The 71,086-nt window shown below is 38.4% G+C and overlaps 10 protein-coding genes across 11 annotated transcripts; 6 read left to right on the plus strand and 4 right to left on the minus strand.

The window, feature by feature from the left end:
• The first annotated feature begins 17,020 nt into the window (after positions 1 to 17,020).
• BDCG_01356 lies at positions 17,021 to 21,481 on the plus strand. Of its 2 annotated transcripts, none has more exons than XM_045416858.1 (3): positions 17,021 to 18,039; positions 18,110 to 18,975; positions 19,036 to 21,481. In XM_045416858.1, exons 1-3 carry the CDS (start codon positions 17,454 to 17,456, stop codon positions 20,209 to 20,211), a joined length of 2,628 nt encoding a protein of 875 aa, XP_045272493.1. In that variant the 5' UTR covers positions 17,021 to 17,453; the 3' UTR covers positions 20,212 to 21,481. The 2 variants fall into 2 exon arrangements, with proteins under 2 accessions (XP_045272493.1, XP_045279549.1); XM_045416857.1 differs by having other exon boundaries at positions 17,041 to 18,039; positions 18,107 to 18,975; positions 19,036 to 21,176.
• Positions 21,482 to 21,563: 82 nt separating this feature from the next.
• BDCG_16334 (uncharacterized protein) lies at positions 21,564 to 23,126 on the minus strand (the record flags this gene model as incomplete). Its single annotated transcript, XM_045425584.1, has 1 exon — positions 21,564 to 23,126. The coding sequence occupies one exon, from the start codon at positions 23,124 to 23,126 to the stop codon at positions 21,564 to 21,566; it is 1,563 nt and encodes a 520-aa protein (XP_045279550.1).
• A 69-nt stretch (positions 23,127 to 23,195) lies between these two features.
• On the minus strand, positions 23,196 to 27,841 carry BDCG_16335 (uncharacterized protein; the record flags this gene model as incomplete). The annotated part of the gene is made up of 2 exons (XM_045425585.1): positions 23,196 to 23,939; positions 24,008 to 27,841. The coding sequence occupies 2 exons, from the start codon at positions 27,839 to 27,841 to the stop codon at positions 23,196 to 23,198; spliced, it is 4,578 nt and encodes a 1,525-aa protein (XP_045279551.1).
• Positions 27,842 to 28,475: 634 nt separating this feature from the next.
• Positions 28,476 to 29,036, plus strand: BDCG_01358 (uncharacterized protein; the record flags this gene model as incomplete). Its single annotated transcript, XM_045416859.1, has 2 exons — positions 28,476 to 28,590; positions 28,738 to 29,036. 2 exons carry the CDS (start codon positions 28,476 to 28,478, stop codon positions 28,998 to 29,000), a joined length of 378 nt encoding a protein of 125 aa, XP_045272494.1. The 3' UTR covers positions 29,001 to 29,036.
• A 98-nt stretch (positions 29,037 to 29,134) lies between these two features.
• On the plus strand, positions 29,135 to 31,271 carry BDCG_01359 (deoxyhypusine synthase). Its single transcript, XM_045416860.1, has 3 exons — positions 29,135 to 29,617; positions 29,772 to 30,557; positions 30,733 to 31,271. The coding sequence occupies exons 1-3, from the start codon at positions 29,402 to 29,404 to the stop codon at positions 30,793 to 30,795; spliced, it is 1,065 nt and encodes a 354-aa protein (XP_045272495.1). The 5' UTR covers positions 29,135 to 29,401; the 3' UTR covers positions 30,796 to 31,271.
• A 2,102-nt stretch (positions 31,272 to 33,373) lies between these two features.
• Positions 33,374 to 38,349, plus strand: BDCG_01361 (ubiquitin thiolesterase; the record flags this gene model as incomplete). Its single annotated transcript, XM_045416861.1, has 4 exons — positions 33,374 to 34,184; positions 34,295 to 36,436; positions 36,521 to 37,598; positions 37,773 to 38,349. The coding sequence occupies 4 exons, from the start codon at positions 33,374 to 33,376 to the stop codon at positions 38,347 to 38,349; spliced, it is 4,608 nt and encodes a 1,535-aa protein (XP_045272496.1).
• Positions 38,350 to 38,559: 210 nt separating this feature from the next.
• BDCG_01362 (nucleolar RNA methyltransferase) lies at positions 38,560 to 41,693 on the minus strand. Its single transcript, XM_045416862.1, has one exon. The coding sequence runs from the start codon at positions 41,364 to 41,366 to the stop codon at positions 39,402 to 39,404; it is 1,965 nt and encodes a 654-aa protein (XP_045272497.1). The 5' UTR covers positions 41,367 to 41,693; the 3' UTR covers positions 38,560 to 39,401.
• Positions 41,247 to 42,898, plus strand: BDCG_01363 (uncharacterized protein). The gene is made up of 2 exons (XM_045416863.1): positions 41,247 to 41,907; positions 41,982 to 42,898. Exons 1-2 carry the CDS (start codon positions 41,797 to 41,799, stop codon positions 42,585 to 42,587), a joined length of 717 nt encoding a protein of 238 aa, XP_045272498.1. The 5' UTR covers positions 41,247 to 41,796; the 3' UTR covers positions 42,588 to 42,898.
• On the minus strand, positions 41,751 to 46,730 carry BDCG_01364 (WD domain-containing protein). Its single transcript, XM_045416864.1, has 4 exons — positions 46,044 to 46,730; positions 45,619 to 45,900; positions 43,665 to 45,554; positions 41,751 to 43,593 (listed from the first exon to the last, which is right to left on the minus strand). The coding sequence occupies exons 1-4, from the start codon at positions 46,153 to 46,155 to the stop codon at positions 43,334 to 43,336; spliced, it is 2,544 nt and encodes an 847-aa protein (XP_045272499.1). The 5' UTR covers positions 46,156 to 46,730; the 3' UTR covers positions 41,751 to 43,333.
• Positions 46,731 to 70,396: 23,666 nt separating this feature from the next.
• On the plus strand, positions 70,397 to 70,621 carry BDCG_16336 (uncharacterized protein; the record flags this gene model as incomplete). The annotated part of the gene is made up of 1 exon (XM_045425586.1): positions 70,397 to 70,621. One exon carries the CDS (start codon positions 70,397 to 70,399, stop codon positions 70,619 to 70,621), a length of 225 nt encoding a protein of 74 aa, XP_045279552.1.
• Between the last annotated feature and the right edge of the window lie 465 nt (positions 70,622 to 71,086).

Here is a 71,086-nt window from a genome sequence, read left to right on the forward strand (position 1 = left end):
AGAGATAGAAGCAGTTAATACTGCAGAGTTAATTAGAGAAGATAAGCTCATTTATATAATAACTTTACAAGTGTCTGAGAATCTTGCAGTCATGAAAACTGAGCTTCAGATATCAGAGAAATACTGAGATCTCACAGAGATGTTCAGCTCAGCTAAGACAGCTGAGCTTTCTTCTCACTGTGAGAAGAATCTGATAATAGATTTGATAGAAGAGCAGAAATTCTTCTGAGAATCAATCTATAAGCTCTCTTATTATAAGACAGAGATCTTGCAGATCTATGTGAAGAAGAATCTGAAAAATAACTTTATCTAATCTTTACAGATCTCTGCAGAAGCCTCTGTGATGTTCATAAAGAAGAAGAATGAAGATTTCAGATTGTGTGTAGACTATTATAATCTAAACTTCAAGATAATAAAGAGCTGCTATTCTCTGTCTCTGATTGAGAATGTGATTAACTGTCTTATAAGAGCTGTTATATTCATACAACTGAATGTGATCAATGTATATACACAGCTGTGAATACAGTCTGAGAATGAATAAAAGACTGTCTTTAAAACTGTACTGAGATTGTTTGAATATCTAGTGATATCTTTTAATCTGACTAATATTCTCACAGTATTTCAGTCTTTTATCAATAAAATACTTCATATATATCTGAATGTCTTCATGATAATATATCTGAATGATGTGATAATGTACTTCATGAAGAAGAAAGAATACACTGAGCATGTGTGAAGCATGTTGAAGGCCTTAGATGAGACAGAACTGTATATTAAGCTTATAAAGTGTAACTTCAGTGCTCACTGAATTAATTTCCTAGAATATGTAATCACTGCAGATAATATTCAGATGAAATCTTTATAGATTAAGACTATTCTATCATGACTGAAGTCAACTAGTATTCATGAGATTCAGATCTTTCTAAGCTTTGTGAATTTCTATAGATGATTTATCTTTATATTCATGAGAATCTTCTTGACTCTTACAGACATACTGAAGAGTGAAAACAAGAAGAAGTCATTCTGTGAATAAAGAATGAAAAGATTGTTAAGAAGAGAGAACTGTGAGAACTTTCTTATCTTAGAAGCTCACAGAGTCTTTATAAGATTGAAACAGATATTTATGAATACAGTGATACTATTTCACTTTAATCTCTTGCTCTTAATCAGATTGAAGATAGATGTCTTCTTCTTTATAATTTCAGAAATAGTCTCATAACTACAGCTAAATGAGAACTGAGTTTCAGTGGCCTTTTTCTCACAGAAGATGCAATCTACAGAGATTAACTATGACATTCATGATCAGAAGCTTCTTATAATAGTGAAATTCTTCTATCACTGATATCACTACTTCAAGAATCTCATAACAGTGATTACTGTTAGAACTGATTATAACAGCTTATAATAGTTTACTTCAATCAAGAAACTCTTGCAGTGACAGATTCACTGAGCTCAGAGACTGAGTGAGTTCTGATTCAAGATAGAATATATCAAGAGAACTAAGAACTCAGTGAATAAACTCTCTTACAGGTCAGACTATGTTAAGAAGATCAGAGTGACAGATACAGAGAGACTAGAGAAGATAGAAAAGCTTTATAAGATGCTCAGACTGAGTGTTGTGAAGAGATTGACTGAAGAGTCTCTCAATCTCTTATAAGAGAAGAGAGAGAAGAAAGAGAAGAAGCCTGTACAACTACTCTCTATAACACTGAGAGTCAACACTCTGAAGATCTCTGCAAGAATCCTTGAAGAGAGTATCTATAATCTGAAGAGTTTGTGAGCTTTGAGAAGCACTGTGAAAGACCTGATGTAAGAGAAAACAGAGTTTAAGTCTTTGTAAGATCTTCTATTCAGATTGTCTGAACTGTAACTAAAGAATGAATATGCTCAGCATATTTAAAAACTGCTTACAGCAGAGATCAATCCTACAGAAATAAAGAATTGAAGAGACTTAAATGATCTCTTGCAAAGAGAGAGCTGGATTTATGTGCCTGTGAATGAGTTTCTATGTATAGAACTTATCAAAAGATATCATAACTCTTCTCTAGCAGATCATTGTACAGATACTAGAACTCATGAGTTGCTTATAAGAAAATACATCTGACTGAAGATGTGAGAACTTGTGAAGAAGATAGTGAATTCTTATACTGTTTATCAGAGTTTGTGAGTAGTGTGGTTCAGATCATATGAAGAACTTACTTCTCTACTCATCTCACAGAAACCTTGAGAACAGCTAGAAATGAATGCTCTTATGAGCCTCTCTGAAAGCAAGAATATATATGATGCCTGCTTTGACAGTGTGCTGATGATAATGAATCACTTTATCAAGATAACACACTTTATACTCATCTGTAAGAACTTGAAGTCAAAGGATTTGATTCATATCTTTGTCTGTGATGTAATTTGATTGCATGAGTTATCTGTGAACATTGTCTCAGATAGAGAATCAATCTTCATAGAAGAGTTCTGATCTGACCTGATGACTATACTGAAGATCTTATGAGATCTAAGCACAGCTTTTTATCAACAGATAGATGATCAGACAGAATATCTGATGAGTATATTAAAACAGTATCTGCAGTGCTTTGTTAATTACAATCAGAATAACTGAATACATTGATTATCACTTACAGAGTTTATATACAACAACTCAAAGCATGTCAGCACAGGTAAAACCCTCTTTAAGATGCTCACTGAGACTCATCTGTGAATGATCTTGATGAACCTGCAAGAGTACACTATAGAGTGTGATAATATCTGTGAATGAGCTGAGAGAATTCAGAAGATCTGAAAGAAAGCTCACAAATTCTTGAGAAAGACTCAAGAGTATCAGAAGAGATACTATGACTTTAAGCACATTATGAAGAGTTTCAAGAAAGATGATAGAGTCTGACTGAGTCTAGAAAATATTATTATGTGAAGATCTAGTAAGAAGCTGAATCTCTTGTAGACAGAGTCTTGTAAGATTGTGAAGAAAGTTAGCTTACAGTTCTACAGATTGAAACTGTTATCTGAGTTGCAGATATATAATGTTTTTCATGTCTCTTTACTCTGTGAATATAAGAAATTCTTAGAAAAGAACTCTGTGACTCATCACTCTATTTATAAAACACTAGAAAGTGAAAGAGAATATCAGGTCAAAGAGATTATTGACTCAGAGAAGTGAGGTCATGAGCTCTGATTCAAGGTTCAGTGACAAGAATATTCTGATAAGATGAATAAGTTCACTTGAGAATTATCTAGACAGATAAGATATCTGCAGAAGCTGAGATATAACTTTTATACTGTGAATTCTGATAAGTCAGAATAATGCAGTCTTCACTAAGAACCTGATTATAATAAAGATATTAACACTGTTATTTGCAAATCCTAGTCTATAAGATGATGAGTTTCTACTGAAATGAACAGTCTGCAGCATATGTAAGAGAAGAAGAAAACATGTTCTCATTAAAACTAAAAAACAAGAAAATAAACAGGGCTGTGAATATAATTTAGAGATTAACAAAGAAAAAATAAAGAAAATTCACACTCACATTATTAACATCTGTAACACTCAATTCTCTCACAACTATCAATTTCTCTCTTCAAAGAAGCAGAGAGTATCATATCTGTGATACAGATAATTATTGCATTTGATGTGAAGATCATTAGAAATGCACAGACTTCAGAGAAGCTGAATATCAGAGTATACACAGTTGCAGCAGAGTCTTGAAGACTGATCATCTGCATGTGTGATCAGATATCTCTTATGAAGCTATGTTCACTCTCTCAGTTATACTGAAGTATTCAGCTCAGAAACAATGAAAATGTGAAGAGAGAGCTCATCTGTTCAGATCAACTCCTGTCATGAATTTATAGTATTCACATTACCTTGATTACCCAGATTTTGCAGGTACTCAGAGACTCATCTCTCATTGACAATGAGATTGTGGAAATGCGCCGCGGCGCGAGGATCATTGATAGAAAACCTAGGCATATTTGTATATGCCTGGTCAGAGATTGTGTGAATAGAGAAGAGATGATTGTAGGCCTGTGAAGCTGCAGAAGACACTGACAACATCAGAAGCTTTGCAAGAACTGTCAGCTAGAATCTGTAAGAAATTACTTATAAGAAGACTTACAGTAAAGAGAGGGACTGCACTGCTTGAAGTCAGAAGCTGATCTGAGAAAGAAATGAGATAAGCTGCTGACCTGAAGATCAGATGTAATGACAGGGCTGAAGAGAGTGAAGATGTGATTGTGAATAGCAGTATCTCTGCTTCATCAGCCAGTAAAAAGTGATCAGAGAAGTTGTGAAAATGCTTATAAGAAGCTCAGTGATGATCAGACATTATTTATGAAGATATTGAAATTAAAAAAATTTTTATTCTTGAGAAGTTCTTGAATCAATATATGAATATTGTTAGAAACACTCTCTCTCTGTTATCTGAGTGAAAACACTTCATAGATAAATGAGAATACTCACAGTTTATGAGAATGAAAGCTGTTACAGAAAAAGAGAAAAGAAGATGAGATTCTGTAGACAGATCTGAAATATTTATACTACTCTAGAGAGATTTGCTTACACTGTGAGTGATCTCACAGAACAGTCAGATCACTCTAGTAAATAAGAGTGATTATGAATCACAGGTCTGAATCTTTCTATGTGACTACAAAGAGTGATTGCAGACTGTGAATATCTTGATTCTACAATTCTACAGAGTTGATGAAAGAATGGAAAATTCCTCACAATTCTACAGTGTCAAAGAGCAATAATTTATGAGAATGAATGAAAGATCAACTTATAAATATTTTTCTTTAATGAAGATGATCTCACAGAGAGTGATTCATCTGTAAGATGAATCTGTGTGATGATCACACAAGAATCTCATGAAAATGATTGAGAGTTAACTGAAATTCTTCTGTATGAAAGATGCAAGATGAATCTGTGTGATAGTCAGAGAAGAATCTGTAGATTACAAAGAATCTCACAGAATAAGAAACTGAGTGACAGACTCTTTTCTCTTTGTGATAACAAGGGATTTTTCCTCACTGAGGTTTTTTATAGATGTGAAGGATTTTTAGTGAGTATCACTGCAGTGCTGAGCTGACTATGAAGTCACTCAGTGAAAGGCTTCACAGATGAAGTCTTAGAGAGAGAAGGATATGTAAGAAATCTCACTTCTCATGAATTCTTTATCTCTATTCCTATCTCTCACATAATTAATAGGGCTAGCGGCCCTTGGCTACACACAACTATATAGACTGGAGTTTGTGAATACTATTCACAACTCAGCTTGAATGCTATTATACATTTGATCTCTATATTTATCTTCCTACTGTGAACACTTCTAGTAGTTAACAGTACATATCACGCCAAGCTGCAAACACTCAAATAATCACCTGCGAGCACTTATTCTTACACTCATACAATTTCAACATCTACAGAATCAAATACAAAAGTGCTGAAAGAACACTTAAATACTTCTGCATATTTTAATGCTTCTGATCTCACTCTCTACTCATCATGAAGAATGAAAATGCTTATAAAACTGAGTGTAGATGAAGATTTCATCAGTTCATTAATTAATCAAGATTGATATATCAATGAATAATTGAAGAATCACATGAAACAGAAGTTTCATTCATGAATGAAAGTATGTAAACCAGTATTACAAACACCTGATAACATCATGAAATATCTTGATGTTCTGTTTCAAGACACTGCTATGCAACAGAAAGCATTAGATTGATTACAGAGTGTCTGACAGAGAAACATTTTGTAAGAAATCCCGCTCCTCGCGGATTCTTTACCTCTATTTCTATCTCTTGTGTAATTAATAGGGCTAGCGGCCCTTGACTACACACAACTATATAGACTGGAGTTTGTGAATACTATTTATAACTCAGCTTGAATGCTATTATACATTTAATCTCTATATTTTATCTTTCTATTATAAATACTTCTAGTAGTTAACAGTATATATTATATCAAGCTGTAAACACCTGAATAATTGTCTATAAGCACTTATTCTTACATTTCAAGCTCAGTCAGTCAGCAACTGCTTATTATGACTGAAAGAACTAGAAACTCATATACTCTCATCTCTGTAAACTCTACTGCAGACACTCAGAAGCAGTCATCTGAATCATAAATAATCTCTATAAAAGAAGTCTCAGAGAACTTATTAATCACTTATAAGATATCATTCTCTGCATCTGTGATAGAGAAACTCTCTGAACTCATGAATAAATCAATCTCAGTGAAGAACATTCTTGAGTATCTCTCACAGAATCAAGCTATTTTTCTACAAGAAATGCTTACTGCTTGTAAACACTTTTAGATCAAGTCTCTAGACATGATCTTCAGAGATACTTATAAATTGAAAAGAAACTTTCTTAAGTTATAATCACTTAAGATCACTTATTGAACTACAATCTATAAAAGCTTTTGCAAGTTTATATTTAAAATTGACTTACAAGCTCAGCTGTGTGATATGAAAGATGAAGAGACTGTTATCTATATAATAATAGATCTCTATTATATTAAAGCTAAGAACTGACTGAATTATCTAGAGAATAATTATAAGAGATTCTACTGATCTGTTCTCAAGACCTATCTAGAGAATAAGTTAAGAGACTCTGTGAGTCAGACAGAGAACATCTGAACTGTAATTATTAATATTAGAAAAAGAGATGAGAAATCTGATGAAGATTACTCACAGTACTTTATAAAATTATAATGTAAATTAAGATCTGTGAAAACAGAGTTCTGAAATAAGATCTGAATGATGATGTTTATAAAGAGATTAAATAAAGATATGTAGAATAAGTTTATTAAGTAAGACTCTAAGTTCTTGACTCTGAAGAAACTGATAACTCTCATTTATTACTTATAAATCACTGTGAGAGTCACAGATCTGCAGAGAGTGAATCACTGACTAGCTCTGCAAGAGCTAGAACAACAGAGAACAGATTTATCAGAAAAAGATAATAAGATATAGAGAGATTCATGTCTGACTGCTAAGCAGAGAGAGAGAGCTTTATAAGCTTCTGTGAATAGAGTATATAATAGAAAGATTAAGAAAAAGAAACTCTGCTTTATCTATTTTAAATCAGAACATCTCTGCACAAACTGTTCAGATAAATTAAAATAGAAATTTGAAGAGTTATAGACAGAGTCAGTAACAGTCTTCTTAAGAGTCTTGAAGCTGATATCTGAATCTGTTACTCTCTCAATGAAAATACTTACTTATAAAAAGAGACTGTATTACAGTGCTGTTACTCTGTAAGTATGAAAAGTATTGATAAACTCAGAATCTCAGGTCACTGTAATGTCTTTAAAGCTCATAGAGTGAATGAGCTGAAAGATGAAAACTGAGAATCTGCTCTTATAATAAGCAGAGTGTAAGAACTCAGATCTGAGAACTGAGAGACTTATAAGAGTCATTTTTGAATTACAAGATCTCTCTGAAATCTGGAGAAGATTTACAGAAACTGTGATTATTACAGACATTATAGATGACATGTACTTGAGACTTGTATGACTTTAAAGATACAATCTGTACATAGCTGTTCATAAGTCAGGTTTATACTTCTGATCAGTGTTGACAGACTTACTTATAGAGATAGAATCAGTTAATACTGCAGAGTTGATTAGAGAAGATAAGCTCATCTATATAATAACTTTATAAGTGTCTAAGAATCTCACAGTCATGAAAACTGAGCTTCAGATACTAGAGAAATACTGAGATCTCACAGAGATATTCAGTCTAGTAAAGACAGCTGAGCTTTCTTCTTACTATGAGAAGAATCTGATAATAGATTTGATAGAAGAGTAGAAACTCTTCTGAGAATTAATCTATAAGCTCTCTCATCATGAAACAGAGGTCTTACAGATCTATGTAAAGAAGAATCTGAAGAATAACTTTATCTGATCTTCACAGATCTCTGTGAGAGTCTCTGTGATATTTATAAAGAAGAAGAATGAAGATCTCAGATTGTGTGTAGACTATTATAACCTGAACTTCAAGATAATAAAGAGTCACTACTCTCTATCTCTGATTGAGAATGTGATCAACTATCTTATAAGAGCTATTATATTTATATAACTGAATATAATTAATGTATATACACAGCTGTAAATATAGTCTGAAGATGAATAAAAGACTGTCTTTAGAACTGCACTGAGATTGTTTGAATATCTAGTAGTGTCTTTTAATCTGACTAATGTCTTCACAGTATTTCAGTCTTTTATTAATAAAATACTTCACATATATCTGAATGTCTTTGTAATAATATATCTGAATAATATGATAATGTACTCTGCAAAGAAGAAAGAACACACTGAGTATATACAAAGTATGTTGAAGATCTTAGATGAGACAGAACTGTATATTAAGCTCATGAAGTGCAACTTCAGTGTCTGTCAGATTAATTTTCTAGAATATGTAATTATCATAGATGATATTCAGATAGAATCTTCATAGATTGAGACTATTCTATCATAATCAGAGTTAACTAGTATTTATAAGATTCAGATCTTTCTGAGCTTTGTGAATTTCTATAGATGATTTATCTTTGTATTCATGAGAATCTTCTTAATTCTTACAGACATACTGAAGAATGAAAATAAGAAGAAGTCATCTTATAAATGAAGAATGAAAAGATTATTGAGAAGAAAGAACTGTAAGAACTTTCTTATCTCAGAAGCTCACAGAGTCTTTGTAAGATTGAAACAGATATTCATAGATATAGTAATACTGTTTCACTTTAATCTCTTACTCTTAATCAGATTAAAGACAGATGTCTTCTTCTTTATAATTTCAGAAATAGTCTTATAACTACAGTTAAATGAGAACTGAGTTTCAGTGATTTTTTTCTCATAGAAGATGCAACTTATAGAGATTAACTATAACATTTATAATCAGAAGCTTCTTACAATAGTGAAATTCTTCTATCACTGATATTACTACTTCAAGAATCTTATAACAGTGATTACTGTTAGAACTGATTATGATAGCTTGTAACAGTTTACTTCAATCAAGAAACTCTTATAATAGCAGATTTACTGAGCTCAGAGACTGAGTGAGTTCTAGTTCAAGATAGAACATATTAAGAGAACTAAGAACTCAGTGAATAAACTCTCTCACAGGTCAGACTATATTAAGAAGATCAGAATGACAGATACAGAGAGACTAGAGAAGATAGAAAAGCTTCACAGAATGCTCAGACTAAGTATTATGAAGAGATTAACTGAAGAGTCTCTCAATCTCTTATAAGAGAAGAAGAGAAAGAAAGAAAAGAAGTCTGTATAACTACTCTTTATAATACTGAGAGTTAACACTCTGAGAATCTCTGTAAGAATTCTTGAAGAGAGTATCTATAATCTGAAGAATTTGCAGACTTTGAGAAGTACTGTAGAAGACCTGATGTAAGAGAAAACAGAGTATAAGTCTTTATAAGATCTTCTATTCAGATTGTCTGAACTGCAACTGAAGAATGAATATACTCAGTATATTCAGAAACTGCTTATAACAGAGATTAATTCTGCAGAAATAAAGAGTTGAAGAGACTTAAATAATCTCTTATGAAGAGAGAGTTAGATTTATATACCTATAAATGAGTTTCTATATATAGAACTCATTAAAAGGTATCATGACTCTTCTCTAGCAGATTATTTTACAGATACTAGAACTCATGAGTTGCTTATAAGAAAATACTTCTGACTGAAGATATGAGAACTTATGAAGAAGATAGTGAATTCTTATACTATTTATCAGAGTTTGCAGGTAGTGTGATTCAGATTATATAGAGAACTTACTCCTCTACTCATTCTATAAGAATCTTGAGAACAGCTAGAAATAAATACTCTTATAAGCCTCTCTGAAAGCAAGAACATATATAATGCCTGCTTTGACAGTGTACTGATGATAGTGAATTACTTTATCAAGATAATACACTTTATACTCATCTGCAAGAACTTGAAGTCAAAGAATTTAGCTTATATCTTTGTTCATGATATAATCTGATTGCATGAATTATCTGTGAACATTGTCTCAGATAGAGAATCAATCTTTATAGAAGAGTTCTGATCTGATCTGATAACTATACTGAAGATCTTATAAGATCTAAGCACAGCTTTTCATCAACAGATAGATAATCAGATAGAATATCTGATAAGTATATTAAAACAGTATCTGCAGTGCTTTGTCAATTATAATCAGAATGACTGAGTGTATTAATTATCACTTACAGAGTTCATATATAACAACTTAAAGCATGTTAGTACAGATAAAACTCTCTTTGAGATGCTCACTGAGACTTATTCACAGATAATCTTGATAAACTCATGAGAGTATACTATAGAGTGTGATGATACTTATGAACAGACTGAGAGAATTCAGAAGATCTGAGAGAAAGTCTGTAAATTCTTGAGAAAGATCTAAGAGTATCAGAAGAGATACTATGACTTCAAGTATATTATAAAGAGTTTTAAGAAAGATGATAGAGTCTGACTGAGTCTAGAAAATATTATTATATGAAGATTTAGTAAGAAGCTGAATCTCTTACAGACAGAGTCTTATAAGATTATGAAGAAAGTTAGTTTACAGTTCTATAGATTGAAACTGTTATCTGAGTTACAGATATATAATATTTTTCATGTCTCTTTACTCTGTGAATATAAGAAATTCTTAGAAGAGAACTCTGTGACTCATCACTCTGTTTATAAAGTACTAGAGAGTGAAAGAGAATATCAGATCAAAGAGATTATTAACTCAGAGAAATGAGATTATGAGCTCTGATTCAAGATTCAGTGATAAGAGTATTCTGATAAGATGAATAAGTTCACTTGAGAATTATTCAGATAGATAAGATATCTGTAGAAGCTGAGACATGATTTTTATATTATGAATTCTGACAAGTCAGAATAATACAGTCTTCACTAAGAACTTGATTATAATAAAGATATTAACACTGTTATTTATAAACTCTAGTCTATAAGATAATGAGTTTCTACTGAGATGAACAGTCTGTGATGTATATAAGAAAAGAAGAAATCATATTCTTATTAAAGTTAAAAAACAGAAAATAAACAGAGCTGTGAACACAATTTAGAGATTAATAAAGAAAAAATAAAGAAAACTTATACTTATATTCTTAATATCTGTGATACTCAATCTTCTCATAACTACTAATTTCTCTCTTCAAAGAAGCAGAGAGTATTATATTCACAGTACAGATAATTGTTATATTTGATATGAAAACTATTAGAAATGCACAGACTTCAGAGAAGCTGAATATCAGAGTATATACAGTTATAGCAGAATCTTGAAGACTGACTGTCTGTATATATAATCAGATATTTCTTATAAAGCTGTGTTTACTCTCTCAGTTATACTGAAGTATTCAGTCTGAAAATAATTAAAATATAAAGAGAGAGCTTATCTGCTCAGATTAACTTCTGTCACAAATTCATAGCATTTACATTGTCTTAATTATCTGAATTTTACAGATATCTGAAGATCTATCTCTTATTGATAATGAGATTGCAGAAATATGCTGCAGTGTGAGAATCATTGATAGAGAATCTAGACATATTCATATATATCTGATCAGAGATTGTGCAGATAGAAGAAGAATGATTGTAGACCTGTAAGACTGCAGAAGACACTGATAATATCAGAAGCTTTATAAGAACTGTCAGCTAGAATCTGTAAAAAATTACTTATAAGAAGACTTACAGTAAAGAAAGAGACTGCACTACTTGAAGTTAGAAGCTGATCTGAAAGAGAAATGAGATAAGCTACTGATCTGAAGATCAGATACAGTGATAGAGCTGAGAAGAGTAAAGATACAGTTGTAAATAATAATATCTCTGCTTCATCAGTCAGTAAAAAGTAATTAGAGAAATTATAAGAATGCTTATGAGAAGCTCAGCAGCAGTCAGACATTATTTATAAAGATATTGAAATTAAAAAAAATTTTATTCTTGAGAAGTTCTTGAATTAATATATAAATATTGTCAGAAACACTCTCTCTCTATTATCTAAGTGAAAACACTTCATAGATAAATGAGAATACTCACAGTTTATAAGAATGAGAGCTGTTATAGAAAAAGAGAAAAGAAGATGATATTTTATAGATAGATCTGAGATATTTATACTACTTTAAAGAGATTTACTTACACTGTGAGTGATTCTATGAAATAGTCAGATCACTCTAGTAAATAAAAGTGATTATAAATCACAGATCTGAATCTTTCTATATAACTATAAAGAGTGATTGTAGACTACAGATATCTTGATTCTATAATTTTACAGAGTTAATAAAAGAATGAAAAATTCCTCACAATTCTACAGTGTTAAAGAATAATGACTTATAAAAATGAGTAAAAGATTAACTTATGAATACTTCTCTTTGATAAGAGTAATCTTATAGAGAGTGATTTATCTATGAGATGAATCTATGTAATAATTATATAAGAATCTTATAAAAATGAATGAGAGTCAACTGAAACTCTTCTATATGAAAGATATGAGATAAATCTATATAATAGTCAGAGAAGAATCTGTAAATTATAAAGAATCTTATAGAATAAGAAACTGAGTGATAGACTCTTTTCTCTTCACAGTAATAAGAGATTTTTCCTCACTGAGATTTTTTATAGATATAAAGAGTTTTTAGTAAGTATTACTACAGTACTGAGCTGATTCTATGAAGTCACTCAGTGAAAGACTTCATAGACAAAGTCTTAGAGAGGAAGAAATATATAAGAAATCTCACTTCTCACAGATTCTTTATCTCTATTTCTATCTCTTATATAATCAATAGAGCTAGCAGTTCTTGACTATACACAACTATATAGACTGAAGTTTGTGAATACTATTTATAACTTAGCTTGAATGCTATTATACATTTGATTTCTATATTTTATCTTTCTACTGTGAATACTTCTAGTAATTAATAGTACATATCACATCAAGCTGCAAACACCTGAATAATCACCTGTGAGCACTTATTCTTACACATTTCTCTTATAATATTCATCTCTGACTTCAACATCAAGATTCTAGAAGCAGGTGATCAGTCTTGAGAGAATTGAATGAAGATTAGTATGCTTAAGAAGACATTAACTTTCAAACTCTTACAGGCCCTTGTAAGCATAGATAAAGATCAGACTTATGAAGACTTCTGCACACAGCTTCAGACAATGAATGATCATCTTATCAAGCTCAAGAATATACAGAACAGTGACAGAAGACATTACACCTCAGCAACTTATACATCAGCACTGACAAATAACTCAGCCACTTATACACCTGCACTGACAGATAACTCAGTCACTCATACACTCACACTGAAGAACAATGATGCAGATGCCATGAACTGAATAGATTCAAATGCCTATACACAAGCAAGAGTTTCCACTGTTCAAACAGGCTTCTGAGTTCCTGAGATCACTTTCAAAGAAGTTGCTGATCAATGTCAACATGAAGTGTGCATCAACTGTAACTGATCAGGACACATTGCTTTCAACTGCTGATCAATCTATGTGCCTCCATGCTCAAGAGAAAGACCGGCACCTTCACACTTGAGAGAAAGATCAAAGGATGGATCAGCGCCTGTTCACAGCAACCACATTGCAGTGAAGGAAGATTCAGAAGATAACTACAAGAATGCCCTGATGAAACAGGGAAAAGATTAGCTTCTGTTCAAATTCACAAACAGGAGCTTGAAGAGGTTGGACAACAATGATTTGAAGAGAAGCTACTATGCAATGATAAAATCTCCAGTTGTAAGACATCATAACCTCCAGTGTATTCCCTTATCAAATACTTCACACTGAACCGCCGCGCCGTCACTGATCTGATCCCTTCTCAACTGACCAGACTCCGAGTTCCGCGTTATCCGAAACAGCGGCCCTTGACCAATGGGAACTGCTTCTGGAAAGAGGGGGCTAATGTGGCGGGCTGCGCCCGATCAATCATATAGACTATTCTGTTACACTCCACAGATTCTATGTATGCTCCGATCCTCGGCCATTCTCGATCACCACTCTGATTCTCGGCCATTCTCGATCACTGATCCTCAGCTGCTATGAATGCACATATATTCTTCCGCCCCGAAGCTCCACCGCGTACACCACCACATACACATATAAATATCCATCTCAATCACTGATTCTTGCACTTTCTCTTTCTTTCCTTCTCTAGTGTTTTTATCTTTGTTATATAAGACCTATCAATATTATACCGATCTAATCGGCGTAGGCCTCTTACATAGAGCTTATAATATCAGTGCTGATTTTAATGAAGCTAATATTATTGAAGACTGCAGAACCTGAAAATGCAGAGCTGCTTATCTTGTGACAGTTTCAATTATCAAAGACAATTCTTATTAAATGATCAATGATGCATTCTCTCATTCAAATTCATACACAGACTTTAACAAGTCTCAAAATTTATTTTCTAATACTGTTTACACAGTTATCAATAATACAGCTATATCAAGAATTCATAGATCTCAACTGTCAGATTCACTAAATTACTGAACAGATGTTAAAAAACACTCACATCATGAAGAATTTGAGAACACTGTTAAGTAGAAATGAAATAGTATATCTCTGCAGAATATATATGAAATTACTAGCAGATTACAGAGAGATATCTCAGTTATCTCTCTACAATGAATATTCATCTATAAATTTGATGATGAAGGTTTTCTTTTGAAATACAAAGCTTGTATCTGTGTATATAGAGATCTTCAATCAATCACAGATCTCACTATAAAAGCTCATACTCTAGCTGTCAGAGATCTCTGAATCTTGTTAGCTTTAACAGCAGCATTTGATCTAGATATGAAATAGCTAGATGAAATCAATGTCTTTATTAATAGTGATATTGATGAGCTAGTATATGTGAAACTATTTAATAAATAATAGAAGTTGAAGAGAATGTAAAATTTGAAGTATATAAAATATATACTAAAACTTCTATAAGTACTATATGAATTATACAGATTATTTCTTCTCTGATTAAATGAACTATCTTCAATATTGAGAACACTAGACTTTATCTCTATATCAGAGAATTGATGTCTCTTCTCTAATGATTGATTAATCATCTTCTTCTATGTGAATAATATCATCATTCTATTATGAAAAGAAGATTTGAAAGAAAGAGATCAACTAATCAAAGATCTTAAAAACATCTACAAGATCTGACAGATGAGAGATTTAAAATGATTTCTCAACATGTGAATAATACATGATCATCTCAACTTGAAGCTCTGACTATGTCAGAATGTCTATATTGATAAGATAGTTAATACATATCATCTTACACATGCCTGCAAGGCATATATCTCACTAACTGATACTCTGTTAGAGTCTTTTAATGAGTCAGTCATATCTATAAAAATTTATCATTATTAACAATGTATCAGCTTCTGTATCTACTCAGTGATGATAACTCACTCTGATATTACATATGCAGTGAGTAAACTAGTTATATTCATGATGAATTCATCAGAACATCACTTATCAGAGATGAATAGAATGATATCTTATCTATATAATACAAAGAATCTTGCTATTCAATATGATGATAACATTGACAGACCTCTACAACTTAATCTCAAACCTGATATTATTAAAGCTGTCAGTGATGTCTCTTTTGTAGATAATTCAGATTATCACTCTACATAAGAATATATCTTCAAACTATTCAGAGAAACTGTTGATTGAAAATTAAATAGATAGATAATTATAACTATATCTATTACAGAAGCTGAGCTTGTTATAATCTTATAAGCTAATAAGAAGTCTATCTGATGAGATAGATTCTTTTAACATATTGAATTTGAATCTGGTTATAAGATCTGTATTCAATGTGATAACTATCAAACTGTTGATATTCTGATGAAGAAAGATCTCTCTATAATTATGAAGCTTTATTATGTTGATATATATGAAAGCTGGCTCTGAGAATGTGTTCAATCTGATGATATTACAGTTGATTGAGTGTCTATGACTCAGATGCTAGTGAATGACCTTACTAAGACTCTGTCATATCAGAAACATACGGAATTCATCAAGATACTAGGCCTAGTTGATATATTAGATATTATCAAGATGTAAGCAGAATGATGATATAAATAATCTATCTTGATATAATCTCTACAGATTCATCTACACTCTTTTTAATTACAGCTTCATTTACACTTTCATTTACATGTTACATTCACTGAAGAGAGTGTGTTAGAAAAAAGAGATTATATACTACTGAATGCTACTAACATTGTATTACTATAATATTTCTCATTATTATCAGCTTACTATAACACTTATCTAATACTCACTTATACTAGCTCTCTTAACTCACACATATATTTTACTATAAATAGCTCTATCTTTTGTATAAAATAGATATATTAGATAGTGTACAGATAATATAACAAGCAGATCTTCATACACATAAGATTTATATGTCTTCAACATATTCATTCGTGACATTCAATCCGACAGTTCTCTACTTATATTCAGTCATTTTAACTACTTTAATTATATTTCAGATAATTTGATGATTAATTGAAGTAAATTATGACATATTTTAATTACTGACTATATATATTATAGTTCTAAGATCTTTATATAAGCTATCTGACATTTAATTACATTTTATGTGAAGCTTCTCTATTAACTCTATAATACTGTTACAGTGTTATTCATCTTTTTTCTATGTAGTTATTCTCTATTAATAGTTGTGAATTACATGGAATTCATCTATACAAATCACATGTAACTGTTCATATTCATGAATATCTCATTACATTCAATCTGAGGGATTAAACAGCATGTTTTTCAAGCTGAATAAGTAAGTGCAAGTGAGTGATTGAGGCTTGTAATAATAATAATAACTGTATTCAATAAGTTATCGGATATATATAATCCCGCAGCTACATTACGTCATCGGTGAGGCCCCCAAAGAAGACAAACAACGCAAACACAGCAAACCCCAGGCAAGCGCATTCTTGAAGCCGCGACATCATCGCAACCAACCGCCGTTTAATCAAGACATCAAAAGACATACTTTCCTGTATCGTATCAACAAACTGACGGGCTTCATCCAACCAATCTCACCGCACTGCATACCCGGTCGCCTTTTAAACTGCGCAGGTAAAAGCACTCGAGCCGTTTCGAGTGCCTAATTTCTAGTGCAACGTCCGTTTTCTAGCCGTTTACGTTGCATCATCCGCTAGGCGACCGACTGGAAGCTGTCTTAAGACAGGAATACTCCGTAAATAAATCCATGTTCGGGATCTGCCATTGACCAATGGAAGAGAGGCAATATCGTGTCTACATACATTCGTTCTTTTTTCTTCAGTTGAGACCAACCTACCTGTTGCATTACGAGACTAGAATGTTCACTTACTTCAATAATTTCTGCAACGTTTCCACTAAGTGATTCACCATGGCTTTGAGAAAGGATTTGCCGAACGATCCAGATGGCCAGGACGACGAGCGCAGTCAGAATGACCTGTCGTATCGAGCCTGGGACCCTATCCCTTCTGCCCAAGTATCTCCGTCGTCACAAGCTACAGCCTCCCAGCCGGAATTCTCCGACTCTGCTGCACCAGGCTTAAATCATGCACCCCCCTCAGGTGTTGTGTGTGATGAAGTGCCCAACCCTTGGACTCAGGAATTAGCATATCGCCCGGCTACTAGAGAATTACCGCTTTCGTCACAACCTAGTGAATTAGATGATCAACGATTGCAAGAAAGCTGGCAGCGTGAAGGATGCGCAGGAATACAGGATTTCTCTCGAGGGGAGCCTGAGAAGGAACAAGATGGTGCTGCCATTTTTGATTCACAGGACAAGCCTTCTACGAGCTCTTCCACCGAAGACGGACGGCATACTACTAGCCCTGGACAGCTTCGTTCAAACAATCCTTTCCTGAAGGCTAGACACAACAGTGGTGGCCTGCTAAAACAATCTATACCTGGCCTAGACCCATTTGAATTTCCGCAATCCAGTAGCTTGGATGGCCATCAAGACGGTAGGTTGTTCCAGTCAGATGCCACGTTACCCCCCCACATTACGATTCTAATCGCTCGTTGTGTTAGTAGGCGAATTGGTTACACATCCGTATAATTCAAACGGACCGGATGGAGAGCTTTCTAAGTCATCTTTTCACATACCCTATGAACACGGCCATTATGACCTTGACACTGAACCTGGTCCGCGCGGAGCAGGAAGTTCCAGCCCGTTCCTAGAAGAAGGGAAGGCGCCGTTAGTTTACGGGCCTCCATCTATATTAATCCAGTCTTCAGACCCATATCATCATTTAGACAAAGTGGATCATATGGACCAAAATTTACAACCACCTAGTTCTAGTCAATCAAATTCTTCCCGGAACCTTATAAGTTTCGAGGAAGAAAACGAACCCAACGGAAATACCACGACGGATGCACCATCTATGAGCAGCGTAATTGATGACCATCCTAAGGACCTGCCAAATGAGACCCCATCCATATCTGATGAATTGGATTCATCCACTTCGATGTCTGTTACTGCTGGAACGTCGCTTGAGCAAGTGAAACCATCTCTGTCGCATCTAAGTGAATCTGGACAGCCGCCCGCCATATTGCAGAAAAAGCTATCTGAAACTTATGACATTCGCCAGGTTAACTGGACAGATGGCACAACTAGTTTGCGTACATCGCCCGTGCTGGTGCAGAATGAAAACGGGCCGTGCCCGCTACTAGCCCTCGTCAATGGGCTTATGCTGCGGAGCAGAGCAGATTCCCCGTCGCCCATTACAAAAGCCCTTCAATCACGAGAGAAAATTTCGTTAGGATTGTTAATGCAAGCGCTGTTCGATGAACTTACTTCGTACTTAGATGGAGCTGACAAGCTTCCGGATATCGAAGCTCTGAGTTCCTTTCTTGTTATGCTACATACAGGGATGAATGTAAATCCACAGTTGGTAATGGTAAGCTTTTTATCCACGTAACTCCTGATGTTTCTGGCTTGAACGCCTAACACATAATAGCAAATTTATATGTCCGATTCGCCTGGAACCTTCCTTGAGACAAACGATACAATCCTCTATAGTAGTTTCAAGTTACCCCTCGTTCACGGCTGGCTTGCAGAGACGTCCTCTGCGGCCTATGCTGCGCTAAACCGTGTAGCTCAAAACCATGAAGATATACAGTTGCTCCACTTTCGAAAAGAGGAGCTGGAAAGCCGCGTTTTCCGTGGACAGCTTCTGACGACTGACGAGGAGAAGTTAATAGAAGATATCGACACAATCCAACACTTCGTTGACGTTGAAAACGCTACTCAGCTAAGCGCCTTTGGTCTCGAGCACCTTCAGAGATGCCTAAAACCCGGATCCATTTCAATTCTCTTCCGAAATGATCATTTCTCTACGCTTTTCAAACATCCGCTTTCGAACCAACTGTTCACTCTTGTAACCGATGCCGGATATGCCAACCATGCAGAAATTGTGTGGGAAAGTCTAGTCGATGTCAACGGAAGTAATGCTACTTTTTTTTCAGGAGATTTTCGGCCTGTTGGAAATTTTTCTCCATCTATAGCTGGACCTCAACATCCTAGCCAAAACGATCTTGCGATCTCAAGCGGGTTAACACATAGAAACAATCCAGATGGGACTACCGGAAGGCAATTAAACAACACAGAACAAACAGACGCAGACTATGCCTTTGCTTTGGCTCTTCAGTTTCAAGACGAGGAAGAACAACGGCGTACAAATCCACGCAATCAAGCGCAAATCCAGACACCACAGTTGCGAACGTCGCAATCTCAGGGGGTTATACATCACTCTAGCAACAGGCCGAACTTTAACCATCGACAGTCAGCGTCGTCCACCGGCCGTCGCGCACCCCAGCAAACGCAAGAAGTTCGATCACTCGTACCGCCACCCAGGACTTCAGTGGCTGACCCTAGCGCTGACGCTCCACCTCCAACGTACGAGCAGGCAGCCAACAGTCCAGTGTACACTCCTCCCTCAGACCACTCCCAGTATGATGGCTCTCAGAACAGCAACACTAGCATAGCTGGACCGAGATCCTCAAGTTATGGACTCAATAATACTGGACCCAATCGTGTCCACGATGGCCACAGACGTGTCCATGCATTGTCCAACCCCTCTCTTCCGCCCCGTCCTCGTGATAGGGATAGAAACAAAGATTGTACGGTTATGTGACAAATAAAGTTTTCTCGGGCACTTGAAATTTCACCTTCCTCCAAACGCACTTTCAAGCGATTCAAACAAATCTCGTCTTCTGTTTCATTTTTCGATTTCACCATTCCTTTTTGCGTTTTGATTCCAGGGACTCGCAGCTTACTGGGTTATGTCAATTGTACCTGTCCGTTACTGTTCAGTTGTGTGTTTTATGTTTTATGTTTTACGATATCATCAAATGTTTCTCTGTTTTTATTCCCCATGTTTTGCTTCTTATACCTCCCTGGTCATTTTGCGGCGTTATATCCTTGCTATCTCTTTCTCTCGAATGACGTTTTGGTCATTGATCCCCAGATTTATCTGCACAGCTCACTAATTGCTGCTTGTATTTAAGCGGGTGGCTATTATGACTTTGTTGCTGAGGATGAAATGTAAATCTTCTTCGAAACCCATTTTTCAACCTGAAGCATTGAGTAATTCACCTGACAAGGAATATTCTACATGTTCAAGATTCTGGAACGGTATGCAGAAATCGCCGGTGGCTGTCCCCGCATAATGAAATGTGAATGACCGGGGTCGATATTGCGCATGCTGTAGGTACATGTACTGTTAAGGAATGAACGGGTACTGCTCGTAAGGGGATGAATATTCTGCAGTTGGCTGTGCTGTTCCGCTGGGAAGTAGTGTTCACTCCTTACACTGAATCACAACTGAGGCTTAGTACTAAAATTGACACACTATCATCGGTCAGCTGGGGGTTATATAATGGAATATATCGAGCCGCCATGTAATATTTTAATTCTAATAATGGACATGAAGGATTGAGTACCAGGGCTCTTTGATGATGACAATGAACAATTCCGCTCTGGTTCATCCGCTCTCGTTCAAAAACAAAGCGTGGGCGTACGCCTGCCTGCCTTATTTACTCATGCTGCCTACAACTGGAGGGCTGGCTTGATCCTGAATATAGTTTAATGGAATCGTTGCGCCAATAAGGAAAAGTCCATGCAATTAACCTTCTGTTGTTCGAGGCTCATACAAATAAATTCAATACTTATGCTAGAAGGTAGAAAACACACAGAAACGACCGAAAACATGATATAATGGGTGTAATAATGCAGGGGAGAAAATGAAAAATGTAAATTGAAGGTAACACGTTTCACGTCCCGCCTCCCCCAGACTGATTTTACAAACAGGGGGGCGGACATGAAAAAGAAAAAGAAATAAGAAATGAGAATGAAATTAGCGAATGAAATGCTTAGGCAACAAAACATGTATGCACAGGAACGGGACCCGCCAGGGATTACAGATGAAATCCATAAAGATAGTGATTGCATGACCATTAAGAGAAAGGACGCATCCGAATTTCTATTTCATTGTCTCGAATCTTGCGAGTAAGCGCGGTGATGGGTCGGTCCAGGGAGTCTAGAATGAAGTTGTTGGTGTTGATGCTGATTCGGGTGCTGGTGCTGGTGCATTGGGTGTAACCCTTGTTGTTGCGGTCCCTGATTGGGGTGGGGAGCAACAATACCAGAAGAATAAGAAGGTCCGCCTGGGGAAGGTTGGTGCAAAGCGGATGGTGGAGTGTAAGGTCTCCCAAGATTTGCGTTCTGATGCGGGTTCGGTGAAGAAATCGAGATATTGCTGGATGTCCGATGAGCCGGTTGTAGGTGTGACGGATTGTGACCGAATGAACTAGTACTATGTTGATTTCCTAGACCAAGAGGGGAGATATGTTGAGGGTGATGTTGCTGTTGCTGTTGGTGGTGTCGGGGCTGGTGCTGGTGCTGCTGCTGTTGAGATTGGCGTAGTGATGATGTGGGGTGATGGTGAGGGGACGTAGGCGGAACAATGTGCTGCATGTGTTGAGACCCGCTGCCACTCTGTCCATTATGCTGGGGGTTGTGTCCAAGCTGATGCCTAGCTGAAGAATGATGCTGACGTTGCGGTGGCTGACTCAAGTGGCTCTGAGTATATGAAGAGTGCTGCTGCGTTTGGGGTAGGGCTGATGCTGAAATGTGGAGTGGGGAAGATGGCTGCTGTTGCTGCTGTGATGTCCGTCGAGAATAAGGTACTGAGGTGTGACGATGCTGTGGGGAAGATGGATGAAAAGGCTGGGCTTGTAATGTCAAGGGAGAATCACGTTTCCCAAGGTTAATATTTGACTGATGTTGAGATTGGCCCTGGAACCCGGCGGGCTGAGATTGCTGTACCGGCTGTGAGGGTTGCGGGTTGTATGACGAACGGTGCTGCTGCTGTGCCTGCTGGTGAAGATTCGACCCCGAGTTTGTGGCCTGTTGTGCGGTGCTCATGTATCCTAGGGATGGGGCTTGCTGAGCTGGTAAACGGGAAAGACCATGGTCGGTTGCTTGAGACTGTTGCTGACCCCTCGGGTCTAGCCTGGCCATCCAATCCTGGGTCGCCGTCCCAGATCCAGTCACAGAGCCAACAGAATAGCTAGAATATTCGGGGTATGAGCGGGAGGGAGTATTTGATAGTTGATTTTGTTGCGGTACTTGTGACTGCTGGGGCAGATAGTGCGACCTTTGATGCTGTAGCTGCCTGCTAGAGTGTACCGACTCTTCGCGAGGGGGAAGTTGCGATTGCTGAGACATTGAATGTGATATGGAGTATAACTGTGGAGTATTTGCCGCTGAGGATTGGTCACTCGCAAACTTCTTTCGAGACGGTGGTTCTTCAGCATCATCATTTAAAATGTTCATGATATTTGACCTTTTAGCAGGAACTTGACGTGGAGGCTCTGGAAAAACTTGTGCCGGGGTCGAGCTTGGACGAGCGGGTTCTTTGGCTGGTGATACCGCAGGTGACTGTTGCTTTATACCTATAAGTTGGCTAGGATGGGGAAGAGCTGATTTCGGTTGCACGGTCGTATCGTCACGTGGAAGAGAAGCTGAATCGAAGTCCTGTTTGGGCATGCGCTGCACAGGAGATGTGGCTGTCGGTGTAGGGAATAGCTTTGCTCGAACGTCTCGAATGTGTCCGTGCTACCGGGGTGATCGGGCTGTTTTGTCTGGGACTGCTGAAGGTACTGGGTTTTGAAAGTATAACGCCGGCTGCGCTAGTGACTGATACCGTAGCACCTCTTGAGCCTCTTGAGGCTGGGGCAGCAAATCGCTACGAGACAAATTTTGGGCATGTAAGGCGGAACCTCCACCATGACTTTGCATGGGGGCCGTATTCGGCTGCTGCTTCTGGCTTTGGGACTCCTGAGACTGCACGGTGAGCACCGGGGGGATAGGCATTAGGTGGCGCCCATCTCGTCGTTCGTCACTGAAATATCCGACTCGAGGGCCTTGCTGATTGCGCTGGGGTTGGTGCGGCTGGGGACGAATGGAACGCGGTTGCAATTCGTCGTTCACGGGTGGTACGGGAACCCCAGAGGCAGCTGTCGCTTGCGCAAGAGGATAAAACCTAGGCTGAGACTGATCCCTATCGGCTTGCGGCCGAGATTGAGTGGCTGGTTGGTGTGCCGCAGCTAGAGGGACTGCCGGGACCTTTGGTTTGGGGGCCAGCGATGCATCTGCTGGCTCCGTAGCTTCAGTGTTTGGTGCGAGGGGGCGTGGAGCGACAGAAGATGGTGTAGCTTCGTATCGCCGTTTAGGAGGGATATTTGGAATTGGTAGCGGACCTGGCGGTTCTCCACTCAACTTCTTCGCCTCAGCCATCTCAGCGTACTCCTCCAACAATGTTTGGCCAGAATCAACACGTCTCTGGAAGTAGTTTTTGACCTAATTGAGGTGTGTAACGAGTTAGCTAGGAAGTTGCGCCGGCTATCATATTTAAGGGATACTCATACCATTGTAGGAGTTTTGGTCCTCATATATTGGGAGATAGCCTCAAAATCTTTCCCGAAGTGCCTGATTAGATCTGGAAATTCTCGTTGCTCCGGTACAGACCAGTAACTAGTGGGCTGGAGAGCACCAGATCTGGGTTCGGCGGGTTTTGCTGGAGCTTCGGGTTCAGCAGCGTCGAAAACATAAACGGTTTCCTTGCTGCGAGCCTTTGTAGATTTTGCTCGGGGAACTACCTCATCGGCAGCGATATCCTTCTGTTCTTTCTTCTCCTTCGCAATCGGCAATTCTGGTACTGCATCTGCTGGCCCTTCTGGTTCAACTTTTGGAGGAGCTGAAGCAATCGGAGTCGCAAGTGAAGATTGCTGTGCCTTTGCTCGCCTGCCACCGCGTCCGCCTCCTCCCCTTCCGCCACGTCTGCTGGGAGGTTTCTCCACTCCCGGCTCAGCGGGATCCTTTCCGTGATTCCCTCTTTTCCCAGAGCTTGGCGTAGGTGTGTTATTCTCTGTCTCTGGACCAGCTTCGCCGAACGTTGGGGCCGCCGCCCGTCGAGGTCGGCCAGTATCAGTGACAGCGGGAGTTTCCACTTCCTCACCTTCGTATTCGGGCCGAACACCAAGATCTGACATGAGGGCGTTTGATTTTGGATTCCTGGTAGCAGGAGCCCTTTTTCCACGTCTTCGAACATATTTTCTGTTCAATTTGGCCTTATACTTGAATTCCTGCTTTGTGAAGTAGTAATGATTGATGCATGCCTGGAAGTCCCGGCCTGGAAGATATTCCGCAATTTTGCCCCACTTTTTGGGATGCTCTAAAAATGCTTCCGTAAAAATCTTTTGTTCCTCGGGGGTGAAATTGTCCGGCGTCGGGTGGAACGCGAAAACTTCATATGCAGCAGAAGGGTCTACGGTGTGGTTCGTATCCTTGAAGATAAAGGCTTGTTTCTCGTGTTCGTCGAACATATCTGGGATAAGCGCTTCTTTAGACGTATCCGGCCTTGCGGGCCCTTCTTTTTCGCGTCGACGTGCTTGCTCTTCCCGCGCAGTAATGGTAGATGCGATCAGCGCATTTTGGAAGTCAAGCTCGCTGTTAAGTTTGTAACCTCTTCGTCCTTCGGCGGTGGTGCTTGGAGTAGTAGCCGTTCCCGTAGCCGACGGCGGGGTGGGTGGACCTGGGGTGGTTGTCTTTTCTTGTCTACTCGTGCGATCTAGTTCCTCCACGGCAATCCTCCAAGGCTTATAATACTTAGCATACTCCCGTCGTAGCTCCTGATGATGGAGAGCTATTTCTTTACGCTGCTTGGCTAGCTCCCCGCGAAGAGCCTCTCTCAACCGGTCATGCGTCTGGATCGTTTCCTGATAAGCCTCTAGGTCAGAAAACGGAGTGGGTGGCCCAGATTGGAGGAAGGGAAGGTTATCGACTGATGGAACTTCGAGAGACGGGGCAGTGTGAGCCTGGGCCACTGGTGACGAGGGCTGCGGGATTTCAATTCCTTGGGCCTCCTTTGCTGACACTGGAATGACAGCTGGAGGTTGGTCCGGCCTTTCGACCTCAATCGCTGCATCTGGCAGGTCCATATAGGTTGGGGCAACCCCCTCGGCTATGATACCCAGCATTTGAATTTGTAACAGTAAGTCAACTATAACGGGATCATGAAGGGTTGGAGGTGGCATTTCGGATGTCAACGCTTGCATTTCCTTTGCAAATCGCTTCTCTCCCTCATTGAAGTCTTCTTCATCCAAGTCGTCTTCCTCGTCTGTTTCTTCACCACTGGATTGTCCAAACATGAGAGGAGTAGCAACTTGGTCCGCTATCGACGAAATTGAGGCACGTGGTGCGTGATCTTCCGAAGACACGGTCGCAGCTGCTCGGACGACATTGTTTTCAGCGTGGCTCGGAGGACGGTCGGTTCGCTCAGCAACTGGTGACGACTTGGAATCTTCCCGATGGGGATAACGCTCAAGTTCGTGAGGTTTATAAGGGTCAGACGCGCCAAAAGACCACCCTCTGTCCTTGTCGTCAAATACGTCACGTTTGATAGGTGATACTGAATTCATGATCGAAGGTCCACGATTTGAATACCCTGGGCGAACCCATTGGTTACTGACTTTAGGGGCGTTCCTTGGCGCATTGGGTCGCTGGAGAGCCCGTGGTCCCGTGGGTACGCTTGCGAAAGAGATTCCGGGAGACGTCTTCGGTCCTGGTGACTTAAATGGGGCGGCTGACGGAACAGGGGGTGAACCAGACCTACGGGATAGTGAAATACTTCTTCCCATTGATTGTGAAGTAGGCGGGGATCCTGATGAGGAGCTAGGTCGGGGGCTAACCCGTACCCCGAGAGGCAATTCCTGAGTCCTCGCATCTGCCTGAAGCGATGATTGAAGTGAATCTCTTGCGCTAGATGCACTCGCGAAACCAGGACCATCGCGCGTAGTAATAGTCGGAGATCTAGATGAGGACGGAAAGTGCCGTGCAGGGCGCAGTGGCACCTCAGCTTTCCCTCGAGTATCCAGACCATGCGGACGGGAGACGCGGGTGTCGTGTGAATGTTCAAACTCCGACCTCTCAGCTCTTGGTCCAGTAGGCGGTAATATCCCAGTTGGTAACGAAGCGGAAACATCCATGTGTTCCTTTTCTGGCTTTGCGGTAGTCGATGCTGCAGTGGAGAGTTCATCAAATGGCCTGGATTTGGTGGACGAGGTAAAGGGAGAATCATCGGACGCTGGTTTGGGACTAATGATAGATCCGAAGGCAGGGACTTCTGGTGGAGATGGGGGAGAAGAGCTTTGTGAGATTGGCCGGTCCTTTGGTGCGTCTAAGCGAATTGTAGGATGTTCCTGTCGATCTGGCTCATGCCGAGAATCGCCCGTACTTTGTGCGGGGACTGCGGATTTCCTATTTGAATCATGGATTTCGGGGATGACAGTCCTTTTGGCACTGAGTATAGATGACGACGATGGCGTGGGCGATGCAGGTGGGATGGTCGCTAATGTTGCAGATGTACTTTTGGATTCGGTCCTAGCTAATAACATATCTTTTTTCCACAAGTCTGAGCGTTCAGAAGGCCGGTCTCTTTCTCTATCCTCTCGTTCCGATCGCCGATCATCTTCACGCCTATCGAACCGATCAGAGCGTTCCAAGTCCCTATCTCTATCGCGGTCACGGTCGCGATCACGTTCACGGTCGCGATCACGTTCACGATCCCTCCATGCATCCCTCGAACGGCTCCGTCGTCGGAACGAGTCGCGATCATCTAGAAAGCCCCGACCCCTACCCCGCTCACGGTCGCCACGACCTCGACCTCGCAGAGACGGGCCACGAAGAGGAGATGCATCCTGGACTCCACTCATGGAACCGACAGGCCCATCTCTGGAGTTGCGACGCATTCTTGGCGCATCGGAATCCCGAGGGCCAGGTTCTCTAGAATCGCGAAAGTCCCGTAGTGGAGGTGACCTCGATCTTCCACGGCCAAAAGGAACGCGGGCATCTCTAAAATCAAAACCGCGGTCTCTCCGGGACCAGTCTCTGTCGTTATCCCGTCTGAATGGAGGGAGACCATCTCGCAGATCCCGGGGATCATGATCCCTCTCACGATCTCGAAATTCGCCTCGTGCTAGGAAGCCCCTTCCTCTAGGACCGGAAGGGCCAAAGGGCGCACCCCTTGGCGGATCTATTAGAGCTTTTGGACCACGAGGGGGTTCCCTTCCCAGAGGTGTTGAATTGACATCGTCAGAAACACGAGGGCCAGAAGGGATATGCGAGGAGCCGTGAGGAGCGGAGGGACGGCGGTCGTTATACCGATGTGGTGATCGCTCTCGGGGCGGAAAGCGAGACGCCATGAAAGAAGTTGCCCATTCAACAAAGACCGCTCAAAAGAAACACGAAGTAAAGGGTGTTAGAGCGTAGCTGTCGCGTTGAATGGAGAGTTGTATGATTGCAAAGTGTCAGATCAAGCGTCGTTAAAACGTAGTCGCTCGTCGACGCTTTGGGAAATCCCGAGTAAGAAGCCCACGTGATCTTTAAAATAGCCAAGTCCGAAACCTTGGAAATCTACGGTGATAGCAAACCTTTCCCCTTTAAGACTAGTGGTGTAACTACTGGAGGTAGCATTGAACCTTTGTTCAACCCGTACGCTGTACGGAGTACACAGTAAACAATGAGATATTGGAAAATGGAACAACCAGCGCTGATGGTGAGATATAATGACAACAGATGAGAGAAAAAGAGAGATCCAAAGGTACGAGGCTAGTGAGGGCGATGGCACTTCACGCTGTATTCCGAGAGAGTGTTGGTTTTGCGAATGTGAGGAAAAACAGACGGACAAACACTTGATCGACAGCCAAGCAAGAGAAACCAATAGACTAGTTTGAGGAGCAGAGTTCTGGTTCCATGATTCAAAAGCTCGATGGTAACGAAGTAAGCATAATCCCACTACGAGAGGAGTTATGGGAGGAAGAAGGGGGAAGGGGGAAAATGGAAGAGGTTGATGATGGGGGAAAAATTGAGGCCTTGAAACGGCAATCGGGAAGACCGGCAGGCAAGAGACAGCAGGGGATGGGTCGGAGTGGCTCTCTTAGTAAAGCAGGGAGTTCGTTCTCTATCATTATTCATCCCCATGTCATACCGCAGGCTGCGCAACCTGGGGTCACATGAGGCCTGAACATTTCCTCTCAAGCGCTTCGAATGGATCTATGGAGGGATGCAGCATGCTAGGATATCAAGAAGAATCAACCAGTCACAGGCGTTGATGGGGAGTATTCAACAGGCACTGGCCCAAGTTTGAAGGAAATTAGGCAGTGGACCACGCATAATAACCTGGCGGCTATGGATTACGTTAAAACGATTGACCTTACATGTATTCCAACACTCGTCGGACAAACCAAAACGATACCGCGCAAACAAGGTGTCAAGTATCGATTGTGCACAACCCACCGGCCCAGGCTCGAGTGGGTCGGGTTAGTGCGCCTGTTGTCAGGCGTCTATTGGCTGGAGAATTAAAGACGGGCAGGGATCGCTGGGCCTGGCCAATGGGCCATTGGAGCTGCAACTAGACCGCTTTTGGGTTCGGAACAACTTGAGCTCCGATTCAAAAAAGTGCGGTCTCGTATTTCGGTTCCTCAATCTTTGAATTATTTCTATACATTTTCCTCCCTTTCTTTTCCTTTGTGTTCGCTAATTGCCAGGGGCTGTATGGAAGCTAGCGTCCGGAAAATTGGTGGCATGTTTTGTTCCGAGATTGTCGATAATCTGCCACTTTTCAATGCAGAAGGGTCCGCAAGCCAAAAAAAAAGCTGCTGGTATAGCAATTTTTCCCAGCCAATTGCAACAACCGATCCATTGGCAACTTTTCTCAGCGCCCATACAGAACATTGTACTCTGTGTAGTTCAACGCAGATACCATGACTTCGCAAGCTGCAGGACTTCCCCCCTCGGTCACAGATGCGGTGTTCGTCGCCTCCCAGCCCGTTCCTGAGGGTTCAAAACCGGTTGGGGGCATTGATTTCAACAAGCATGCCGGAAGGGATATTACTGTTGCGGAGTTGGTGGATGGCATGGCTTCCATGGGCTTCCAGGCCAGTGCGGTGGGCGACGCTGCGCAGATCATTAATGAGATGGTATGTACGTGCACACTGCATTCCGCCCCTCCTCACTACCCCTCCGAGGCCTCTCCCAACAAACTTCAAACGTCAATCTTCCAGCGCAACGCCGAGCCAGCCACTGCGGGACATGCCTATTTGTCTAACAGGGTGTTGGTTATCCCTATTTTAGAGAGCCTGGCGCGATCCGGAAACGGGCGAAAGGACCACTGTATTCCTAGGGTACACATCCAATCTTATATCATCTGGTCTACGGGAAACACTGCGTTACCTCGTCCAGCACAAACATGTCTCGGCCATTGTCACTACCGCGGGCGGAATAGAGGAAGATTTTATTAAATGTCTCGCTCCCACTTATCTCGGCTCCTTCGCGACTCCCGGTCCGTCGCTACGGGCCAAAGGCCTGAACCGCATCGGTAACCTGATCGTGCCGAACAGCAACTACTGTGTTTTCGAAGACTGGGTCGTGCCGATTCTCGATAAAATGTTGGAAGAACAGGAGGCGTCACGGGCGTCGACACCAGATGCCCCGCTCCACTGGACCCCGAGCAAGATCATCCACCGGCTCGGGAAGGAAATCAATAATGAAGATTCGGTCTACTACTGGGCGTACAAGAATGACATTCCCGTCTTCTGCCCTGCACTGACCGATGGCAGCCTGGGGGACATGATGTATTTTCACACGTTCAAGTCCTCGCCGCTGCAGCTCCGTGTCGACATCGTGGAAGACGTGCGGAAGATCAACACGATCGCTGTACGGGCCAAACGGGCTGGGATGATTATTCTAGGTGGCGGCCTGGTAAAGCACCATATTGCCAATGCCTGCTTGATGCGCAACGGGGCGGAGAGCGCGGTGTATATCAACACGGCGCAGGAGTTTGATGGGAGCGACGCTGGCGCACGACCGGACGAAGCTGTGTCGTGGGGGAAGATCAAACCGGATGCAAAGAGTGTGAAGGTAGTTATTCATTCATTTTTATTCCTTTTTATTCCTACTTTGTTCCTTTGTTCTTCCCCTTTTTTTCCCTTGCCGTAGGGCCGAACCCCGGCCTCAACGAAAGATCACCGAAACAATTCTAAAACTTACTTGCTGTAGTTTTCTGAGCTGACCATTCAATTTTCGATGGTAATAGGTCTACGCCGAAGCGACAGTGGCATTCCCCCTTATTGTTGCGGCGACATTTGCAAGAGCTTAGGAGCAACCTGGGAATTAGAAGGGTGTTTGGTTGCAAAAGTAATTTGTTTCACCCGACACATCGCCCCTTCAAGTACCTTCATGGCTTAAATAAATATATATATATGTAGAACCGCTGTTGGTACATAGCACCCACCGAGCAGGAAATGACCTCTATGTTCAATGACGTTTTCAACGCTGGCAGAAGATGTGTTCAGATCGTTAAGTTGTGTATGTAGTTATGTATTTGATATCGATTGTTACTCTGATGCCTAGCTAGACCCTCCTTCAAATTCTTTTCCATTTGAATTAGACAACCAAGGATCTATCACAATCAGAAGCAAGGAAGCCAAACGATCGGAGAAGAAACCATGGCAAAAACTAAAATAAAAAATAACAATAAAAATAAATAAAATAAATAAAATAACATAAAATAAAAAAATAAAGGGCCAATGAGAAGCCACATATGTTGCGTCCTACGTGTTTCACGAAATGCGGACACGGGAGAAGATAAGCCTTCCTTGGAAGTCTCATGCAAGGAATGAATAATGCCAAGGATTTCAAAGGGCTGCGCGCTAGGGCTTTTAGAGACACTTACATATATTATTAATTAATTCTTGGTTAATGCATCCAAGAGGAAGGAAATCTTCGCATTGCATGGGTCTTGTTGGGGGAAGCGGCAGGCTAGGGGATCGCAAAGCGAGAGAGCTTTCAGCCTTGAAGGCGGTGTTGTCCTTTTGTTGTTTTTTGATGTTGATGTTTGTTGAATGAAGCCTGGGGTTTTGGGCGGTGTGACTCACGCAGGCTCCACCCGCGCAAGCAAAGCAGTGACAGACTCATCCGTACTGGCTGGCAGTCAGGGTTTGCGCCAACTCTGGTTTTATTATTATTTATTTTTTCCTCGTGAGCGAACAAGCGAAACATCTTCAGCGCACGAGCTACAATAAAACAAGAATAATATATAAGCCAGATGCTCTGGCGGGAAGCACAGTACGGAGTAACTCCATCGCAGAGGAGACAAACCTCTCAGCACAGGCAACAGCCAGCGAATGGTCCCAAAACAGTCCCTGTTGCTTGCTTGTGCTCCACTCTCCTCCAGGCTAAGTCTCCTAGCCAACTACTTAGCTAGGCCCCTAGGGAGATACATATGTACGCTGTCTATCTGTCCTCCCCACTCCCCGGCCCCAAGCTGGACCCTCCCATGGGTGGAGACCGAGGAATCTGGAGAAAAAGTAGCATATTCGGTAGTAATCAGTTATATATGTCATAATATGAAATAATAAGTACAGAACTTCGTACTATATGTTATTATTGAAAGCAGACATGGAGCAGAGTCTACTTACATGGGCGTGATGGATAATATAAGGCTGCAACAGCAGTTTGTTTCCAAGGAGTTTGCTGTCAACTTGTGTCAAAGCAAGCAAAACCTCAACTCTATCTCTGGCTCGAGCCCGTTGGTTGGTTTGCCACTGCCAGTCGGTGGGGTTAGTTAGTGTTAATATCCATGGCATGGGCCGGGGTGTAGTTACTTTAGCTCGTTGGAGGATTGTGGGTGATCCCTGATGACAAGTGATGAGCTTGGTTGACTTGCTGTGGCTTCTGCCTGTGCGAATAATAGTTAATACTTATACATACCAAGCTCACTTAGATGATTGGTGGATGATTGGTGACTGGCTGAACGAACTCAGCTCAGACAGAAGCTTTTGAACGTCCAACGAGGCTCAACTTTGCTCAAGGCAGCCGTGCCCTTTGAGGTTGAATAAATATATAGTTACACACCAGCACAGCGTCACTCGTCGTTTTTATATGGTCTTTAGTGGCAGGAGTTCCAAAAGAGAGATATTGAACACCAGACTTCCAGAGACGAAGAAGAAGAAGAAGAAGAAGAAGTACATGTACTTAAACTCATAGCTTTTCTTGCTCGTTCTTCGAAAAGTGAGGCTTGCAGAGTTGCTGTCCTCCGGCCAATCACGCGCGGGTTGGCCAAATCTCGGTGTGGTCTCGTCTTCTGGTCTTCTCGTCTCTGCTTCAGCTTGCGGCTTCAACTTCAACCTCTTCTCACCCCGACATCTCTTCATCTTTTCATCTCTTCTTCTATCCCCCTCGCCCCATTCACCACCATCCACACTGCTCCTCTTACTCCTCCTTGTCCCCCCAGCCTGTTCGTTTCCTGTTGGCTTGAATCTGTCTCTCACTGCTGCTGCTGCTGCTGCTGCCGCCGCCCTAGCTTGGGCTTGGCCTCTTATCTTCCCTCCCTCAGAACCGTTGGCGATTTCTCTTGCCCGTGAACTTATATTATTTTGATTCGCTTGTTCATCGTTTTTGAGTCAGAGAGCTCCAACTAGGTGCTCACCTCATTTTTAGCCTCCCGTGTTGGTTGTTGTTAGTCATTATATCCGCTCTCAGTTGGCTTCCTGTTGTCTGATGCATATTGAAATACCCCGTAAACCCATCGCCAAAGCTAACTTGCTGAGCCGCACATCTTGATCTCTTTTGCACCCATCACAGTTTTTATTATTGATCTCTTCTTCTTTACTTCCAAATATCCCTTCTCTGGCAGCAGAAACCGCAGCCTGCCAAGTGATCGAACCCGTCAAGCTATGGATGTTGCCCCAGCGCTTCCCCACACTTCGCCCTCGCTCGAACCCTCCCAACAGTCTCGTTCTCCTTTTTCCTCGCAAGCCGTCATGCCTCCGTCTTCTCCTTTCCAATTCGCAACCACTACAGCCCCTCAGAGCACATCCGCCCCAGATCGACCGGCACAATCCCAAAATGTCGACCATTCCGCACACAATTTTTATCCCCCAACCGCTGCCTCCAGTCCTTCTCCCGATTCAGATCTTCAGTCAACTCCGCAGCAACCTTCGCAAGGGGACTCTATGGATACTACCTTAGACATTCCACAACCACAACCACAGCCACAAGCACAACTACAACCAGATGAGAGCTTCTCGAGCACTGTTCTCTCGGAGTCAACTGCTGAGCCTGAAGCAATTACCTCGGTCCCTGAAGTCATGGAAACTGAGCCAGCCCCAACCCCCGAAGTTGTCAATGATGCTGCTCTGCCAATTGTTAACTCATCTTCAACCGATGCTGAGCCTCCTACAACCACGGCTACTGAAGAAATCGTGCCCGCATCGAATGTGACGGGTGCGTTAGACAACGAGAATGACCCCCACGTAGAACCTTCATCGGAACAGCCCTCATCAGACCAGCCCTCGCCTCAAGATTCTGCTGATAGCCCGCCCGAACAGAATAACTCACAGGATGACCTCCAGAGCATTCCCCCAGACTCACCCAGCAGTGAGGAAGAACATGCTTACTGGGCTGATATAGAGCAGGACACTTCGTTCCCCGATGAAGGGGAAATCAAGGAAATTGAGTCTGGCGACGATCACAGTGCCTTGGATTGTAAGTATCTAACACCTTCGCTACCCTTCCAAGATACCTTGGGACCAAAAGAACCAGTCTACGAGACACACTGTAGCTTGCTAACTTGTTCAATGTAATCTGCTATCCAGATGATTATTGGGAAAAGACCTTCTATAGTGAACTTGATGACCCCGAGTATACACCCGCAGAGAAAGCCCGCCTCACCTGGAAATTCAAAGGCGTACGAGGCACGAAGGAAAAACCAAACCGTGCTACTATAATGAGATCACCAGCCGCCTTCATTGGTGGCCTTTACTGGAGAATAAAATTTTTCCCTAGAGGTAATAACGTAGAGTCTCTGAGCATATACGTTGAGTCTTCCCCCACCCCCCCTGAACAGGACAAAGATATCCCCGAGACCGAATTCAAAGTTTTCAAAGGTCCCCCAAATGCCGTACTGAGTGATTTGGTGCCGGAGGTTGATATAACTCTCCCAGCTACGGCTGACTCCTGTAGGGAGGCTCCAACAGCTCCAGCCTCCGCTTCTCAGGACGACGAGAAACAAGAACCTCCCGCTGCAGGTAATACCCAACATATACCTATAGAGGAGCCAACGAGTGAGCAGTCGAGAGAACTTCCACCATCTGAAGCATCCCAGGATTGGAGGGTATCGGCTCAAATAGGCGTCATCGTATACAATCCCAATGAACCTCGAACCGCTTACATGCAGTCCTCGTGTCACCAGTTTAACATAAATAACGTGGATTGGGGCTGGACAACTTTCCATGGCCCTTGGAACAAGATCCATGTACGACAACGGGGCCAGAGGCAAGCTCTGCTTCAAAACGACACTCTCGCCTTCGATGCCTACATTCGAATTATCGACGATCCAACCCAGTCACTGTGGTGGCATTCAAGCGAATGTGAGCCTATCTGGGATAGTTTGAGCCTGACTGGTTATCGGCCCATGGGTGCCTCTAACGTGGAATATAGCTTTGAGGCTGCTGGTTTGGTATCGTGGCTTCTCCTCGCACCTTTCCGGGAAATTATTCAGAGCGTGGACGTCCTGGAACATATCACCACACCAGGTGTTAGACCTAGACCATTGTGCGAGGCCTTGCAGAAGCTATTATGGGTTTTGCGGACACCACATCTACCGCAACTTTCAGTTGATACCGACTCGGTCACTAAAACGCTTCGAAATTTGGAGGAATTCTCAGGGGACGTGATGGAGTTTTGGGAGAGGTTTCGACGCTCACTTGAATTAGAACTGGAAGGGACTGATGCCTTTCAGAAGATGGCAAAAATATTTGACGGTGAGGCAACTGACGAGCAGCCTGACACCGTCAACTGTTTCCGCGGAGACTTCAACTCGAGAATTAAAATTTCGGCGGAAACTTCAAACAACGTGGAATCTGCCGTGAAACAGTATCTCAGCGACAAACCCGGAAAGTGGTCACTGCCTACTGTTCTCCATGTTGAGCTCTCTCGCCAGAAATTCGACAAGGCCAGCCGCCAATGGAAGTTTCTTTCGCGACGAGTTCGGTTAGATGAAGAACTCGATCTGTCGGATCTTGTTGTTGAGCCTCAATCTGGAAAATACAGCCTTTACGGGTTTGTGGTCTATAAGGGCGAGCGGACTTCTGCGCACTACTACAGTATCCTCCGTCCTGGTGGACCGGGATCGCGCTGGCTTGCGTTTGAAAATGAAGGCGACAGCAAGATCGAGTGTCTGACCACCAAGGCGGCGATTGACGCTCATGAAGGCATCTCACCCCACGACGAAATCGACGATCACAGGTCCAGACATGATGTTGCCGTTGTTGTCATGTATGTTCGAAATGACGTCCTGCCCCAGTTCCTGACTGGAAAAATCGAACCGTGGGATATTCCTGAGACAAGACAGTATTTTTTTGAATCTGGACATTTGCCATTCACTTCGTCGCCCTCGGTTGCCGTTGAGGTATATTCCCTCGGTGACCTCTCTCTGGTGGGCAATAACTTATTTGACATTTATGACTTGATGGATACTTCTAGATCCGTTGGTCGATTTCTACATTTTACCCTGCCAGCAAGGACAACAATTGCAGAGTTAAGAGACAAGCTAGCGCTGTGGCAGTCGAATGAGGATACAGAGGTGAAACCGCAAGATATCCGCCTGTGGCGGATTGGCCGTCCAAAATCGTGTTTCGCCCCCACCTCGCAGCTCACAGCTATTCAAGATCTCTCTCAATCCTTGGTGTGTTCTGAGATGGACGTTTTGCGCCTGTGGATGCACGTCCTGACTAAAGGTAAGCTGCGTATAGTTGTCACGTATAACGACCTGAGTGCGTTGAGGCGTTTCTCCATAACCAATTCTAACCGATTATTCTCAGATGGTGCAAAATTATTTGCTGTACCCAATCCACTAGCCCCTGCCGGCGCATTTGAAAATGAACAGGTCGCTGAGGAAATTGCAGAACCCGTGGATGAGTCGAGTAACCCTGTAGATGAATCTCCACTGGAAGGTCAGGATCCCCAGGAAGCCCAGGATGTCGACATTGCTGATTCAAACACCTCTACCGATCTGCTGCAAATGGAGGAAGGTAGTGATGCTACTATGATACCTTCTAGCCAGTCATCCGAAGGCGTACGAGTAGCCGATGAGACGGAGACACCGGGGCCCGAAACCTTGCTGCCCTCTGATAACAACAACTCATCCGATGGCACCCATCAGGATCTCAACAACCCCAGAGGCGAAGATGTTCAAATGACTGACGCAGAGCCCGACGCTAATACCTCGCAGCACCTGCAAACAGAGCCGATTGATGCAGAGGCAAATTCAGAGGACGTAAATATCTTCCAGGAAATTGCGATGGGAGCTGCCAACGAAGCATCCACCGTAACTGACCCAACTGCAGATCCGGTGGCGCAGGCGACCACACCAGAACGGTCGGGCGAATTTCAGGCCGGCGACGAAACTGGCTCAGCCGAACTTGCAAGTACTAATACCGAACATGTTTCTACGCCCGCTCCTTCTCGAGAAGACTCGGTCATGCAAGATGCTGCCCCTGGAAATCCATCGGACGTTTCAACCAACGAGAGCTCAGCCGCAGTTCCGATGACAGGGAACCCAGAGAACGACATCAATGAAATTGCTCCACTGCCACTGGAGAATCTAATTCATCCTCCTGTCCGGCTGACTGCCCAAGTATATTATTTTGTCCAGATATTTGACTTGGAGAAACAAGAATTCCGCTTTGCCGGCGTTTTCTTTGGTAAAAGAAGTAATTCCATTAAAGCTTCAGTTCGTGCCGCTCTTGGATGGCCGGATGATAAATCCTTCAACCTTTGGCATCGTGCTGATTGCATATCGATCTCGTCCATCTCCAGCAAGGAGAGATTTAACACAGTTTTAGCTACCGATCAAGATGGTGAATGTTTCATTGTTGAGGAGGTGTTACCAAAGTCACAGTATGTAATGTCCGACTGTTCATCTTTTAACATGTATTTCTTTCTTTTCTTGTCTTTTTTTTTTCTTTTTTTCTTTTTTTCTTTTTTTTTTTTCTTTTTCCTTTTTTCTTTTTTTTTTCTTTTTTCTTTTCTTTTCTTTTTCTTTGGCATTGCTAATGTTGCAAACTGTGACAGATGCACGAAAATTTCAGAAAGTGGTTCCTTCACCAGTCCCAGTTTGCTAGCTCAGTATCTTCGGGCTTTATCTCGGCGGCATCCAACGCAGTCTTTCACTGGCACGAAAACCATTGATGCTGTTTTTAATGGTGAGTATTATTCCGGGGAATTCAGTAAGGGATACTATCATGGCAAAGGTACTCACATATCAAACTTGGGTGCGACCTATACTGGCGATTTCGTCCTGGGACAACGCCATGGAAAAGGTGTCCTGGAGTCCCAATCCGGCGATACGTACGACGGGGATTGGTTCGAAGATCAGCAAAATGGGCAGGGAACGTTCATAGAACGCAGGACTGGGAACAAGTACGTTGGTGGCTTCCGCGCTGGCAAGCGCCATGGGAAGGGCATCAGTTACTGGGAAGTTGCCGCTGAAGAAATGGGCCTCTGCCAAATTTGCTACAGCGAGGATCAAGATGCACTATTTTACAGCTGTGGCCATGTCTGCGCATGTGTCAGTTGTGCCAAACGGGTTGACAAATGCCCCATATGCCGGAAGAAGGTCGCCAATATCGTGAAGATTTACCGCACTTAAATACGGCCTGGGGTGCTGGCCAGTCTTTTCTACCATCTCATGCCGATTTTGAGAATGTTCAGATGAATGATGCTTCTGGGAATGATGATCTCGCTCTTGTTTTTGCTTGACTCTTTTGGTTTCCTCTCGTCTTTCCGTTTCCTGTTCATTATCTTTTATTCTACCCCCCCCCCCCCCCCCCGGCCCGCTTAAGGTGACATTGATTGCCCGAGCGGCGACGACTTGGTTTCAGCTTGAGGGTTATGCCCGCCTCTGTTTACCTGCTCTGCTTCTTACCTGTTTATTTTGACGACTATGTGCCCGTTTTCGCGCGCCCTTCCACAGTTATTTTAGCGATGATCATTGTTAGCGAATCCCCTTCAAGATCTATATATCGTATCGTAATTCCCTAACCCGTCTTGTTTATCATTTTACCACTCTTGCTTGGTTTCGATCTCCACCTAAAATTCTAGATTCAGATACAGCTTCGTCATTGCTGATTTCGGTATTGTCGGTTCCTTGGAAGCGACCATTTTTGGATGAATATTGTTTCTATGTACATACACTAAGAGTAGAGCGAACTAGTTGTTAATTTGGAAAATGGCTTAAGTTGGAAAAAAGAACTTGGTTATAACTCAGCGTGGTTTGCGCCCCCTGATCTCTTTCCACAACAACATTAACCTAGTCAGTTGTCTGAATGCGAGAGTTTTCATCTAGATCATATTTTAAAACGGTGAAGAAAAATTCCGTTGACAGAAATGGATCTGACATGTGTGTAAAATGTGGCCCATGTACCCTCCGCGCCAGTGAGAATGAGCAATAGTGTCGCAATAGCACAGGCACGGATTATTAGAAATGATTAATATTATCGAAATACGTAACATCCAAATGAACATGGACTGTCTAAGGTATATGGCGCGGATACCACTATACATTTATCGATGACTGATACCCTATTTATTCCCCCCCCCCCCACCCCCCAAGGCCTGCTCCTTTGTGAGACCTTCTCTCCCTTGTTTCGTCTCTTCTTCAGCCCCCGTGAGCAGTGACCACGGACATCATTTTTTCTTGTTTTATCTCTTGGATTCTTTGGTTTTTTTTGGTTTCCCCTTCAGCACTGCCTTAGGGTTCAGCCCTTTTCTCCGCAGTTTATTTCGCTCAGCTCTTGCAATATATGTCGCATCTTCTTCCTCGTCAAAAGGTCCGAAAGGTTCGTTTTCAATCTGCTTCTCCTTCTCCTCGTCTATAATAGGAGCTCTGTCAACCACTTCCTCCGCCTCCTCGATTTCGGACTTGGATCCGTTTGTACTTGATTTCTCCGCCGATTTAGGACTGGGGCCCATTTTCTTCAGCTTGCAAACATAGAAGCCATCAACGTTTTCCCGATGAGGGTAGTAGCGCCTCGTGAGCGGCATTTTATCGTCAAACTTCTTTCCCATGTAACTCTTAAAGCCAGGGCTTCCAAAATTTCCCAAGCCAGTATCCACGATCTTGACATTAGGTCGCTTGCGGAGAGCATACTGTACAACCCCTTCGTTTTCTTCCACGGTCACACTGCAAGTAGAGTACACAATATATCCACCGGTTTTAGACGCGTGATCGGTCGAATCAATTGCCGCTAGGAGCAGTTGCTTTTGCATATGTGGCAGTGCAAGAAAATCACGTTCGGTCTTCGAGGTTTTGATGCTGGGATCCTTTGAAATGACACCCGTTCCCGAGCAAGGCGCGTCAAGTAAGATACGGTCGAAACCACCAAGGATCTTGGGAAAGGCTTCTCGCGCGTCGAGATTCGAGACGATTGTGTTCTTGCACCCGAGGCGGTGAATGTTGCCAATCAAACCTTTAGCACGGGGTTTACTTGCGTCATTTGCAAGAACACATCCGGTGTTTCGCATTAACGCTGATATGTACGTCGTTTTACCGCCGGGTGCAGCAGCCATATCGAGAACGCGCTCATTTGGCTGTGGCGCCAGTGCCATGACAGGAAGGAAAGATGATGCAGCTTGTAGGATGTAGTGGCCAGCAAGATATTCGGGAGTAGCACCTAATGGTACCGCAGATTCGAAGACCTGTAGCCCAACTTTGGACCATTTGCCTACCGGTTCAAGGACGACACCACGGTTAATCAAGGCTTGGGCGAGAGAGCGGCGGTTGGTTCGTAGCGTATTTGTCCTAATAACAACTGGACGGGGAGATTCGTTTGCTTCGAAAAAGGCGAATGCTTCACGGGGAGTGAACAGGTTGAACAGTTTTTCAGCTAAGTATGGAGTGTAACCGTAATAGGTGCAAATGTCGGATATGAGAAGGTTGGTATAGTCTGCTCGGGACTTGCTAGGCCGCCCAAGTGTGGATAGATCACCAAGTATGCGAATTGTTTCTGTAATACGGCTCCGAAGAAGCTGGAGGTCGGGAGCCAGGCCGATCTGTTTCTGCGCTTGGTTGTCAATCCCGAAGACGTCCACACTATCACCCGCGATATTGGTCTGAATGGCAGACTCTTTAAGTTCTAACTCGGCATGTTGCCCTGTAGCTTCTGTTTCGAGATCTAGTTTCCTTGATAGTCCTTCAATATTGGCGGCGGTAAGCTTTTCCTCCGCATCAGAGATATCTTCGTCTTCCGAGAACATGGCCTCTCGAGGATGGTCCTCTTCCGAGTCAAACGCTGAATCCAAACCCCCATCGCTATCTGAATGTTGGGAATCCGATACCTGGTCATCTTCAATATCGCTGACATCGTCGAGATCTTCGAACTCATCCCCCGGCAGGTCCTCCGCACCACTATCGCTGGTACCTAGCTTCTCCAATTCAACAAGCTTCTTTTTATTATCTCTGACAGCAGGCTTCATTGCCTTGACAACATTTCTATCAAGAGAATTCCGTGGCCTGGAGTGTTTTTTATTCTCTGTGCGTCGTTTTTTCCCCTCATGAACAGTAGCATCGTCGAGATCTGAGGGCTTGCGCCGTTTCAGAGATGAAATCTTCGATTCGTCCAGGGCCGGGGGAGGGCCCTGTTTCTTCATCCGTCGTCCCACACCCATTTTCAACTAGGGATTGGTTTCTTTGGGCTGAAAGGGGAGTAGTAAATGGCTAAGAGCTTGGAGCTAGATTGGAAGGTGATGGTGAACGATCCACCGCTCCTTTTTGCATATCTTTTATATCTTTTTCCTTTTTTTTTCTGATCCGGCAAAATTAAATTTCAAGGCGCCGGAAAAACCGACCGGCGAAATATGCCGTATTTGGATAGACATCCCAACCCATTGATTGATAAGGCTTAACTACATACAATATTCAATAGCACATTGCAATACTCCTCCTGTACGTTGCCTCTGATTTTGTTCGCACGGTCGCTTTCTAAACTGAAGCTGAGACACACATTATTACTTGAGCTGGCCCTTTCGTGCCAACCAACCCTCCACTGATAGGCCAGCAACTACGCTTGGGAGGGCCCATAGTAAAATACCGCACATCATGGCAGAGCTTACTTTTACCAAATCGTTCCTCGCGGCACTCGATACGCGGCCCGTGAAGCTTCCTGGTGATTATGTCTTCGACCCCAGCAGCTTCTCGGCTCCACACCCGGTAAGAGAAAACAACTAGCCAAGAATCAGTGATCAGATCCCTAAAACCTGACCGATGCCTCTGTTATCCCTCAGTACACCCTGCCCCGCCTCTCTGATTTCCACCCCCCGATGCCCAAGAAAAGAAAACAAACGGCGACTCCAGGGTCATCAAAGTCAATAACCATTCACTTGAAGTCAGCCAGAAATCCGACTCTACATGTGACGCTGGATAATTGCGCCATATCTTCAACTACAGTCAAGGAACTTCGGGAAACCGTCCAAGAGAGGGTCCAGACGGCAGACAGTGAGAAGAAGCCTAGCCGTGTGCCTCTGGATAAGATAAAGATATTATGGAAGAAGAAGCCTGTGCAAGGACAGACAATAGCGGATATTCTAGGAAGCGATTCTACCGCACTCTCGGGGGGAAAGGAGATCGAGCTGGGTGTCATGATTCTCGGTGGAGCTACACTTGCCCCTGTAACTCCCAAGGCGGAGGAAAATGTCCTCTTGAAAGAACCGTCCGAATCACTTCCTGCTCAGGGTCCGGTGGAAAACCACCCAAGTACCGCGCAGGATGTTCTGTCGACTGAGGAGTTCTGGGACGATCTAGAGTCCTTTATGACGTCTAAAGTGAAGGACCCGGCTCAGGCATCGCAGATTAAATCCATGTTTAGAAAAGCGTGGACTTCCTCCCAGTAGCTTATGTCTATAAAATATTTAGTTCGCCTTGGTGCGAATGTATTAGCTTTTGTTTACTGTGAGATCCCGATCTCGTTACGGCTGGTATGGTTATGACGTAGAACGCATGTGGAGCATTTCACATTCATATATATGTATATATTAATTACTTCGCTCCGAGAGGAAAGCAACGATGGTGTGATTTGAAGTGCCTTTGAGCGGTGGCGGGAATACAAATAGAAAATATGTTAATACACAGAAGATAACAACAGAATATAAAGTTTCGCTTACCCTGTCATCAAATATACAATCGCATAAAAAGAAAGAAAAAGAAAAAGAAGGAACGAAGCAGGATGTAAACACCACAACGCTTCCCTGACAGTTGATAGAGGGTATTTAGGTATCGTCAGGAGGCATGAAGTATAGGCGGATATTACATATGGCGGCCATCTGAGTTATTTTCAATAGTGTCCAAGAAAATGTGCAAACGCGCCGGGGCCAAAAAGGCAGTCAGAAGACGGAAGCGGGAGGGGGAAATAAAAGGGGGAAGGGGGAGAAGAGTGGGAGTAGCAAGACAAGGGACATGAAGTTTATGACAGCTGAGGTTGGACATACAATATAGAATGGGAACAAAGAAAAGAGCCGCGCGGAACATTGGTTATAACACTAGGGCTTACAGTCCCATTAAATTTGACCGTGAAACCCAAGCAACAAGCACCAAACAAGGCAACGAGACTGAGGGGACAAGAACTCCGAACCATTTATCATTATCTCGCGAAGACCTTAACCACTCCATCCCCACCCCCGCTCACAACCCATCGTCCATCTTGACTCCAAACTACAGAGCAAACACCCTCTCCTCGCAGAAGTCGATGACTGGTAATCTCCTGCGCACAATTCCGCTTCTCTAGTGACCAGAAGCGTAGGCTTGCATCATGACCTGCAGAAACGAGCTCGCGACCATCTGGAGAGAGAGAGAGAGAGGAGATTGCAGCAGGGTGGGCGAGCATAGTGTAAGTGCATTGACCTGTGAAGAGTTAGTAAACCTTAAATTGGGAAATCCCGAAGCTGGCGACGAGATGATGAGATCGTTCATACCACTATTGGCATCAAAAAATCGAATATAACGGTCTTCATAGCCACTGATAACAACGCCTTCGACTCCACCACTAGTGCCAGTGGCCCCATGCACAATGGTTTCTTCTTCTGCCAAAGCTCTGTTGGGGTCCAAGTTCACCGTCCCATCAAACCCAACCGTGCTTGCCACTACAGAGTTAACGCCAGTCGCACGAGTCCCGTCGTAAGTTTCCAAGCTAGCCATCCCAACGATTTCTTCCCCAGATCGAGTGTCATAGATAATGATGGAGGCGTCCGCATATGAAACAACAAAGTTGACGCCAGCAAGTGACAAGGGGCTGATAGACGTAGGGGAGGGAGAATTGGACCGGATTATGTGATGAATCAACGTGTAGTGAAAGGGTGTTGCACTTGCAGTGCTTGGCTGCGGCGAGGAAGGGAAGTTTGAACCAGAGGAGATTGAATTTGCTCTTCGACTTCCCCCAACCCTTCTATTTCCAGCTTGTGGAGAGGCCAGTTGGGGTGGAGCACTCACAGCCCATATCAACACCCTCCCGTCGGAGCCTCCCGATGCAAGGATTATTCGATCGGGACCACCGGAATGGCTGCATTGATCGCCAAGGATAGATCCTGCAGTACCTGGAAGAACACACAAAGCCCACACCGAATCTGTATGTGTATCTAGAGAGGCTTTCGGGTCAACTCGACCCCTTTCCCACACTTTAACGCTTCCATCCTGACCGCCCGAGAATACCCAGCCATCTCCAAGAGCACGACCACCGCTCGAAAAGTTGGGAGCAGGAGGGCATGCTGCCAGGCAGGTGACTGGACCCGAATGCCCACGATGAGTGAAGTAACTCGTTATATCAAGGTCATTATTTGGACTGCTACTATGGGGCCCAAAGCTACCATAGGATGCTGGAATAATCCAACGCTTGATTGTTCCATCATCGCCGCATGTACATATTTCCGGTTCTGATGGGCTGCCCCCACCGGTAAAGATAACGGATCGAACAACATCTAGATGGCCGCGCAACGCGAATCGAACTTTGAAGTTCAACGCGTCAGCCATTAGTCCGCTCAAGGTACCTAGCTCACGAGAATCGGTCGTCCCTTCGCTGTGTCGCCTTCCTGAACTTTTCCTCCTATGAGATCCCGGTCCTCCTCTAGGCGGGGATTTTGGGGGAACAAAATTAGCCTTAGGGAAAACATCCGTATCAGGTCGATGATGTGCTCCGCTTGATGGGGATGTAACATTCACTGGAGGTTCATCAAAATTCCAGCCATCGGCATCATCGGATAAAGGTTCCCTGGGGACGGTGGGTTGAGGTGAAACAGAAGCGGGGACCTGCTTTCCATACGAGTCGAAAGTATGCGTAATTGATTCCACCTCTTCATCAGTAACAGGGGGATGATCAAAAGGGTCGTTCCGGCGATCCATGGGGATAGGATGTGGACGTTGCTGGTCGAATGGATGCCCTTCAAGTTGTTCTTGCTGGCTTTGATTCGACTGGGGTCGGCCAGCATTGAGATTTTCAGAATAACTAGACGCAAGGGGTTGATGTATCGACGGCTCGCGGACCATATTTACGTGATTTTGTTGCTGTTGCTGTTGTTGGTGTTGGATTTTCTGTTTTTGCTGGTGCTGATATTGATGTTGTACATATGCGTCTTCAAGGGACGGTCTCTGCATTTGGTGGTTTTGATACCCATGATCCGACATTTCCTGCTGGTCCAGTAATTCTGGAGGAGGATGGGAACCAGGGATTATATGATAGGCAACTTCCTGGGAACATTTTCCAAGATACATGCGAGACTTTTCACGTTCTGAGTCCTGACGGACATCTGGGTTGGACGAATTTTCAACGTTACGATTGGGGTCGATTTGGGCAATATTAGGTGCTGATCGTTCTATCGGGCTCATCAGATATGATCCAAACGGAAGTAATAGATTTTCAAGGGGAGAATATCATACGTTTTGGTAGCGCTTTGAGGTTTTCTTTGGCAAGCTCCTTTGAGTCCTTGGTCACGTCGACAGCCTCTCCTGCAGATAGGCTCTTGACTTTCTCCCGTTCTTTTTTCAAAGCAGCCTCAAGCATCTTGACATGTTTGCCTAACGTCTCGTGCATTCGCTTGCTAGTACGGGCATCGCCCTCTAATCTACCAATTCTCGACTTCATTTCAGCACGCTCAATCTCCCACGCATTTCGATCTCGCTCATGTCGGTGCCATTCAGTCTGTAGGAACCGCATCACACCTGTAGAATAGGGCGAGAGGTTAAAAGGAGGTGAGTAGAATTCATAAGAAATAGGTCGATTGACATCAACCAAACAATAATTGACCAGATCCCCTCCTGTCCCTAGAAGAAAGGAAGAAAGTAGTCTAGAGGAGAGAGCCCACCTTGCAACGTGTATTCCGTGCCCTGTTGATGGCCCATGTGAGCAGAAGCACCATCACTCCCTGCAGCCATTCCCCCGTTCCCAGCCATGGCAGATGACGGCTGCCAGGCCATTCAAGAGGTCCTCCAGTCCTGATAGGGCTAAATAGCTTGTTGTAAGCGTACACCCTTCTCCCTTTGACTTTTCCGTTTCTACAGGTATTTAAGAAAAAAGTCGCGGTGACAGTCAATTGCGTGGATACCAGGGACTAAGGGGCATGGAATTGCGCCGAGCGAACGAGCTCGTAGAAGGGGGGAAATAGGCGCAGGCGGATGCAATAGCAAACTAGCGCTATATAGATGGGGAAAGTAGGTAACGGAGGCGTGTGAAGATAGTTGTCCGTCGAGTGCCCGTGTCTCGTCTGTCGTTCGTCGTCGATTTTGAATCCGCGCTGGCTGAACAACTGAAACTGCGTCGTCCTTTTGCTTTTGCTTGCAGTCCAGCCACGCGAAGAGGAAAGGGTTGAGCTAGCCTGTTTGGGGGGCACGGTGACATGATTCTCCGGTCCGATATGGTCTTGGCCGGGGTACGGTACAATCCGTGGCTGCCGAAAGAGGAATAGCGGCCCAGCGAGCCGTTTTGGGTCGGAGAAAAATCATGCTATGTGTTAGGACTCGGTTACATGGATATCGGGGTGACAGCAGCTTCATATTAGGATGTAATATTACTGATTCTTGAAGAAGAGAACTAGATAGTAGAGAAGCAGGGAATGAGTATAAGACACTGCAGTGTCTATGAGTCACATAATGTGTACATAAGCATGTTCTAAGTTCTAGACCTTACACTCTGCCTTCTCACCTCTCTCATCTCTCTCCCAGAGTGATGAGATTATTATATTATACATGTGATATAGATAGTAAGATATACAGACAATTAGAGAATTAAAGTATACAGTAGTGAAAAAAAAAGAAATAATAGAAACAGTGAAATCAGTAGAACATATTCTATTCTATTCTGAGATTCTAGTGAGACACACTCTGTTTTAAAGTTTATATAAAGTAGCAGAAGTCTCTGATTCTACTTTTAAAACTTATAGCAGAACATACTCTGCTCTACTTCTTAATAAGATATACTTTATTCTATTGAGAATGAAGAGACTTATTATAGATTATTCTCATAATAGTAGTTAACACTGTAATATTATATCTGAAAAGAGTTAAGTATATCAGTATATACAGAATCTGCTTGTAAGATATCTGATACTGAGTTTATTACTGATAATTGTTAAGATCTTATTAAATAGCAGATGTAGAAGATATTAAGATATGACTGAGTATTAAAGAGATAGTTATAATTTATTTATTTATTAAATTAAAAACTATGAATTAGTTAATATACTAGATATTTCATTCAGTTCTCTCAGATGAGCTTGATGTTAAGTATCTCTTAAATATTATTATCATTATTCAGATCAGAGTGTAGAGTCTCTGAAAAAATATACTGATTATTAAGAATGAATAAGTAATGTAATTCTAGAAGTGAGAGATGAAATATATTATATATATATATCACGCTCCCAGCCGCGCCAAGATCTTATTGCGGTTTCACACAGCTTATCACTTTCATGCAGATGATTTCATTCTGTTTAAATCAGTTTTCAATCACTCTATAATATTATTCAGATATATTATAGAAAGATCTGATTAATAAATATAAGAACTCTGCTTCTATATAAGATTAGTAGATTACTTTTTCTTGATAGTGAGATACTGCTAAGATATCACTTCAGCTATTCTTGTTTATGAAATAAGAGAAGAGTATTTACTCATTATCTATATAGAATAGCTAAATACTGACTTCTTATAAAAGAAGTTAGTAATTTGTTTTTTTTCTTCTACTGAAATATATATAAGAGTTACTGTATATTTTATATAATCTTCTTAATATACTAAGTATTATATCTGTGATATTCTTATAATAACTCTGTAGTCTATAAGCTTGCTATTTAAGTAAAATAGTTAAGCTTACTTATACAGCTTTTTAAATAACTATTTCTATATAATATTACTGACTAGTCACTACTTCAGTTCTATTATATTATAATTTAAATTACTTAATCTGATTATAAGTTTAAATCAGTTAAGCTCTAATAAGACTGATATAGTCTTATATATCTACACTGAAACTGACCTGATCTCACTCTCTGAGAGAAATACTATATTATTCTCTAGAGTGTGTACATCTCTATCTCAGCAGAAATCTGAGATTTCTGAAACTACTGTATATTTTAATATAAGCTTTTTAACTGCTCTGTTATCACTGCAGTCTCTATATACTTATATCTAGACTGATCATGTAACCGTGTCTGAGACCAGAACTAGATTTTTTGATATTCTTATTACCAACTCGACTGATCTCATTACATAGTTTTAACATTAGATAGTAGTCTCATACTGTCTCAGTGAGACTTACTGTCTACTCTTGTCACATTTTTCAAATGAGACCATGATTTCCACTTCTCAATTTAAATTATTTTTATTACTTTAAATGACTTTAAATCTCATTTAAGTGTTATCAAAAAGCATTACTTTTTAAAAAATTAAAAATAGTCTAAAAAAAACCTTAAAATGTCTAAAAATAGTAACTTTATGTCAAGAATGAGACTAAATGAGATCAAATGAAATCACTTTCTCATTTTTTTCAAGTCATGGTTCCATTTTAAGATCTGATATATAGTCACTTTGCATGTTTTTTTGATAGCCAGTCTCAGCGGGATTCACGCTAAGAAATGTATGAGATCAGATCAAATGAGATCAAACGTGAAATTCATGATTCTGATGACCAGTCTACTTACATCTATTATAAATATAGAGAGATCAAGATTGAAGATTCTTTAAGATATAAGAGAAATATATTATCTGAATTTCACAGCTTTATCTGTACTCTGAAACAGAAATTCTGTCTTAATCTGTGTCAGTATAATACTTATAAGATATAAGTAATATACACTGCTAATCTTCTTAAAGACATCTCTGTAACTACTTAAATTATTAAGAAGAGAGAGCTTAAGTGTATTAATACTATTATAACTTAAGAAGAATTCAAGAACTTTCTACTGAATTAAATTAAAGATTACTATAACTGCAGTTTCATAGTAGTATAGTAATTCAACTTATTATATTAATAAAATAATAAGAATTCTTTCAATTTCAATATAAGATTTAAAGAATATTAAGAGAAATTGACTGATAATTTGAATTAATTAAAAAATATAGCTTTATCTTACAAAGTTGATTTATAAGATATAGATAATAATATTATAATATCAGAGTTTATTAATTAATTACACTGAGCTTATTAATCTGATTTCTCAGATCTATTTAAATAATTAATTCTTTAAGAAAAAGATTAATAAGATCTCTTTTAAGTAATTAATAATAGAATCTAAACAGTGCTGTAACAGCTTCAGTGCAGAGAAAGTAAAGAAGAATTTCAAGTATTCTGATTCTTTACTTACTGTGAAGAAATATTAAAAAAGATTTGATAAAGATCTCTATTTTAACTGTGAAGCTGATAATTACTATATCAGTGATTGTAAGAAGCTGAAGAAGAAAAGAAACTAAGAAAATATCTTCTTAAAGTTAACTTCTCTTCTAATAAATATATCTGGAGAAGATAAAGAAGAGAAAGAAATAAAGAATTAATAATTCTCATATTTTCAAGTTTATATTATAATTACAATACATACTCTGAACAGAGAGATATCAGTGAAATATCTACTTAACTTCAGAATGAATGTTAATTTTATATTTTATTTCTTTTCTTTAATAAAGAATTGAAAGAAGATAGATTTATCAGATTATATAAAATTTACTGATGAAATAAAATACTATTATTTTAATATAATTCAAGTGAAGTATGTGATCACAGACTCAGAAGAAATCTTTAAGAAGAGTAGTCTACTTCTTTATACAGTTAATATTATAGATGAGAATATTATTCTAGATCTTCTATAATTAAGAGAAAACAATTCTCTCATTGACTAAGTCACTCAGATATGATAATACTATCTCACTAATAAATTATTATTATTATTATTCTTCAATTATAGATGTATGCAGTCAGAGACTATGACATCTACCTGAGAACTTTTAGTTCTCAGGGTTTTTCCTATATCTGTAAAGTTAACTATTATACATTCATCAAATTCAGATATGCAAAATCAGAAAATTCCAGCTCAGAATACAAAAACTGTTTACAAATTGCAGTATTTTAACATCTTCTGATACTTTGAAACCATTTGACAATATCATGACAAAGGAAAAGAGAACACAGTCTTAAAGATAGACACATTAAATAGATAGACAGAAAGAAATTAAAAGGAAAAGATAAAGTAAAGAAAGACTGTAACAAAACAAATTATTAAAAGATAGTATATAGCTGTTTTAACAGACTATATCTGATTGATTTCCTTCTCTTTATATTCAGATAATTCTGAATTTAGTCATTTTCTTGTAGCTGCTTGAGTTTCTGATAGAAAGTCTATTAAATATTTAATTCCTGTCTCAGTTGAGAATAAGAATCTCATATTTAATTGATTTAGATCATACTTCTCTTTCAATCTGACTCTGAGACTATTGTATAATGCACAGTGTATTACAATATACTCAGGATTCTCATTTGCATTGCAGAATGAGCATTCTATTGAGTTAAATCTATCATTAAATCTTTATATATAAGATTTGAAATAGCCATGTTCTAGTTTCAGCTGTATTATAGATGAGAATATTTTCTTTTTACATTTAATTGAACAAGATTTCCACTTGAGTTTTGTTTCAAATCTTGAATAATGTATACTCTTCTTTTATTTCTGCCAGCTTTCATTTCACTTGTCTAAACAAGATTCTTTTATTTTTCTCTTTATAAAAGACCAGGACACAACTTTTTGAATAGATCTGCTTAATTCTGCACTCTTTTTTGCAGCTGAATCAGTCAATTCATTGCCATGAATATTTATGTGAGCAGGAACTCAGTGTAAATGAATTATCAGCTTTGATGTTCTTCTCTTTTGAATTTTCAAAACAGAGTTTAAGATCAGTTCAAGATTCATTTGATTATTATGAATCTGACTATTTCTAAGTCTTTTTAAAGCAGCTTGACTATCAGAGAATATTCATATCTCTTTCAAACTATTTTCTCTTTTATGAGATTTTATTTCTATGAGTTTGAAAGCTTTCACTATTGCAAATAGTTCAGTATCAAAGACTTCAGATTCACAGCCTAGATTTCAGAAATCTGAGATAAAATTGATATTATCTTCAGTATAAGCAATGCCTGCATCTAATCTATTCAGATTCTCATTCTTTGAGTCATCTGAATAAATCAGAATAGAGTCTTTTATATTGATTGTAGAAATTCTCTTCAAATGCTGTTCATATTCTTTCTCTTTTGATAGTTCACTTATTTGTAAGTCTATAAGAGATTCAAGTTTTTCTCTCCAGAGAGATAACTTCTCATGATTCACTTTTTCAATATTTAAAGAAGAAAATTGATTTTTAATCAGAGAGTATAGTCTGTAAAGTTGAGAAGGCATTTTCTTTGAAGAATCATTTTCATTTCAATCAAGAAATCTATTCCAATTCAGTTCATTTCCAGAGTTAATTAATGGAAATGAACATAAGACTCTTTCTCTGATTATATGATTTGAGCTCATCTTTATAACTCTCAGAGCATAGTTCATACAGGCCTTTTCAAATCTAATAGCAGAAGAAGGAATTGAAGCTTCAATTTCCATTGCTTTAATAGAAGATGATTTGAATGCTCTCAGAATTCTTCTCCAGGCTCTGTTTTACAGACTTTGAAAGAGTTCAGTGAAATTCTCTTGATTATTTCATCAAACCTGAACTTCATAATCAGCTACTGATGTAATACAGGCTATATATAACTGTCTCATAGTCTGGAAGGATTAGATTGGCCGCCAGGACCATGAATTTCACATTTGGTCCCATTTGATCTGGTCTCATACATTTCTTGGCGTGAGTTCCATCAGGACCAAGCCTCAAAAAAATCTGAAAATGGACCATTTCTGAGAGAAATGGTGTGAAAAATGACCAGATTTAATTCAAGAACAGTGAAATGAGAGTAATTTTCCAGGATAAACTGTGAAAGATGATCATTCTTTCAAAATCAGAATAGAACTGAGACTGAAGATCAAAATCAGTCTCATTCAGTTCATTCAGTGATTGCTTATATAATCAGAATTTGATAATAATTATTAATAATACTCATGAAATAACTAAATACATTCTTGTGTAAGTTTATTCTTCACTTTCTTATGAAAACTACACTTCTCTGATATACTGTGATCAGAGGTATTAAACTGTCTGATAATTCCATGTTTTACAATCATAAGTTTCTTGATTGTTTCTCCTTGTAATTGTCTCTGATGATAGTGATAAATATCTCAACTTGAGTTAAACTTTCACTTCATTCTCATCTCTGTCAATGAAATTATCAGAATATCATATGTCATCAGTGTAATAGTTGAATATGTACTCTCAACAATTTTTCATAACTCTAGAATTGATTTGATGTGTAAATTTGTCAGATCATCTTGAAGATAGCAGTCAAATTCAGTTTTACAAGTATGTAGTTTTGCCTGATTTTCAGTTGTAATCAATGTATGTAAGTTCTGTTTCAAAGTTAGTATTATAGTTCTATATAATATGAAGTGTTATCAAAGATCATTACTTACTAGAGAATTGTATTTCACTGTCTTCACATCTTGAATATCTTCTTGTTCAAATCTCTGATAGTTGATATTATAGTAGTCTTGAGCTAATTTAACATATGAGTCTCATTTCTTCTCTGTTCAATCTTGAGAAGTGTAGATATTAACTTGATAAGAGAAATCTAGTAGAGCTGCTACAGCATAGTACTCTGTAAAAGATTGTTTCATTTTGCTGTAGTAATATATCAGTTTATTTCTTACAGTAATAATAGTCTGTGCTATAACATTATCTCAGACTGAATTTCTTTTTGAGTGATTTAACTGCTTCTTAAAATGAGTAAATAAACTGTTATACACTCATCAGACTGACTGCAGCATTGATGTATGAGTGATTGAGACTGTCTTTATTATCTTATAAAACTGAAACAGTAAATCAATCACATATTTCAACTGAGTTCACTTCATATCAGAAAGTTTCAATATCTGAATCTTTTTCTAATCAGAGTGTTACACTCAATGATCAATTATCTGATACAATCAAAGAGTCTGAACAGTCATCTCATATATTGAACTTTACTGTGTTCTAATATTCTATATCATATTCAGTGATGTGACTGATTTGTTTATTTATTGAATATCATGAAATCATTGTTATTATTTAGAAGAGATACAAATTATATTAGCAATGTTTCAAATCTATGATATTTAAATTATTAGTCAATCTATTCAAAATTAACAGTAGTGTTATCAAAAAGTGTTACTAAAAAGTAATATTAAAAAGTGTTATCAAAAAACATTATCTTTTACAAAGTATATGTAAAAGTTACTTAAGTAATCACTTTCATCTCATTCTCATTTCAAGAACCAGTCATCTCATTATTCTTCATCTCAATATTAAGATTCTTTATCAGTGTTTGCATCACAAGTTGAACCACATGAGTAATGCAGAGAATATGATCTTGTTTATTATTTCAGAAATGCAAAGCCAATTTTTACTTCAAGCTCTTCATTATAGTGTAGTTATTTGCAGCATTGTCAGTTATAATTATAAGAAGACTGAGACTAATATCTCAATAATTATTTTTAATCACAGTTATTAATATCTCTGCTATATAATTCTCAGTATGACTACTGATCAATAATTCAAATTCAATTAATGTCTCTCAATAAGTTCAGTTCTCATCAATGTAATAACATGTAACTCTTATAAATGTAAGATTGTTTGTACTAGTTTATACATTCACTGTGAGAGACACACTTCAATGATTCTTCAACTCTGATTCTAGATATTGTATATTAACTTTGTAGTGTGTCTTGAGATTGAACTGAAGACAGAATCAATGTGAAATATGAAGATTTGAATTAAGTATTTGAAGAAGTGTTCAGAATTTGAGATTTTTAATTGATTAAAGAGAAAGATTTAGAGATATACATATACAAAGTAATTATTCACAGAAGTTATCAGATGAGAGTTATGAAATCAGAGTACTGATACAGAGTCATTTTCACATGATTTTCTTTAAATTAGAAAGTTAGTGTTATTAAAAATCATTATCTGATAGAGCAACTTATCAGCTCAGTAGTAATTTTCTGATTATTTTTCTTTTATTGTCTGCATTCTGATGACTTCAGATGTCAGAAAATTCCTTCAGAATTATAATCAGTTTATAATGAATGTTTCTGAATAAAGTTGCAGTGATTATAGCAGAGAGATGACTCTTCAGTAATCTGCAATGCAATCTGTTGATAATTATTTCATAGTTCATCTCAATATTTGTATTGAGTTTTTTATAAATTTCATGACCTGGAATCAGATGTGAAGAATAAAGTGATTATTCATCATGATTGAAAGAGAGTATTCTGTATTAAATTGTAAATAACATAGACTTTGTGATTTACAGTGATTTCTTGAAGAGTTTGTAAATCTTCAATAGAAGTAAAAGAAGTGAATTCAGAAGATATGATAATAATTTAAGAAAGATAATAATTTATTTTCAATAACTGATCACTGATGTGTGTAAGAAGAATTAATATAAGAGAAAATAATCTTGTTTCTTAGCTTAGTTTTAATTTTAGCACTAACTCAGATTGAATATTATCAATGTATAAAAGTAAATAAATAATCTTGATTAATCTCTGTTATATTTCTTGAAATATATTAATATTGTAAAAGAGAGTGTTACTAAATTACATTATCAGATAATATCATTAAAAATATATTAATATTGTGAATATCAATGTTGAAAAAATGTTAATACTTATACATTGTAGTGATTTGTGAATCATGATAGTTAAATATATATATATATATATATATTGTTCCTGACTTGATTATAACTTGTACAATAATTTTTAAAAACTCAAAATTAATTTCAATTATTAATAATTATGAACTTATAACTAAACTAACTAATAGAAAAAGAAAAAAACTTTTTCTACTTATCATCTTTCTTCTCTTTCTTATTCTTCTTATTATTCTTTATAATTCACTTCTCATTCTTCTTCTCCTTCTTCTTCTCCTTATCTGAGATAATAATCATCTCAAAATCTTTCTTCACTGTCTTCTCAGAGAAGGGTTCTCACTGCTCTTCCTCAGCCAGGTCAACCTGTGTCTTAAAATCCCACATTTTCTGATCTGCTCTCTTGGGTTTCACTTCAGTAGTAAGCAGATTAACATGCTCAGAGAGCAGAGCTGTCTTCTCAATATTCTGAATTATGAAGTGCATTCAAGATCTGAATAAGATCTCAATCTTCTTCTTCTCTGTCAGCTTCTGCTAATCAATTAGAGAACAGAAGTATTATTAAAAATCATTATCTCTTAATAAATAAAAAACTTATTAGTTTTGACTTCTTTATCTCTCACTTCAATACTCTCTTAATCTTCTTCTGCTGCTGTTTATTTACAGTAATACTCTTCTTCTCTCTCTCTCTCTTCATCTTAATCTTAAATTATTCTCAGAACTTCTTCTGATCTCACTGCTACTGTATGAGACTCTTCACTATCTTCTTCTTCAATCTCTCATAGATGATGTCATTCATATTATTTCTATACTTAGTTCAGTCTAAATCTATCAGAAGTGTTACTTAAAATCATTATTATTCTACTCTCTTACAGAGTCTCTTCAAGGCATTATAACATGCCTTGCAATCTGTCTTCTCTTGCTTAAATGCCTTCTTCTTCTCTTTCTTCAATCTGTGACAGTGCTCACATGCCTTGGTGATCCGCAGAACTGCAGAATATTTGAAGAGAGATAACATGATTAGTTTTGATAAGTGTTGAAGAGAGATGAAGGCAGAAGAGGCAGTCAGAAATAATATGATAATGATAATGATGATGATAGTAATGATAATGATGATGATAATGATAATAATGATGATAATAGTGATGATAGTGATGATAATGATAATGATGATGATGATGATGATGATAATAATAATGATAATGAAAGAGAAAGTGCATTGAAATATATTACTGACTTATCAAATATAAAGAGACTTAAAGAAAATATTAACAGCTTTCAGTGATGTACAGAAACAGCTACAGTGTTATATAGTAACATCATCTTTATTCAATACATGCACTATTGATATTCTTTGTATACAGTTATTATATAATCTGTATCAGAGATATATGCAGAAAACAGATCTTTATTACTAGAATAAATGATTACAGCAATTCTCTGTTTTCATATTATAAAGATAAGTTATTCTTATTTCTTTCTTCTCTCTTTTCTCTTCTTCAATCAATCACTAATTTCAAGCTGATATGAAAACTATTAAAACACTCTCAGAAATCCTCAAATTGAAGAGTATAGACTAATCAAATTTCAAATGTAGAAGAAATTAAATTATCTTCTACAGATTCAATTACTTATTCTCTTTTAAATAAAAGAGCAGTTATGTCTTCTCTCTCCTCTTCAATCAAATGAAACATGGCCTGTGAAAAGTGAGTATCATGCCAGGTTATAATGATCAACACAGCCTCAGTACATAGAGCTGTATATACACAGTGCATGCTGAACTGAGAGACTGTATGAATTGTAAATCAGTGACAGCATTTCAGAGAGAGCTGTGTGATGTGAGAAAGCTGCAACTCTCAGCTACATGCACAGAGAGTGAATCACTGCAGTAAGTGCATGTGTATTGAAGTAATACTTTTTAATAATACTCAGTCTCTAATATAATGAAAATAGAGTCTCTCTGTGAGATTCATTTCTATCAGAAGTCAGAGAATCTTATATTTCTCAAGATCATCTTCACACATCTTGTCTGTGAAATTGATGAGAGAAATTATTAATTTCAGTGTTCTGCTCTTAATATCATTCAAATGATAGCAGAGTTCACTCTGATCACACTTTTTAAGTGTATATTTTCTAATTATTCACATTTATATAGATATATACTGATTATTTATTAGATAATATTAAGATAATGACTCATCACAGCTGTGTTATTCTCACTATAAGAGATACATGATTGATAATAAATATTGCAAAGACTCTGAGAAATGAGTATTTTAAGAATACTACAGCTCCGTGATCTTGATTTTTTTTTATTTTTTTTTTATTTTTTTCTTTTTCTTTTATTTTTATTTTTTTTATTTTTCTTTCTCTTTCTGTCTTTTTCTTTCTCTTCTTTTTTTCTTTCTCTTTTTTTTTTTTTTTATTGTGATTTTTTCTTGTTGTTTTATTTTTTATTTTTTTATTATTTTTTATATTTTACATTTTTTTTTTTTAATTAAAATGATATTAATTATAATCTATGTTTAAAAAAGTAATGATATTTAGTAACACTCTCTATTGAATTTTCAACAAATGAGCACTATGTTATGATATTATGTAAGTGAGAAATGATTTCATAATCTCATTTAATGTCATTTTCAATAATGAGATTAGAATGAAAATGTAACTAAGAATTCAAACATATTCTTTATCTGAGACTAGATTTTTATTTGAAAAGTGAATCTGAGATCTTTAATATTTGAAATAACAGGATTTGAGATCAATGTAATGAACACAAATCATGATCAGAAGTAATGCTTTTAGGCAATGTATTATTATTATTATTATTCTTCAATTATAGATGTATGCAGTCAGAGACTATGACATCTACCTGAGAATCTTTAGTTCTCAGGGTTTTTCCTATATCTATAGAGTCAACTATTATACATTTATCAATTTCAAATATGCAAAATCAGAAAATTCCAGCTCAGAATACAAAAACTGTTTACAAATTGCAGTATTTCAACACCTTCTGATAGTTTGAAATCATTTGAAAATATTATGACAAAAGAAAAGAGAACATAGTCTTAAAGATAGACACATTAAATAGATAGAGAAAAGAACAGAAGGAAACAAGTACAGTAAAGAAAGACTATAACAAAACAAAATTATTAAAAGATAATGTATAGCTGTTTTAACAGACTATATCTAGTCAATTTCCACCTCTTCATATTCAGATACTTCTGAATTCAGTCATTTTCTTGTAGCTGCTCTAGTTTCTGATAGAAAGTCTATTAAGTATTTAGTTCCTGTCTCAGTTGAGAATAGGAACCTCATATTTAATTGATTTAAATCATACTTCTTCTTTAATCTGACTCTGAGACTATTGTATAATGCACAATGCATTACAATATGCTCAGGATTTTCATTCACATTGCAGAATGAGCACTCTGTTGAATCAAATCTATCATCAAATCTTTGTATATAAGATTTGAAATAACCATGTTCTAGTTTCAGCTGAATTATAGATGAGAATATTTTCTTTTTACATTTAATTAAACAAGATTTCCACTTTGGTTTTATCTCAAATCTTGAATAATGTATACTCTTCTTTTGTTTCTGCCAGCTTTTATTTCACTTATTTAAACAAGATTCTTTTATCTTTCTCTTTATGAAAGACCAGGACACTGTTTTTTGAATAGATCTGCTTAATTCTGAACCCTTTTTTGCAGCTGAATCAGCCAATTCATTGTCATGAATATTCATATGAGCAGGAACTCAATGCAGATGAATTATCAGTTTTGATATTCTTCTCTTTTGAATTTTCAAAACAGAGTTTAAAATCAGTTCAAGATTCATTTAATCATTATGAATCTGACTATTTCTAAGTCTTTTTAAAGCAGCTTGACTATCAGAGAATATTCATGCCTCTTTCAAATCATTTTCTCTTTTATGAGATTTTATTTCAATGAGTTTGAAAGCTTTCACTATTGCAAATAGTTCAGCATCAAAGACTTCAGATTCACAGCCTAAATTTCAGAAATCTGAGATAAAATTAATATTATCTTCAGTATAAGCAATGCCTGCGCCTAATCTATTGAAATTCTCATTTTTTGAGCCATCTGAGTAGATCAGAATAGAGTCTTTTATATTAATTGTAGAGATCTTCTTCAAATGCTGTTCATATTCTCTCTCTTTAGATAGTTCACTTATTTGTAAGTCTATGAGAGATTTCAGCTTTTCTCTCCAGAGAGATATCTTCTCATGATCAATTTTCTCAACATTTAATGAAGAAAATTGATTCTTAATAACTGAACATAGTCTATACAGTTGAGAGGGCATTTTCTTTAAAGTATTATTCTCATTTCAATCAAGAAATCTATTTCAATCCAGTTCATTTCCTGAGTTAACTGATGAAAATGAAGAAGAGACTCTTTCTCTGATTATATAATTTGAGCTCATCTTCATGACTCTCAGAGCATAGTTCATACAGGCCTTTTCAAATTGAATAGCAGAAGATGGAATTGAAGCTTCAATTTTCATTGCTTTAATAGAAGATGACTTGAATGCCCTCAGAATTCTTCTCAAAGCTCTGTTTTGTAGACTTTGAAAGAGTTCAGTGAAGTTTCCTTGATTATTTCATCAAACTTGAACTTCATAATCAGCTACTGAGATAATACAGGCTATGTATAACTGTCTCATAGCCTGAAAGAATAGACCTCTCTCAGTATTTGATAGTCTGATTATACTATTCAGTAGTCTCTCTGCCTTGATAATTCTTTGTTGAATATGATATTTAAAATTCAGCTTGGAGTTTAACCATACTCCTAGTCATTTGACATTTAAACTGGGTTTAATCTCTTTATTCAAAAGAGTTAGACTTAGTTCTTTCTCATTAAACCTGAGAAAAAAGTGAATTAACTCAGTTTTATTCATATTAAATTGAATTAGATTAATATCTGCTCTAACAAAGATTTCCTTTGCTGCTTTCTCAATCACTTCTAAGTTCTCTTTGATTGTCTTTGAACTGTAGAGTAGATCAATATCATCTACATAACTTGGAGATCTCACTATTTTCATCTCTCTATTCTTGAATAGATATGCAGTGTATATTGCAAATAAAACAGATGAGATTGGAGATTCTTGTGATACTTCTATTTTTATCTCAGTTTTATCTTGTTTTCTTTCATCAAAGAATAGTTGTATAATTCTTTTAGACATGAAACAATTGACCCATTTTATTAGAGAAAGTGGCAGTTTTAACATCTTCAAAGTTTGAATCATCTTAGACTTTGACACATGATCAAATGCACCTTTTATATCAATAAAAACTGCAGTTGAGACCAGGCCTTCATGCTTTGCTACTTGAACATCATGAATAACTGAGAGAACAGTATCAATTACAGAACATTGTTTTCTATCTCTCATTTGTTCATTAAATAGAAGAGAATCACTAATAGAGCTTATAAAAGATAATCTAGTAGCTATTATCTTTTCTAGAATTTTTCTCAAACAGTTCAACAGAGATATTACTCTATATGACTTAGGAATTAAAGTCTTTCTATTAGGTTTTGTAAGAATTACTCCAGTAGCTTCTCTCCAGCATTCAGAATGATAATCATTTTTTAAGAGATTGAAAAAGAGCTCAAAATATTCATTCTTCAAGTAGGAATATGTGTTTTGAATAATTGAGTGATTAATTGAATCAGGCCCTGCAGCAGTTTTAATTGAACTTGAGAATATTGCTGACTCTAGTTCATCATATGTAAGCTCAGGCCATTCCCAGTTATTTTCATTAATATATTCATGAAATGACATATTCTCCTCTTCTAAATATGATGATGAGTTTTGAAAGAGAATTCTCATAAAAGCTTGACATTTTTCCTCAAAAGAATTTGCTGTATATAATTCATTCTGAAATTCATATTCTAAGATTGAAAGCTTTGCTACACTTCTTGTTTTAGTATAGTTGAAGGCTTTGAAAACTTCTTTTCCTTGTACTTCTTCAAGAAATTTGTTCCAGCAATCTGTTTTGGCTTTTTTAATATCTGAAAAATATTCATTTTGAATAGCTTTGAACTCTTCATCAGATATTAAGTGATTCTTCCAATCTCTCTTAGCAGTGGCTAATTGCTTTCTTTTAGAAGTGATATTCTTATTTCATCAAGGTTTGAAATACTCAGAAGACTTTTTCTTTGAAATATTTTCTTCAATACTTGTTAGAAGAATAGATGTAATCAGCTTTGCTCTATTCTCAAGCATTTCATTTGATATATCTTGACTTTGATTTCAATAGAGCTCACTCTGTCTTTCAGATTTCAGCTGTTTTACTCTTTCTTCAACTGCTTTTCAATCAGCTTTTTCAAAGTTATACTGATTAGAAAGAAGAGGATTTTCACTTCTTTGTTTTTCACTCAGTTCAATATCAAATTGAATGATCTCATGACTCAATTCTGAGGTTTCATTTGAATCAATAAACCAGTTTATAAGTCTTTTTTCAATTAGATTTTGTGACATGAAAGTTAGATCTATAATAGATTTCTGTTTCATGCCTTTTCTAAAGAATGTTTGTTGATCAGACTTGTTAACTAAATCTATTGAATGCTCAAAAGTTCATTTAATCAGTTTATCTGCTCTTACTGCTCTTATGCACTCTGAGTTCTATCAGAAATGATGTGCATTGAAGTCTTCTACAATTATAGAGTTTTTTAAGAGAGTTATATTCAAAAATTCTCTATCAATTGTCCAGGTATTGTTGTTTTCTTTCAATGATTTTTCATTATAGATATTTATAAGTTGAATAGTATCAAACTCATTATCTTTATCTATAATGTCACCCACTAGAATGTCAGAGTCAGATATGATATCAAATCTCAGATTAAATTGATATCTTGATCTTTTTCTCTCATAGATTGCTACTCTTGATTTTATCTCAGATTTTTCAGGAAGAAAGCAGTAATAGCTTGAATGAGAAATGATGTACTTTTGCTCAGTATCAAAATTGGGTTCTTGAAGAAGTACAAAGTCAACTTTTTATTCAAATGCAATCTGAAGACAAGAATAAATGCAATTTGAGTTTCTATCCACATTATTTTGAATAAATGTGATTTTTGAAGAGTTTTTAAACTTTTTTTGTTGTTTTTGTTGTACATTCATACTAAAAGAGAGTGAAGATATAGTAGAATCTAATCACTATCACCAGATAGTAGATTATAACTATTTTGAAAAGCAGGAATCTCAACTGCTTACATTCTATCTAGTTTATTATCAGAGTCATTTCTCAATTCTCTAATCTTAACAGGTGTTTGAGGATTCAAATTCTGTTTACATTTAGCTGGAGAATTGGAGTTTGAAGACCTAGATAGTTGAGAGTTTCTTCTTTTTGAGCTTGCAGTTGTGGATTTACTAGCTTGACTTTTCTCTTCAGTTTTAGATTCACTTTGAGCTTCATCTTTTCTCCAGTTCTTCTGAGTTCTTGGAGCAAATACACATTCTTTTGAGCTAGATGCATGTTTTTCTTTGCAATTGGAGCACTTAAGCAGAGTATGTTGACATATTTCATCTCTTTTTGAGCATGTTTCACATTTATACTCACTAGTTTTGTGATCTCTAGCACAGAATGCACATTTTGAGTCTCTGAAACAAGGGATTGCAAAGTATTCATATCTTTGACAGTTTGAACACTGTGTTTGAGCTTTGAGATTCATTCTTGAATCTTTGTATTCATGAACTCTCATTTTCAAACCTGCTACTCTTACTTCAGAGATTCTTGATTGTTCAAGTGTCTTTGTATATACTAGAACAGAGGCATTTCTTCTGCTCTGTCTGAACTTAATTGAATTAAGTCATACAGGCTCTTTTCTCAGTTGAATAGAATTATATTCTTCTAATTCATTTTTGAGAAGCAGCATTTCTTCCTCACAGTCAAAAATTTCAACTGGAATATCATGAAGAATGAATTTGTCTCACTTTTCATCTCTTTCAGATAGAATTGTTGTATTCAGTAGAGATTCTATTGCTGATTTTCAGAGATTCTCATTCTGAATGAGGAATTCTGCACTGAATTCAGGCATTGTAGTCAAAATAATAGAGTTTCCAAAGAAAGATGACTCAATTGAAGCTATGACTGGTTTTTGAACTTCAATATCAGTCATTAACTGAGAAAAGAACTGCTGGTTAATTTCATTTCTAATTCTGAAAATGAGATTTGAGTTTAGCTTGTTTTTTTGCAAGCTCTTCTGATTTGAGACTTTGAGAATAAGTCTTCTGTTTCTGGAGATTTGAAAGTTCTTCTCTTTTTGCATTTCTTTTTTTTCCTTTCTATGAACAGAGGTCTGAGAAATATTCTTCTCAGTTTTCTCAGAATTTTGAGAAGATTTTGAACTAGCAGGTTTGAAGACAGCAGATTCTGCTACTTGAGCATATATTTTCTTCTGATTTGAAGAAGAAGATGAAGAAGTAGAAGATGAAAAAGAGTCAGTGACTGTACTGGAAGATTTCAATGTTTTTTGAATTGTGTTTGAAATTCCAAGTTTGAACTTGATCACTTCTTGTAGTTGTCTAGCCTGAGTATGAAGAATTAACAGAACTTCTTCATTCTTCTCACTCAGACACTGTTTTCCAAGAATTTTGCTTGCTTTTTCCAGTTCCTGTATTTCAAGAACTTGTTGTTTCTCTATTTCTTCCTTCTTTCTTCTCTTTAGAATTTCAATCTCAGGAATGACATCTGGGAAGACATCTTTTTCCACATCAACTGAGTGTACTCTTGAACTCATTTTACTCACTGAATGAAAAGTTGGTCAGACTGTTTCAATTGAGAGATTTATCAGTATATTTTCAAATGAAAAGTTGGTGTCACGCTCCCGGCCGCGCCAAGGCCCTGTTGCGGTTCCACACGGCTCATTGCTTTCATGCGGATGATTCCATCCCGTCTGAACTGGTTTCCAACCACCCTATGACATCATTCGGATATATCATAGAAAGATCTGATTGATGAATATGAGAACCCCGCTTCTATACAAGGTCAGCAGATTACTCTTCCTTGGCAATGAGATGTCACTGAGATATCGCTCTGGCTATCCTCACTTGTGAAATGAGAGAAGGGTATCCACTCATTGTCTATATAGAATAGCTAGATGCTGGCTTCTCATTAAAGAAGTCAGTGATTTGTTTTGCTGCTACTGAAATATATACAAGAGTTACTGCATGTCTCATACAATCTTCTTAGTATACTAAGTATCATATCTGTGATATCCTTGCAATAACCCTGTAGTCTATAAGCTCACTATTTAAGCAAGATAGTCAAGCTCACTTATACAGCTTTCTAAACAACTATCTCTATATATTGCTGCTGACTAGTCACTGCTTCAGTTTCATCATATTACAATTCAAATCACTCAATCTGATTATAAGTTTAAATCAGTCAAGCTCTAACAGACTGATATAGTCTCATGCACTCATGCTGAGACTGACCTGATCTCACTCTCTGAGAGAAACACTACATCATCTTCTAGAGTGTGTACATCTCTATCTCAGCAGAAATCTGAGATTTCTGAAATCACTGTGCATTTTAACATGAGCTCTTCAATCACTCTGCTATCACTGCAGCCCCTACACACCTACATCTATCATGAAGATAGAGAGATTAAGATTGAAGATTCACTGAGATATAAGAGAAATATCTTATCTGAATTTCACAGCTTTATCTGTACTCTTGAATGAAAATTCTGCCTTAATCTGAGCCAGTATAATACTTATGAGATATAAGTAATATACACTGTCAACCTTCTTGAAGGCATCTCTGCAACTACTTGAGTTATCAAGAAGAGAGAGCTTAAGTGTATTAATACTATTATGACTTGAAAAGAATTTAAGAACTTTCTACTGAATCAAATCAAAGATCACTGCAATCATGACTTCACAGCAGTGCAGTGATTCAACTCATTATATTAATGAGATAATGAGAATTCTTTCAATTTCAATATAAGATTTGAAGAATATTGAAAGGAACTGACTGATGATTTGAATCAATTAAAAATACAGCTTTATCTTATAAAGCTGACTTATAAGGTGTGAATAATAATATTACAGTATCAGAGTTCATTAACTAATTATACTGAGCTTGTCAACCTGGCTTTCTGAATCTATTTAAATAATCAATTCTCTGAGAAAAAGGTTAATAAGACTTCTTCTAAGCAATCAATAACAGAATCTAAACAGCATCATAACAGCTTCAGTGCAGAGAAAGTAAAGAAGAATTCTAAGTATTCTGATTCTTCACTCACTGTGAAGAAATGTTAAAAAAGATTTGATAAAGATCTCTATTTCAACTGCAGAGCTGGTGATTACTATATCAGTGATTATAAGAAGCTGAAGAAGAGAAGAAACTGAGAAGATATCTTCTCAAAGTTAACTTCTCTTCTGACAAATGTATTTATGAAAGATAAAGAAGAGAAAGAAAAGAATTGATAATTCTCACATCTCTGAGTTCATGTTACAATCACAATGTATATCTCAAATGAGAAGATATCAGTGAGATATCTACTCAACTTCAGAGTGAATATTAACTTCATATTCTATTTCTTTTCTTTGATAAAGAGTTGAAAGAAGATAGGTTTATCAGACTATGTAAAATTTACAGATGAAACAAAATATTATTATTTTAGCATAATTTAAGCAAAGTGTGTGATCACAGACTTAGAAGAAATCTTTAAGAAGAGCAGTCTGCTTCTTCACACAGTTAATATCATAGATGAGAATGTCATTCTAGATCTTTTATAATTGAGAGAAAACAATTCTCTCATTGACTGAGTCACTCAGGCATGATGATATTATCTCACTGATAAAGAGACAGTGATAGAGAAATCTGAAGAGTTTCATCAGAAGAATCTTGAGAAAAAGATTGAGTCAATATACTGCATAGCAGATGATTGAGACTTGAGAACAGATGAAGAAGTCATCACTCTCACTGCAAGATTAGCAGCAGTATCTGTCATTGAAGACAGATATATATAACATCTCTTTACAGATTTTAAGAATGTCTTTTCAGAAAGAGAAGCAGTGAAGTTTCCTGATATTAAGATACAACACAAGATTTATCTTGAAGATAGTGCAATAGCATTATACAGGCCTCTTTATAACTTGTCTGTAAAGAAGTTGAATATTCTGTGCAAATATCTTGAAGAAGCATAATCAAAGAACTGAATACATTTATCAAAGAGTCTGACAGAGATGTCTATACTCTTTATGTCTAAGAAGAATGATAGACTATGCCTATGTATAGACTACAGAGGCCTCAATAAGGTGACAGTTAAGAATCACTATTCACTATCATTAATTGATAAGATGATTGATTGATTATCTGAAGCAAAGATATTCTCAAAGATTGATATATAGAATGTCTATCATAGAATCAGAGTTAACAAAGACAATGTTTGAAAAACAGTCTTTTATACTAAGTACAGTAATTTTGAATATCTTGTTTTATCTTTTAATCTCTGTAATGCTTCAGTCATCTTTCAGACCTATATAAATAAGACACTGTGAGGCCTTGTTGATATCTTCTGTATAGTATATCTGAACAACATTTTAATCTTCTTAAAATCAGAGAAAGAATATGATATTCATGTTCAAGAAGTGTTAAGTCACTTGAGATAGTATCAACTCTATACAAACACTGAAAAATGCTCATTCTACATGCAGAAGATTGATTTCTTAGATTATATTATTAAGATAAATGGCATTTCAATGAACAGAAGTCAAGTCTCTGTCATTGAGAACTGATCAATGCTGCAGACATACTGTGAGATGCAGATGTTTCTAGAATTTATGAATTTCTATAAATGATTTATCTATGCATATTCACAGATTACTGCTCTTCTTACAGATCTGTTAAAGAGAAGTGTGAAAGACAGAAAAACAGAATCATTTATTCTCACTCAAGATACTGTACAGGCATTTGCAGAATTGAAACAAGCTTTCACAGATGTCATAATACTGAATTACTTTAATCTTAACTTACTCAGTCAGTGTGAGACTGATGTATCTGAGAATGAGATCTGTGAAATCTTTTCACAGTTGACATCAAAGACCTTTCAATGTTGAAAGAATTAGAGAATAATCACTTCTGAAGAAACAGATAATGAATTGTCTGTAAGAGAAGACTTTTTCACAGAGTCTATAAGACACTGTAAATGAAGATCAGTAATCTTCTTCTTCAAGAAGTTATCACTCATGCAGAGAAGGTATAATATTCATAATCAGAAGATGTTAGTAATTATCAAATTCTTTAAGATCTGATAACATTATCTTCAGAATAGTAAGTACTCAGTGTAAGTTCTCACTGATTATACAAATCTGTATTACTTCTTGACAACAAAGAGCTTGACAGAATGTCAAGCCAGGTGAGCAGAGCTGCTTTCAGAGTATGATTTCTATATCTGATACTGTTCAGATCAGCTTAACCTCACTGACACACTGTCTAGACAGCCTGATTATAATATTATTAATGTGAAGAAGAATTCTATAAAAGAATCTCTGTTATCACTGCAGAAGAAGCTGGCTGCAGAGGATTGAGATTCTCTAAAGCTCAGAAATGACACTGAAGAGGCAGCTGTGCAACTCAGTATAGAAGATGAAAGAGAATCCAGGTTCTCACAGAGAACTGACACTGAAGATCATGAGCTTCTTATATCATATCTTATAATCATTGAATTGATAAAGAATGAAACAGTCTACAATCTTTCAACTTGACTACTTTTGAAATTCATTGATGAGTTATAGAAGAGGAACATCTCTACTACAGCTTGAATTCAGAAGTTGAAGAAGAAAGAATCTGATTTGAACTTGAAAGAGACAGGCTCTGAGTGAGGCAGTGTCACTAAGAAATCAAGTCACTGATAACTAGGAGAATGTGAACTTCTACTGCTGAATAATTCAGTCTTCATTTCTCATAGTAGAGTGATGTGCTAGGAGTTATTAAGAATTCATTATAATGATTCTCATACAGAGCACTTCAGATTAGAGAAGACTGAGAAGCTTCTAAAATGTAAATACACTTAAGACAAGCTTCAGACAGATGTCAAAGAGTATGTTAAAACTTGCAATGTCTGTCAAAGAATAAAGATCTCATAGTATAAGTAATACAGTGAGTTGATATCACTGCCTGTTTCAAAGAGCTTATGATAGAATTTATTAATGAATTTCATAGTTGATCTGCTGAAGTTAACAAGAGTCAAAGAATATGACTCAATTTTAGTCATTGTTAACTACTTCATGAAGATGATCAGATATATTTCTACTTATAAAAAGATTAAAGCCTCTGAATTGACTGATCTGTTTTTAGATATCATTATTTGTGATCACAGTGCTCTGAAATCATTGATAATAGATCAAGAATTTCTCTTTACTAGCAAGTACTGATTAGCTTTTTACTATCATCTTATAATAAGATATCTCCTCAGTATCACTTTTCATCTGCAGACTGATGATCAGACTGAACATCAGAATCAGACACTAGAACAGCATCTTCAAGTGTTCTATTTATATTATCAGAATGATTGACTCAAACATCTTCTGATTGCTGAATTCATATATAACAATGTAAAGAATGTAATCTTAAAGATATCTTCTTTCTATGCTTATTATGAATATAATTCTTTATTACTCAGTGATGTTGTGAACAATGTTTTAAAGAGAGAAATAGACAGTCAGAATGTCAGACAGATACAGAGAACAGAGTATTTCTCAGTATCAGAAGTAAAAGTGAGATTGAAACTTTTGAATAAAATTCATGAGAAGGCAGTGAAAAGTATTCATCATACTCAGAAGTAGCAGATGAAATACTACAATTGAAAACATCTTTCAATGAAGTTCTTGATAGAGAATTAAGTGCTATTTTTAGCAAAGAATATCAAGACAATAAGACTGTGTAAGAAGCTCAGTGAGTGATGACTAGAATCTTTCTCAGTAATAAGAGTGATGAGTAAGCAGACATATGAGTTGAAATTATTTATAGAATTGAAATCAATTCATTCTGTTTTTTACATTTTCTATTTGAAGCTCTATAAGTAATACTTCAGAGCAGAGCTGCCTCAGCTGAATGATATTGAGATTGAGAGTGATACTGAATATCTTATGAAGAAAATATTGAACAAGTGAACACATTACAGTAAGCTTCAATATCTTATTAAATGAGAAGATTATTCATCATCAGAGAATTTATAAGAACTGCTTGAGTATTTGAAAAATACTGAGAAAGAGATTGCAATCTATGAGACAGTTAGTAGAGACTGTTCTGTTACACATCAGAGACATTGAGTAAGAAATATCACTTGAGACTTCTCATTTTTCTCAAAGAGTTTTTTAGAGATGATCTCATGATGATAAGCTGATATCTTGTAGACTCTGTAGCACTCTTCTCCTATTTTCTTTCAAAGAATTTTTAGAAGTTTAATGAGACTACACAAGTGTAAAATTCCTGAAGCAGTTAATAAGAAAAGAAAGAGATATTTGAAATTAATAAAAAGATTAATATTAATCAATCTGCAGGCTGCTGCTAATTTAATGAGACTGCAGCCTGCTGAAAAAGTAAAAAGAGAGAATCTCAGAGTCTACTCATTAACAACTACACTCTCATTAAACTCATTCTTCATCATTGAAGTCTTCAGCATCAGTATCTTTATCTGCTGAGAAGTTAGCACTGCAGCACTGTAGAGAAGCATACTGCAGAAGAGTATGAGAGATGCTGAAAGTATTAACTTATTAACTTACAAAATATCTCAGTTATCTGCTTCAACTGAAGTGAGATTCTCTTCAATTAGTGATTAATCTTTATAACACTTTTAACAGCAGTGTCAGCTGATCTCTTCTTAAGATCAGTCATTCTGAGATGTTTTTTCATCTCAGAGACTCATGCTTTCATCTTCTTTTACAGATGAGTAAGAGAGATCTTCTCAGTCTTGATGAAATCTATCAATACTTGAAGCTCTGAGACTCTTGCTCTGTACTGCTTGAGTATCTAGACTTCTTATCAGAACTGACATGATATCTTTCTATGAGATGATACTTACAGAGAGACAGAAGTCATTATTACAGATACAATGAAAATAACAGAAGTGAGAGAAGAAACAGATGCATAAAATTCCCTTCTTCTTCAGCTGCTTAATACAGTATAGATAAGTAGCAGTGCTGATCAGAGACTGCACTGAAGCCTTCTCATAGAGAGAAGACAAAGAAATTATGAGATTCTGTGAACTCAACTCAGCAGTATTCTGAGCAGGGCTTGAGCATGCTGCAAGAGAGGAACTACAGATTGAGCTTCTCAGAGCCACTGTTCTCAGAATCAAGCCCTCTCTGAGTTCCTCTCTGAATGATCACACAGGGTCATACATCACTGTATTGACCGGGGGGGGGGGTGGCGTTGCAATGGCGGTGAGAGGGGTGAGAAACAGACTGGATATAGATGAACTGATCAGCAAAAGAGATAACATCTCACTGCAAGGCACAGCAACTATCATCACAGCTGCAAAAGAAGCAGGAGAAGAAGGAGATATAATAATGAAAGTGATGCTTCTGCAGCTCATTGATGCTACTGTCTTCATCTTCAACCTGGCTTTCTTGACAGTCACAGAGGCTGCCACTGCATCATGAAGACATTTGTTACTCACTAGAAAACATCAGAATAAGCTCTTGATTGTTCTTCAAGAATGATACTCTCATGCACTCACTATTGCAATTGAGAGGAAGAGAAGAAAAATGTTTCACAGAGAGAGAAATCTTTTCAAAAAATCCTGCTACTACTGTTAACTTTATCTCTAAAATACATCACTTTTGCAGAGAATTTCATATATAGAATGAAATATATTGAGAGATCTGTAAGTCACTTGTTAACTACATTTTCCACATTTTAAATTGATATATAAGAAACTCACTTATCATGTGTTTAGTTTGAATGATAATGAGAAAAGAAAGACCTACACAGTCAGCAGAAAAACTAATCTATTTCTTTGTATCACACACAGCACATACACTGTCAATTGATTAGTAATCATTACTATACAACAAAGATAATTTCTAATTCAGTAATCTTGAGAGTATAAAAACTATGCTCTTAAA

Source organism: Blastomyces dermatitidis (genome assembly GCF_000003525.1).
Source record: "Blastomyces dermatitidis ER-3 genomic scaffold supercont1.1, whole genome shotgun sequence".
Lineage (NCBI taxonomy): Eukaryota > Fungi > Ascomycota > Eurotiomycetes > Onygenales > Ajellomycetaceae > Blastomyces > Blastomyces dermatitidis.

Excerpts from the sequence above, each read along its gene's own strand:
- BDCG_01362 (XM_045416862.1), bottom strand. The coding sequence starts at position 41,366 with ATGGGTGTGGGACGACGGATGAAGAAACAGGGCCCTCCCCCGGCCCTG.
- BDCG_01356 (XM_045416857.1), top strand. The coding sequence starts at position 17,454 with ATGGCTTTGAGAAAGGATTTGCCGAACGATCCAGATGGCCAGGACGAC. Across the intron at positions 18,040-18,106 it reads CTTGGATGGCCATCAAGACG|TAGGCGAATTGGTTACACAT; the intron begins GTAGGTTGTTCC and ends TCGTTGTGTTAG. Across the intron at positions 18,976-19,035 it reads TAAATCCACAGTTGGTAATG|CAAATTTATATGTCCGATTC; the intron begins GTAAGCTTTTTA and ends AACACATAATAG.
- BDCG_01359 (XM_045416860.1), top strand. The coding sequence starts at position 29,402 with ATGACTTCGCAAGCTGCAGGACTTCCCCCCTCGGTCACAGATGCGGTG. Across the intron at positions 29,618-29,771 it reads CGCAGATCATTAATGAGATG|AGAGCCTGGCGCGATCCGGA; the intron begins GTATGTACGTGC and ends TCCCTATTTTAG. Across the intron at positions 30,558-30,732 it reads CGGATGCAAAGAGTGTGAAG|GTCTACGCCGAAGCGACAGT; the intron begins GTAGTTATTCAT and ends CGATGGTAATAG.
- BDCG_01363 (XM_045416863.1), top strand. The coding sequence starts at position 41,797 with ATGGCAGAGCTTACTTTTACCAAATCGTTCCTCGCGGCACTCGATACG. Across the intron at positions 41,908-41,981 it reads GCTTCTCGGCTCCACACCCG|TACACCCTGCCCCGCCTCTC; the intron begins GTAAGAGAAAAC and ends GTTATCCCTCAG.
- BDCG_01364 (XM_045416864.1), bottom strand. The coding sequence starts at position 46,155 with ATGGCCTGGCAGCCGTCATCTGCCATGGCTGGGAACGGGGGAATGGCT. Across the intron at positions 45,555-45,618 it reads CCTCAAAGCGCTACCAAAAC|AACGATCAGCACCTAATATT; the intron begins GTATGATATTCT and ends TGAGCCCGATAG. Across the intron at positions 43,594-43,664 it reads ATTTTTTGATGCCAATAGTG|GTCAATGCACTTACACTATG; the intron begins GTATGAACGATC and ends AACTCTTCACAG.